This window comes from Melanotaenia boesemani, chromosome 4 (genome assembly GCF_017639745.1).
Source record: "Melanotaenia boesemani isolate fMelBoe1 chromosome 4, fMelBoe1.pri, whole genome shotgun sequence".
Lineage (NCBI taxonomy): Eukaryota > Metazoa > Chordata > Actinopteri > Atheriniformes > Melanotaeniidae > Melanotaenia > Melanotaenia boesemani.
In genome coordinates this window covers 28,977,090-29,049,178 of record NC_055685.1, presented here as the reverse complement: position 1 = coordinate 29,049,178, position 72,089 = coordinate 28,977,090, and the positions used below count along the sequence as shown (strand labels likewise).

General features: G+C 37.6%; 3 protein-coding genes across 4 annotated transcripts; all 3 read left to right on the top strand.

The window, feature by feature from the left end:
- Positions 1–26,964: 26,964 nt before the first annotated feature.
- On the top strand, positions 26,965–29,954 carry LOC121638637 (tubulin beta-4B chain-like). The gene is made up of 5 exons (XM_041983523.1): positions 26,965–27,206; positions 27,929–28,037; positions 28,124–28,234; positions 28,426–28,670; positions 28,753–29,954. Exons 1-5 carry the CDS (start codon positions 27,150–27,152, stop codon positions 29,563–29,565), a joined length of 1,335 nt encoding a protein of 444 aa, XP_041839457.1. The 5' UTR covers positions 26,965–27,149; the 3' UTR covers positions 29,566–29,954.
- A 2,778-nt stretch (positions 29,955–32,732) lies between these two features.
- Positions 32,733–43,898, top strand: dennd1c (DENN domain containing 1C). 2 transcript variants are annotated; one of them, XM_041982152.1, is made up of 23 exons: positions 32,733–32,915; positions 33,791–33,855; positions 34,458–34,501; positions 35,997–36,046; positions 36,133–36,252; positions 36,358–36,427; positions 36,503–36,583; positions 36,676–36,741; positions 38,404–38,457; positions 38,558–38,668; positions 39,179–39,279; positions 39,359–39,404; positions 39,508–39,609; positions 40,304–40,429; positions 40,519–40,620; positions 40,864–40,954; positions 41,033–41,073; positions 41,157–41,207; positions 41,307–41,354; positions 41,439–41,546; positions 42,180–42,253; positions 42,502–42,715; positions 42,796–43,898. In XM_041982152.1, exons 1-23 carry the CDS (start codon positions 32,899–32,901, stop codon positions 43,729–43,731), a joined length of 2,718 nt encoding a protein of 905 aa, XP_041838086.1. In that variant the 5' UTR covers positions 32,733–32,898; the 3' UTR covers positions 43,732–43,898. The 2 variants fall into 2 exon arrangements, with proteins under 2 accessions (XP_041838086.1, XP_041838087.1); XM_041982153.1 differs by lacking the exon at positions 36,676–36,741 and having other exon boundaries at positions 32,734–32,915.
- An 8,973-nt stretch (positions 43,899–52,871) lies between these two features.
- LOC121637833 (complement C3-like) lies at positions 52,872–71,449 on the top strand. The gene is made up of 43 exons (XM_041982138.1): positions 52,872–52,984; positions 54,007–54,202; positions 54,469–54,631; positions 55,278–55,372; positions 55,520–55,608; positions 56,907–56,989; positions 57,075–57,162; positions 57,267–57,369; positions 57,464–57,584; positions 57,823–57,938; positions 58,236–58,382; positions 58,885–58,984; positions 59,108–59,202; positions 59,319–59,510; positions 59,636–59,791; positions 60,015–60,144; positions 60,527–60,595; positions 60,799–60,996; positions 61,088–61,205; positions 61,301–61,389; positions 61,499–61,638; positions 61,920–62,132; positions 62,654–62,717; positions 62,811–62,900; positions 63,044–63,250; positions 63,329–63,404; positions 63,523–63,682; positions 63,842–63,937; positions 64,447–64,597; positions 65,210–65,295; positions 65,649–65,726; positions 66,502–66,657; positions 66,750–66,812; positions 67,857–67,938; positions 68,050–68,089; positions 68,219–68,309; positions 68,416–68,505; positions 68,588–68,690; positions 69,627–69,716; positions 70,006–70,098; positions 70,210–70,293; positions 70,934–71,078; positions 71,170–71,449. The coding sequence occupies exons 1-43, from the start codon at positions 52,908–52,910 to the stop codon at positions 71,309–71,311; spliced, it is 4,965 nt and encodes a 1,654-aa protein (XP_041838072.1). The 5' UTR covers positions 52,872–52,907; the 3' UTR covers positions 71,312–71,449.
- The last annotated feature ends 640 nt before the right edge of the window (positions 71,450–72,089 follow it).

Genomic DNA, 72,089 nt, shown 5'->3' with positions numbered 1-72,089 from the left:
TTGTTCTTGAGTTTCTCCTGAGTAGTTTTTACAGTTTGATAGAGAAATCTGTCGAGTTGGGGGAGGCTATAATCGGCCAAAATGAAATTGCCTCAGAGGTTGCTCTTTCTTTGCAATGATATTTTACTGGGTACTATGTGTGGGCAGGTCCTGGAATCCACATAAAATTTCACTTCTCAAGATTTCCAACAAAGCATTAAATTGTAATCAGATGATCCCTCTTAGACACCTCATCTAGTAGTGGTTTAGTGGTTGATCTGTGTGTGAGGTAAATCTAAAACACATAAAGCAACATTTATGGTGGAGGTAATCTGCAGTGTTGCAAACTCAGTGACCTCACAACTTTTAGATCATTCTTTCGAAAGCTGACACCACAAGTCTGTGACTGGCCAGCTGTGGATGTAAGAGGGCAGCCAGACTTATGACATCTCTTTAAGTTTACTTTTCTCATTTGTTTGCATCTGGAAAGGTTATTTCTAAGATAAACCAAATCTTTTATCAGTATGAAATATCACAGGTTTGTAATTAATCCCAGAAACATGGTAGAAACAATAACTGAATATAAATTTAATGGTGTATTTGAATATGTTATGGAAGCCGAGAGTGACCGGGCTTGCGTGTTTTTTTAACACCATTATCTCATGATAACGGGATAGTTTATCACGTTATTTTGAGGAAACAAACTTTGTTTTCTCGAGATAAATTGTCCAGTTTTTATGAGAAAATGGTCCTCATCTCATGATACCAAGAAAATTTGCTTATCTTTAAAACAAATAACAGCCAATGATGGCTGCTTTTGGCTTCCATTATATATATATATATATATATATTTAATAGATAGATAGATAGATAGATAGATAGATAGATAGATAGATAGATAGATAGATAGATAGATAGATAGATAGATAGATAGATAGATAGATAGATAGATAGATAGATAAATAGATAGATAGATAGATAGATAGATAGATAGATAGATAGATAGATGATGCTAGGGGTTAGAAAAATATTGGAAAATGAAAATTACATTCAATGGTAGCTTGTAAAGTGATATAAGTCCTTTCAAAGAAATGGCAAGCTGCTTTGTATTGTTTTTAAACATTAGTAAGTATGTAAAGTAAAACATATTTATATAGCACTTTTCACAAAAGGAATCACAAAGTGCTTCAGAGTAAGATATAAAAATATAAAGAAAATTAAAAAAAATACTAAGAGACAAACATCCACTTACAAATATAAAACATAAAACAGCTGTCATAAAAACCCACATCTGGCTTAAAGCCCGGTTGACCAAAAGGTGTCTCTACACAGCTTCCTGTCTAGTTAAGGAGGTTTACCTTAAATAGGCATTAGTTACTTTGATGACCACATCAACATGAAAAAGAGGGTCGTAACCAAGTATGATAGCTAATTACTCAGAAAACTCAGACTTCTCCTCTTTACCATTTCACCTGTGACAATGTACAGTAGAAAGGTAATCATCTATGTCCACTGCAGGCTTGCTGGTGATTGACAAGCCTGATGCAAAGCAGTTTTAAAAACAGAAGTTGCAGGGGGCTTGAGGCTCGCTGTCCTCTGGTGCGCCTGGGGTGTCCCCCACGGGTCATGGTGGGTGGGTTATGTTTGACGTGACTGTGTGATGGTGAGTGTTTGTGGGTACGGTACAAAGGAGGGTGTGAGTGTGAGGTTATATGGGGTGCAGATAGGAGTAAGTGGAGGGTGGGGGGCGGGGATCGATGGCGCCCTGGTTTCCTGGGGGGTGCGGCTGGAACATCGGGGTGTGTGCTGGCCTACGCCGGGTGGTTGTCTGGGGGGGCCTGGTCCTCCTCGGCATGGTGTGGGCCCTCTGCCTTTTGGGGGTGGTGTGGCCGCCTCTGGGCACCTGGGGCCCTGGGCCCTTTGCTTGGGCTGCCCTGGGTGGCCGGTCCCTGGCGGGGCCGGCGGCTGCCAATCTTGGCCACTGGGACCTGTGCCCCAAGACCGTGGGGGGCTCTTGCTGGTGCTCTCCTCTGCTGTGCTTCGGGTGGGGCTGGAGTCGTCTTCATGGTGGGTTAGCTTGGGTTAGTGCTCCAGGGCTGCTGCTGGGGGTCCGGGTCTCTGGGCTGCGCTGGTCTGACTCTGACTGCCGTAGAGGCGTGGCCGCATTTGCTTGATCTCACTCACCACTCTTCATCACTGATCACTCCTTATTCCTCATGCTCTGCGTGCTGACACAGTCACTGAGTTTTCCAGTGGGTTTTTATACTAAGAGATAATTCTTATTATTATATTTCCTGTGAGTTAGTATCTGGTTGCTGTTGTTCTACTTTCATGATATGTCTTTTTGATTTGGTCATTATTTAAACTCTTAATGACTAGCAGCTCTGTTTTTTTGTAAAAGTTGTAGGAAATTTTCAGATGTGTTCATGTACAGGTGTAACAGTTTGTTGTCTGGTGATGGTGTGGATTAAAGGGTCGTTTCCTTCTGTCTGTGATCTTTTTGTCTCCTTTCTTCTTTCCCTTTTGCATCTTTTTGCTATTTTCCATCTTTTTCTGTCCCCTCCGGTCAGGTTCAGCAAGATTACATAGATTCTGTGATTCAAAGTAAATAAATAAATAAATAAATCAGATTATCAAGAGGAGCCTTACCCATAGGCCTCCCCTTGGCAGAGCAAATTTGTTCAGCACGATACAGCAACCAGATTATCATTTTGCTTGCTATGATGCTGGACAGGACAGGTTAAAAGAAAAAAAGAAGTTGCAGGGGAAGATGTCTTACAAGTGGTGGGAAATGCACCATTTTTTTCTTTTATTTTACATTCTGATTTCAGATGTATCTTTGAATAAGAAATAAATTTCCATATCCAGTCTTCATGATGTCCCTTCTTTTGCAGTGTTCAGAAGACAGCTCAACTAGATCCTCTATTGTGCTCATATTCATTGTAGCATGAATAAAATGCTGATAGATGTTCTAGTGGCACTTAAAGGGGCAAAAAGCTAAATCATTTCACTGCAAGGTTGGCTGTTGTGCACTGCCTGTAGACTATTTAGCTTAAAAAATATGAGCTACCATTGCTCGCTTGCTGTGGTCTTTTGTAGGGAGGGAGGGCTGAGGGCTCTGAGAAGCGAGAGAAGATAGCGTTTCACATGAATGTACATGAACACACGGCCATATCGACCCTTAAACACAAGGAGATCAACACAGAGCAGTTGTGTGACGTCATGCTATGAAATTACACATCAAGTTCTTCACATAAAGATTTTTTAATTCCTTCAATTTAGGAATTGCCCCTCTAAGTAGCTGCAGGTGATAACTGTAGGATTATCACTGACACTTTGCATAATGCTGGTCTTGGTACAGTTCTTTAAGTGTATACTACTCTACAAATGCTCCTCACAAAAATCAGCCAAAGCTTCAGTTTGCTTTTTGCTGGTTTCTATATGTAAGTAAGTTTTATGGGCTGGTGACCTAATTAAAGTTCCTCAGGCTTATATTTAGTCTTAAGAGCTGGAGCTACACAGCTATCCCTGTGTGTTCAACAAGATGTTGACACAATGGTATTGTAAAAGAATATCATTTTGCTAATTTGATTATCAATTGACAAAACTCAGTGTCATACCCAGAGGATAAAATATTGCTGTTCTGTCAAAGTTTGTCCTCTGGCAGCAGTTTCTAACATTCTGTCCAATGCCATATTACATTATGACAGCAAAAGCTGCAACCGTCATCCTGGAGCATTTACTTATGAGCAACTGTCATCCACTCCACCTTCATGCAGCAGGTTAGGGGGGAGTGGATGACAGTTACTGAACCTGTAAAACATTAGACTCTGGTTTGAGATTTCCTTAAGCAAGCTACTTGACACTTCCTTGTTTTTATTCAGTTGCAATTTACCTTGGATTTTATTCACTTTTTCATTAGTAGATGCTAAATATTTTTGCTACATTTGGTAAAAGATCATGGTTGGAAAAATACAGCTTTATTAATATTAATCTGGTGCTTCAGATAGTGATGCAGAGATAGACATTTCTCTGTTTACCTGAAGCATTGATCTCTGATGCTAAAGTCAAATTTTGACAGTGAAAACTGATGCCATGGATCCTAGCTAAAAGACATGATGGGAGAAAATGCAAAAATATTACTTAGCTGAACTTCACTGATGAATCACCACAAGGGTGTGTGCTGAGCTTTTTTGTTTACATCGCTATGCTAGCTCAGACACCAACTGTCATTAAGTCTACTTTCTCCCTGCTTCTGACCTTATGACCAGAAAAGATGAGTCAGTCTACAGGACAGAGGTGGAGAACCTAACAACCTGTTTCATAACAGAATCTGTACCTCAAAGTAATCTTAGTGACTTCATTAAGACTGATCACTGACATCAGTGTCCAGTGCTCATTAGCAGCTCTAATGTGAAGAAGGGACCAAGTTCCTGAGGTCCATCTGACAAATAAGCTGACCTCCAGTGACAAAACCACAGCTGTCATTAAGAGGACTTAACGATGCCTTCATTGCCTCCACAGGTTTTACAGAAGCACCACAGAGAGCATCTTGAAGCTTTAGGCGCCAAAGTTGCAAAATTGCGACAAGCACACACCCAGAGAGCTAACACCTGTTACCACTTTCCACCACTAGATGGCAGACATGTGAATCACAGTCATAGCTCATAGCGACTCTTATGGAATCTAACAGGCCTACGGCTGCCAACCTAATTAGTTGAGTATTTTCATGTTCAACACTTTTTCTCATTTACAGTATGCCTTAAAAACTTTAAAATCTCTGCTGTCTAAAGGGTTAAATTAATCTCTTTCAGGTTTGGTAAACAGCAGAACAGAAACACAAATCAAAGAGGTTGCCGTGCATTCAGCATCATACAAGGACTTCACTCATTCTCAGATCAGGAAAAGACACAGAAGCAAAAGATGAAGCACTACTCAACCATTTCTGTAGCAGTTAGATTGTTTAGAGAAAGTGAACCGCAAATAAGCGGTTTGTGCTTTTATCTGTTATTTTATTTCTTTAGTGCTTATTATTGTCTTGCACACACCACACAGATAAGAACTGAAAACGTAATCAGCTGTGTTCTTTATTTATTTAATTTTTTTAAAAGCAGAAAACCTGTTATGACAACAAAAAAACAAGATTGTGCTGGGAAGTGGCTATTAGGCCTGCAAATCCAACTTATTACTTCTACATGCATGTTGTTCATTCTCATTTAATTGGTTTTATTCCAACATTTTGCTAATTTCAGAGATCCTGTTTTTTTGGCAGCTACAGTAAATGACTATGAAAGGTACAGTTTGTAAGAATTACTGACATCTAGTGGTAGAGATGGGTATAGACATGATTTTGAAATGCCAAGCACAGTTGTGAATAGATGGTGGTCGAAAGTGGCCAAAATTCTTCCCATCATGAACACGTTTTTATCTCCAGTGTCATCAGGTGAAGCCGCGAAATAGGTTACTACTTAAAAACTGTGTGCATGAATACTACTACTACATGTGCCTTTTCAGGAGTTACTTATCCCCTGCAGTGCTGAAGCACATATCAAACAAAGCTGGTATTTTGAAAGTTTAGAGGGTTCTCACTTCACACAGTTGTTTGTCCATTTAGTGGCAAAAATATGGCAGCTGCCATGTATGGACTCACAAAAAGCAGATAGAAATGGCTCATTTTAAGAGTAAAAATACAAGATATTTTAGTAAAGTCATTACCACTAGATACCAGTAGAAGCACAGATTTAATGATCCAATAAAATCTTCTGTTAATGACCTCACATATTTTCTTTTTCTTTTTGCTTTGACCTTTATAAACCTTTGCATCTTTAAAATCAGACTTGTATGGCTTACTTATCAGTCTCTTATAAATGTAAACATGTGTGAATGATTTCTATGTGGAATCTAATTCATGATTCTGGATGTCAGATTTTTTATACTATAAATGACTAAATCAAGAAATTGTGGAAGTATGCTATTACTTTATACTTAAGCAGCTTCTGCAAAAAGGGGGAAAAAAAGTTACTTATGTTTGGAAGAGCAATCAGAATGTAACAGTCTATCCATTCAGTAAAATAAAAATAGAGAGGAAAAATGAAACAGTCCATATATTACACAAACAGATCAAATGGTCCAGATTTCACCGACTCTACCAATGCATGAAACATTTATTTTGAGCACAGACATGTTTTCCAAACTTCTGGGACTGGCTTATGTCCTAAATGAGTGTTCATAATGTTGCAAATCTTTAGGGAGCATTTTGGAAAATATGTTTTACACAGAGGATCACTGAAAAGTTATGGTTAAAGTTTTCCATATATCCCCCCTTTAAACTTTCGCTCAGGGACAATCATGCTAAAACCATCTGTGTAGATGCAGCTAAGAAAACATCTATCAATAACTGTACCTGCTCAGTCCTGCAGAAAGGTGAGAGGTCGGAGAAGGAGTACACCCGGCAGGTCCTGTCCATCACAGAGCGAACATAAACAGAGACAAATCAGATAAAATGGGAATGGGTTCATGAAACAAAGAAAATTCATTCTATTCATCCTTGTTTATGGTAAATTGGTTGAGAATTCACACTCATAAATCTTCATTCTCATGGAAAATGTAAAAGCAGAGATGGAGCAAAGGCCGGTTTGATTATTGAATGAATTATTAAATATATCTAATACTGACAGAATAAATATTTTAAAGCTAAACTTCACCCTCAATAGTCTCTGGACCTTTAATGCCTTGAAATCAAAATATCACATGTGTGTGCGTGCTGTGCGTGTGTGTCATTTAAAGGCAGATTGATTTTTTTATGTAAATTTCAGATTCTTTCTCTCTGTGTTGTGCCCAGACTTCCTGTGACTTAAAACAGGATAATAAGTCTTATACACACACTACATGAAGTTTGACTACGCTATCTTGGGATCAGGACAAAAGCAGTTACATGGAGCAGAGATCAATCAGTTGTGACAGGTCTATTGTGGAAAACACTTAAGTCCTACAGCAGACAGAGGCTGGGTGAGGTTTACAGACCTGCAAACATGTAGGAAGAGGAAATAACACTGTTCTCATTTCCCTTGTGTTCAGTTGTTTAACAGGCACACAGACAGCACAAATCAGTCTTTGTGATGTAATCAGTTTCTTTTGATTTTAAGAAAATTATCTAGTACTTTTACTTTTTTTTTCCTCAAAGAAAATATAACCAAACACACACATTGTGTATATTTTTATAGCTGCCATAGGCCTTGGCTATAGCCTCCACAACAACTGATTGGTGCAGCACTCTCATTACTGCTGACACAGCACCAGTCCTGTCAATCTCTCTCCTAATTGCCATCAGTCATGGTCAAGACCCGGAAATACTTTCAGTAAATTCCTCCACTTGAAGCAAAGACTTTCCACAGACCCAGCAGGAGCGCTCCATCCTTTTTCAATGGAGAACCACAGCCTCTTACTTGAAGGAGTTTATATTCATCCCGACCACTTAACACTCAGCTGTAAATCGATCCAAAGCAAGATGAAGGTCATCCTTTAAAAGGCAGAGATGAAACCGGGTGTCCCTTGTGTATTCCAATACACATGTAGACCAGATTCCCTTTAAACCCCACAGTAACTCAGCAAGAGCAAAGATGTGGTTCACTGTTTGTTAAAAAACAGTTAAAAGGTTGTTTAAGAACATAAGAAAGGCCAAAGAAGGTAGTGCGGTATTATAAGACCAGATGGATTACTCTTTACTCGGGCTCTCCAAGTGGGTCTAAAACATATTTGCTATACATATTGCTGTATTAATATACAGATTTTCAGAAACGTATTTACAAGAGCCTTTTGTTTTTTTTGGGTTTTTTTTACATATAAATGGTGAAGACTAGGTTTACCTAATGTTTATTCACATAATTTCATTAGTGTAAAATGACTGGATAAATAACATCCATATACAGTTCTTTATTTATACCAATGAACAGATTTTGGTTGTGTGTTAAATAGAACCTTTCTGTGAGCATGAGGGGAAAAGAGATTGGGAAGCAATAAACAATTTATCCTTGTATATTTTTCTGAAGGTTTTATTCCTATTACAGAAAATATAAATAATGCTGAAGTTTGATATAAACAAATATTGTTCTCTTTTTTTTCCCTCTTATTGTTATTCTTGTTGTGCAAGCATTGAAAGGCGAGAGCACAGTCTTTTTTAAAACATGGATCTGAAATGACCTGAGCTGGCATTTATTTAAAAGAAAACTCAAAAGATTTTAGAGCCGGGCAACACCTCACTGACAACATCCCTAAACACTGATGTCTTAGATTAAAAAAAAAAAATCATTACCTGCATACAGTATAATAAAACAGGTCAGGGTTTGCTTTCTGTTGATAAAACATGCTATATGTGTACTTTAAGACACATATCAAACTTCCTCTGGTTTCTGTAAATTAATCAAATAAAACATAATCTAGCACAGTTTTTCTAACACCTAAATTAATGAGCTAAGTGAACTAATGATATTTAGCAGAAAAAGGGAATTGGTGTTTAGTGAAATATTTTTTCTTTGATAATACAAGTTGTTGTTGTATATGTTGTTATATTAAAAAAAGAGCAGTTTTCTCTGTTTTTGCAGAGTATGTACAGACCTAAACTCCATCCTCCAGAATGACACTCTCCCCTACAGACCCAGGATAATCACAGAGTACCCCCAGAATCTGGGAGCGGAGAGGATGTAGTGGCCTGTCTGAGTCCATGTCGCAGGCTGGCGGCCAGCATGAGGAGGAGGCAGTGCCCACACATTTGTTGGTGTTGTACATTGCACAAATGCATGATCCTTACAAGTGTATGTCATTGTAATGCTGACTAGCAAGGCTTTCAGGTAAGAAATAAATCAGCCAAACACAAAGCTCTGCTTTTATTAAACAATAATTATCAACTAACATATGATGAGTTACAAGTAAGAGCTGTTTGGCCCTGTATTTTTCTTTTTTTTTCAGTTTTACCTTGTTGTTCACATGCAAACACAATTCTTGGCATTTTAGAAAAAAAAATAAACCTTCCAGTTTAAAGATATACTGTAGACAAATGTGTGGACTAGGAAATCAGGGTTTTTGGCTAGTTGTTGGGCCCTTGTCCTCTAGGTTTAATGTCACAAATATTTTTGAATACCCCTTTGTTTACGTGGAGGCAGCAGACTTAGCAAAGGTAAAATTAGTGCTAACCTTACAAACAAGACATTTTCTATATTTGTCCATAAAATGCACAGTTACAAGCTGATTATAGAGAGGTGTCAGAAAGTATACACTAGAATAGCACTTCAATGACAGAACAGATAATGAGTTTTCATATGTCCAGGATATTGCTGGCATTTGACTCATTAAAGGGCACTTATTTTAAGTACTGAATAGATTTATTTGAAGGGATTTTTTTATTTATTTAGTAGTTGTTTTAGATTAAGTGTTTCTTTGTATTTGGTCAAAGACAGCAAAGTAAATTAACAGAAATTGTGTTCACATACAGGAATAAGGACTGACACACGGAGGATGTTTGGCATCTTATAACACTTTTATTTAAAATGTTAATATCTTTTCAACTAATAGTTTGGGGCTTTATATTATATCTGCATTTCAGGAGAAAACCTCATCCTTCATCACTCATATGAACGCTATGTGAAACAGTTGACTGTCAAGCTAAAAATGTTATATTTAATTTATAACATTTGTACAGTGGTTTGGTTCTTCTCTGTGAACTTTTCCCATCATCTCTGTTCTCTTCCTTCTTGAAGTCCCTGAAGAGCTATTAAACAGAAGTTTAGCATGCTTCAACAGCAGTAGTCTGACAAGCTGAGCAGCTGCTGAAGAATGCAGATGACTGATGGCTAATTAGGTCCAAATATATGTAACAGAAACAGAGGAGGACAGAGACAGATGCTGGTTTCTTTCACCATTGTCCCAGACTTTTTTATAACTGTGAATAATGTGTCAGTTCCTGCCAGAGAGGCACCTACGCTGTGCCCTTTACCAAGAAATGATGTCGAATCTATCCCAAACATCCTTGTCAAAGTACATGAGCTGCACTTTTCTCACAAATTTACTTGACTACAGGGTCTGAATTTGAATAACTTTGAAAAGAGGACAGGTTTAAAACCAGCACTGAGACCTGAGGCGTCTAACCATAGGAACAGAATAAATAATTACTCAAACAAATATGAGCAGAACAGAGAAGTGCATGCTTGAGAAAGCAAATTAATAAGAGAGAGAGAGAGAAAAAAAACATATCAAGCCTTGCATCAGTCGATATCTGGTTTATTTACACAGCTTTTCTCCAGATGCTTGTGCTTTTGTACTTAAAGGCACTGAATTGCTTTGCAAACCCCTCAAGTACACTGCCTAATGCTGGTATTTACTTTCCTGACATTTCAAAAGTTTTCTTAGATTCTGATTATAGAGATGTAAAAGAGAACAATAAACAAGATTACATTAAGTTGCTACAAATTATCAACATCGCTGATGTCATTGATAGCACGTTCAAGATGGTCAAACTTTTCATCATCTCTCATTCCCCAAGAACATGAAAAGGGGAATTTTTAGATGCACAAGGAGCACCCGTTTATTCAGCATAACACACAATCTTTGAGACCATTTTTCCATAAAGTTACAAGAATAGGGTGATTTGTGAGAGCAGCTAGGTGGAAATGATTATATATTATACCAGCATGAGTGCACTGCATGAACACCTGAAGTGAAATCACCTTGGTATAATTGACTGCAGTAATGGCAAGACACAGTTTTTGTTTAACCTGTGTGCCTTTCTGTACTTTCAGCATAACAGATCAGTTCTTCACTGCTGCTGATGTATTGACAAATCACTAAAACATGCATCGTCTTGCTCTGATTTTAATCCATTTCATGTCTTTCATGTTGACTTTAACAGCAGTGTACTGTAAGTGTTTGTATCTGTGTTTGTCCTACGATGGACTGGTGACTGGTCCAGAGTGGAACCCACCTCTTACTGATAACAGCTGGAATAATCTCCAGCCACCAACCCTGCATTGGAATTATTGGGTATAGAAATTGGATGGATGGATGGATGGATGGATGGATGGATGGATGGATGGATGGATGGATGGATGGATGGATGGATGGATGGATGGATGGATGGAAATTTTTTGCAAGTCTCATAAACCACACAACCACAATCTGGATCCTATCGCAGCAATTAGGCTGGAGGCAGCATACACACTGGACATATCGTCACTCCATCGCGGATCCAACACAGAGACAAACAGCCACTCATGTTCACGTTGGTGAATTGTTCACAGAAATTAGAGTGACCAATTTACCTAATATGCTAGCCTCTGGATGGTGGGAGGAAGCTGGAGTACCCAGAGAGAACCCAGCTGAAGTTCAAACCAGTGACCTTGCTGTGAGGCCATGGTGCTAACCAGCAAACTATCGTTTCAAACATTTATTTTGCTTGAAAGTTGGTTATCAGGTCATAGCAAATAATTTTTAGAAAATGTACATTAGTCATTATATTAACTAACTAATGAAAGAAAAAACTAAATTGGGTTCAAAGGAAGCCTACATTTTACCCTGAGCCAAGCAGTCTGAACATTTCAATCAGGCGCTACAAGGACACATTCTAAGAGTTGCATTTTTTAGTGAATATTTGGGTGTGGCTTCTAAAGTCAAATATTAAACAGCATTTTCATTTAAGCTAGGCCACAGGTCATGGAAGGATGTTATTGTCAAGACTGGTGGGTTTTAGATTTGTTTAGTTGTAGTTTTTGCTTAAGTTTTACTGTAAGTTCAAGCTGCCTTTGCTGTGTGCAGTTTATCCACTCATTCATTTAGTTCAGTTACTTCCTGCTTACCTGTTTTCTGTTTGCAAATGACCACACCTGCTCCTCATTTGTCATTTTTCTCTCAGTGTATCTTCTGCCTGGTTTCCTTTGTTCTTTGTCATATTAAGGCTGGCACACATTACATGATTCTTCAAACCTTCTCAACTTTAGAGACCACACGCTTGATGATGACAAAAGAGATTGCACAAGATTTCTCTCTTCTGATCTTACAGTGTGCACTACGCAGCACACCACACACAAACCGATTCTTCAGCAGATCATCAGGTTCTTCAAGCTCAATATCCAAATCTTAAGTAAAACGAGACTCCATAGTAAACAAACATGGAGGACGAACAGGAAGCAGCAATGATGGTTGTCTTTGAGCTCTTAGTTTCCCAAAAAACACATAAACTAATTAATAAAAATGACAATGGAAAAAGTTTCTGCGAACAACCATTGAGGCTAAATCAGGGCCAAAATGTTTGTTCATTTGCAAGAAATATTTGAAAGTAAAAATGAGAGCTGAAAATTAAAGTCATATTTTTACTGTGAACTTTGAAAAACAAAGAAATGAATTCAAAATAAAACAAAATGCTTCAAATGTTCATATCAATTTGAATTTTAAGGGGATTTTTTTGTTTTATTCTAAAAAAAAAAAAAAAATTCTCAGTATATTTTTTCCAAGTTTGAGATAGTTACCATTACTGCCAATAATTCAAGCTGTTTTTTCATCGGACCATCTACATCTCTAGCTGAGGGGAATGTTTTTTTTTTCTTTGTTTTTACTTCTTCTGTCAGTCGGCTGAGTCGGCTCGTGTCTTGCTTGGTTTTTGTTCCGGTACAGGTGATATTATACAATGCGGATGCTTGGCTCCTCTCAGAGCACCCCCCACACTACAGGATTTCTCATCTCAAATATTAAACATGTTCATTATTTATGATCTCTTCTTCCGAGGCCTTCTGAGCAGACTAGACAAATCACTTTTAACCCCACATCACAGGAAAATCTGACATGATGTTGTTTGCAAATATCCGGCAATCAGGTCTTTGCTGACTTCGATTGTAAGGGGAAGATTGGGACAAACATCAACCCAATTATCCTGTAGTGTGTGGATCCGCCTTTAATCATGTTTTGTCATGTTTCTTTACAGTTAATTAGTCTGTTTTCTTTTTTGTTAGCTTTTAGGTATTTGCAGCGCTTTTGCTGTATATTTAAGAATTACTGGTTCAGACATTTGCCTGCCTCCTGTCTCATGCCCCTACATTTGGGTTTTTTCTCCCTTGTCTCTTCACCATGGACTATTACATTTAGTTTCCATATAGGCTTCATTATTCAAGCAGAGAGGACTTGAACTGAGCTGCTTTAAAATTCTGATCTCGTGCAAATCCCACAGATTCATGAAAATACAAAACCACAAGCAAAATAAAAAATCCAGTTTTGTTGTCTTTTAGAAGTTCAGGGACCTTGTGGGTTGAACAAGGTCTGGACCTGGTAGTTTATATGTTGAATCAGAATCAGCAGGGAAAAGCTGAGAGCAGAAGACATTTTTTTCTTATTTAAATCTTTAATTTAAACAATATTTTGATAATCAGTGGCTCCCATGAAGACCTCCACTTCATAAAGATCACTTTGCATCTTCTCTCACATACTGTGATTTGTATTAATAGCAGTACATTTCAAAAACAAATAAATTCACAGAGACCTTGCAGTGTTTGCTCAAGTTTCATCAATGACAAATCATTTAATCAATTCACAAGTTACTCCATTAGACTGTTTACATTTTTCTAGCTATCTAGTTGCTGGATTAAACAGTGGAAAATGTTCACAAGTCCAGACTAACAGTCCTTGTGTCTGTATGAATGTTGTTTATGTTTGCTTCACTATCCAGGACTTATCTCTCAACATGTTCCTTCTTATGTGGATTGAGGAAATTCCATAATTTGGAATGCAAAAGTATATTTGATATGATTAAAATCTGAATTTCAAAATGTAGCAGATTAAGCTCAGATTTCTTGCATGTGCAAAAATCACAGTCCAGATAAGATTATCTGGGCTGTGAAAACCCATGTTTTATAATATGCAGTTATAATTAGAGCGACACTTATATGTACTCTGATTATATTAGATGGCTTTGGGACAACTGTGTTCCTAGTATTGCCTACAGAGATGAGAGCAGATATATGTCTCATTTCTAAACCAGGCTGTAATGTTATTCGTATGAGACTTCAAGGCAAACACTAATTCCGTATTCGATCTTAAAAATCTAAACCCTTAGGACACTAACTGTCAGGACTGGTAGAGCCATGATCATCATGGAAGTAAACTGCTCAAACTTTGCCACGGTGTAACTGACCGGCTTGTATTGTATTTAATCAGAAAACCCAGCAAATTAGCAGTGGTCATGCATCTGACACTGCCAGCGGTGAAGGTGGTGAGGTTCAGAAGCCTAATAAATCAATATCATCATTAATACTGCAGAATATTCTGCTCTTCATTGATATGCCTTAAAGCCAATGTGGTGGAAGACTAATTACAGATGTCACTTATATGCAAATACATTAGACATTTACAGGTAATTTTTTTTAAATGACAGCTTCAGCTGTTGATTTGATAAATGTATGCACTGTTCACATACAGTAATCTAAGATACATTAAAAACACTGATGTAAATCTGCTTTAAATCTACATCACAGAGGAACATTTCTATGAAGAAGAACAAAGATCAAAAAGTCATAATTCACAAAAAATACCAGTATATCAAAAGATTTAAAGTCTGTTATTAAGAAGGACTTTATGCTAACCTGCCATGTCTACCATGTTTCTCACCATTTGAAGAGTATTCAGAGTATTTAAAGATTACCATTTGTGTGTATGTAGGTCAAGCTAATAGGGCAAAATTTTAAAAAGAAATAAATATGGTTTAATTCTTCTCTTTAGTGAGAATGTTTAGATATATTTATACAAAGACTAAAGAAAGCTGAAAGTGCTGCTGAGTCACCCAACATGAACTAATTAAGAAGAAAAACAGCATAAATCTTTTATCCTAAAGACACAGGTTTTAATGCCAGTGGCTACTGCATCATAAACCTTTTCATCACCTCTCTGTTTTACTTGTTGAAGACTTTTGTCTGAAACTGTGTTATTCTTCTCCTCAGCTTTACAGCACACTAAACCAAAAGCCAGACAATATCCAAAAAGAAAAGATAAAAGAAGAAGAAAAGAAAAGAAAAAGGCTGTGGCACTTTCTGTTTGTACTTCGTCATCAAGAGAAAGCTTAAAGGTTGAGATGTAATTTTATTCATATTAGTACAACCTCTTCATCATCTTCTATTGTGCTCCATGTTTCTTCATCAAGCTTTTATTAGCATTTATTTTCTCTGTGTCTAAAATATCAAATCATATTTTTTCCTTTAATGTTTTTTTTTAATTCCTCTACTCACTCCACTGCTTCTTAATATCTTTCAAAGATGGTACTGTTTCTTTTTACAGATTTTTTTACAGATAAGAAAGAGGACTTAGCATTTCTTTTATCTTTGCCGCGGTATGCCCTTGCTTTTATGTGTGTGTGCCGTGTAGTCAAACTTACAACCCTTCATGCTGATTCTCAGATTCGCAGACACAACCTATGAACATGTACCCATAAATCTGCTCTGCTTCGGTGGAAACATCTTGCTGTGCAGGAGATAGACAATTTCATGAACAATGAGACTCCCCCTTGTATCGTTCTCTCTTGTTTTGCCAGCAAATAAGGTTTGGAAACATAAAAGTGTGATATCCCTCATGACAAGGCAACAGGTTTTTGGAATATTTCCATAATTTATGGTACCATCCTTCCACAGTTTGAGTGAGCTTGATTATTTACTAATAAAATTATTTTGACACACTTGTCTATATAGTATAAAAACAAAGCCATGAGATGGGAAAAATACTTAAGGGAAAGGATATACAAAAATGGCTTGATGTGGAAAATATTTGGAATCACCACATTCCTAGATCGGGTTGCTCAGCAAATCTGATTAACCAGAGATATTAAGCAATATTAAGCTTAGACGTGTCGTCAATAACATAATAGTCATTACAAATAGCATCCAAACTTCCATTGTATAGAAACCTTTGAAAAATCTGACAAAAGGAAAAACACTGAAGCAGCACTTTACCAATCAACCCTTTATGACAAAGCGACCAGAGAAAAGCTATTCTCCATTTAAATGCACATGATAGCCCTCTGGAGGTTTGATTAAGAAACCCTCAATGACTCTTGTACCATAAGATGCAAATTCCTCTATAAGAGCAAGAACAACTCTCTACCTTCAAGAGTCTCTTGAAGACTCATCTGTTCCTAGAACAGCTGTTCTCAATACCCCAAACAACTTAACATGAAACCTAAATTTGTACTTCTGAACCTGTTCCCCTTGTTCTATTTCATTAGCTCCCAATGTAAGGGTTTCTTACAGTATTGAAACTTGAACACTTCCTGCCATGTAAGTCACTTTACACGAAGCCATCTCATAAATTGGCGGCTATGACTCAGGAGGAAGTGCAGTTACCTACCAACAGGAAAGGTCAGTGGATTGATTCCAGGCTCTCTCTGACTACATGTTGAAGTCTCCTTGCAAGACACTTAACCCCATGTTGCCTCACGATGTGCATATTGGGGTATGAGCATGTGTGTGAATGTCACAGGTAGTGTAAAGTGCTTTGAGTGGTCAAACTGACTGGAAAAGCACTATACAAGTACAACTCCATTTACCATTTTATGAAATGTAATACAAATCAAATTAACTTAAAATGAAAACAGAAAAGTTCAGCCAAACATGGTGATGGCAGTATCATGCTATGGGATATTTTTCTACAACAGAAACTAGGAAACAAGCCAGGACAGAGTGAGAAATGAGTATAAAGAGAACTGCTGAGCAAAATCTGATATATTTCCTGACTGGGATTTCAGGCTTTTTTGCTGTCATTTCAGCAAGAAAAAAAAAAAAAAGAAACAGCATGAAGCAAAAAGCTAAAAAAATATAGAAAATGGCTGCAGGGGTTAAAAAAAGATATCCTGGAGTAACTCAGACAGAATCTGAATCTAAACACAGTGAAAACTGTCAAAGTTTGGTTGAAATGAGGGCCCAAATGTAGATTGGAGAGGCAGGAGGCAGAAGGAACGCAAGTAAAATGGTTTAATCAATGACAACTTACATGGACAAGGCATGACAGGGAAACACGACGGATGATGTGACGAAGCACAACAGAAACCAAGGAGTATAAATACACATAGGAACTAACGAGACAAGGTGAAGTGAATGAGCTAATCAGACCAGGCGAACTGATGAGTAGAAACCAAAAAACACAGAACAGACACTAAATACCAAAAACCAAGAACATCACAAAAACCAAACACATGAAACAAGAACATAAACCTCAAATTATGACAGAAAACCAGTATTTTTTACAGCCCAATGTGCTCCATTCAACCAGACTGTAGTCTATATGATTGTAGTAAAATAAAAAAATACGAGAAAAACTTCTAAAGGAAATGTCCACCAAATGGATTATTCTAAAAACAAAAGAAAAAAGCTGAAGGCTTCATTGTTACCAAGGTGTTTAGAAGTAGAGAAGTAAAGAACTGAATGCTTTAAAGCTTGTGCAGTGGCATTGTACCTAAAAGAGGGTTTGGTATTAGCATAGAGTGAACTCTTTAGCTTGGTCCATGTACCAGAAAAAACACATGTGCAGAAATATTGTGGAGAAAACAAGAAAGCATCAAACTAAAATATTAAGTAAAATGGATTTTTGAAATAAAGTGCTTCACATGGTTTTAAATACTTCTTTTGAATGCTCTGTGTAGGTTTGGTTTTTCTCTGAGAGTTTGATGCTGCTGAGTATTGATACCCCAATGAATAATTATAGTGCATGTGCATAAATAATAGACAAATGCTATTCTGAATTCTGAGCTTTGGAGATTTAAGTTATGTGTGTATGCATTTCTGATGGGCATGTATGTGTGTATGTGTGCATCGGTGGTAGTCTTATACATGCTGTCTTTATACTGTAGCTCTTCACAGAAACTGAGATCACACATTTCTATTAATAATACATTTAGAGATGTTTTAAAAATGTCTGAAAAAGGGAAATAAGTGTATTCTACTCAATCTGCTCCTTTAAGGCATATTTCATCATGCATTTAATTCCTTGCTTTTGGCTTAACATTTAAACATTTATTTTGTGCTTTCACCTTCCTAATGCTGTAATTATGATAAATGGGTTCATTTGTTTTTTTTTATTTTATTTTATTTATTTTTTGGCAGGATGTTGGATGACTAAGTGCTTGCCAGTGTGAGTATATGTATACCTGTGGGACATATACATCCTAGGGTGAATTTATCTCTCAATTGTCATTCTTTTCAGTTCTTCTCTAAGTAAACTTTTATAGCATCAAATATAAAAAGTACTGGTTATAAAAGTCCCTGTAGAGAAATGCTACAGAGGTCTGCACACATGACACTTTAACACCCATGGCAATGGGAAGAAGTGGAGTAATGTGGTTGAATGGTTTGCTTTTTTTTAATGCCGTATAAATGTGTTAACAAAAATGTTGCATTGGGTGTTATTCAAGGTGAAGGAGAAGGGTAATAAAAGATGGAACAAAAGAATAAAGATCTTTGAAAAGTTACTAAAATACACCACAAAACTACAGCACTTCATTAAATGTTACCTACTGTACTGAATTAATGAACGCAGGCTGTTTATAGCAGCTAGGATCAGTCAGGTCTTCTTCTCTTAGGGCAACACAGTATCATGACAAATTATAAAATACCTACTTTGGGCCATGAAAAAAAATTGTGAGTTGAGAGTTTAACAAAGAGTCAAAAATTGTCCAGGACCTACATTTTACTTCTTCAGATCTCTACTGATTAACTTTGTGGAGTGGACCATTAGGAATTTCCTGCATCTTAATGTGACCAATGCCAAAGAGAAATGGATGGACTTTCAAAAGAGGAGGACGCTTTCGCAGTCGCTCCGGATCCTGGAGGGGTGAGGTGGGGGTTGTTGAGAACTATAAATACTTGGGAATGACCTTCACTGACAGACTGCAGTGTTAAGTAACACAGGACTGAATGCAGATTAAACATTTTCATATTGTGATTGTGATTGGCCCATGGGATGGCCAAAATTAATACTTTTAAGTAAAAACGTTCAGGTCATAGTACCAGGAGAAGGCATGTGTTCAAATGATGAGTGAAAACAGAGTTCCTTCAGGATTACAGATTTATTAAAAATTAAATAAAAAAGAATTACCTGCAATCAAATTTAATGTTAAAATGAAGACTTGGTAAAACAAAAAAAAAAAAAAGAAACGTATTTGAGATAAGATAAAAACAGATGCCTGCGAGGAAGAGGAATGCAGCTAGAAGTGATGAAGTCTAACTTACCAGGATCAAGCCTCACCACAGCCATGACCTACCAGAGCACAACACAACAAAAGCAGGCAACTAAAAAATAAACATTGCAAACAAAAAATAGAATATTACAAATCAATACAGTACAAACCACCCTGCAGGGCCACAAACACAGGCGAGGCCTGAACCATGACGCTCCAAGGCACAAGCAGACACAACCTCCAAAGCAGTAGCATGAAAACAAAAGAAGAGGGGAACAAAACAACATATGGCTGACATCTAAAGAAAAAAACACATGTTACTGACAGCAATGTACAAATTACCTGTATATTGTATATTGTATAAAGTTAACCTTAGATTAAGTAACCGATTAACTGAAACTGTCCTTTCTTTGCATCAGGACCTTGGTGTGGGCGTGGCCTTTGCTAAGCTAATGTGACAGCATCGCCCCCCCGGTATGGCTCAGCAACTGCCTGTGTGATTGTTTTTAGACACAGCAACATGCAGTTTTATGTAGTCAATTAATTGCATCATTGACTGACATTATAGCAGGTAAACTGTATTTTTACGTCTAACATGTTGCCTGTACACTACACTCAAGGTGAATCCTGATGTGAGGTCAAAATAGTTGCCAATAAAGGTTTTCTTGCTTTTTTTTTGCTTCCCTTTCATAAGGAACTTTGGAGGTGAAGATCATCAAGTGTTATGTGATGCTTTTTTTTTTACATCATTCTTCCTGAATAACTCAGTTGTATCTATTTAAATGTAACAATGTGAAACATTAAGAAAAAAAGAAAACTAAACAAGAGATACTTTAAGACATTTTAGTTTAAATAATTGAATTTGTAGTTTATTACAAAGTCATTAGCTCACAAAAAACCAAATGAGCTTTTTTGTGTCATGTGAATTATTGATCAATTAAATAATAGTAAAAATTTACAAACAATGCATGATCTCTAAGTTGTCTTTAAATAAAAGTCAATAGCATTAAGCCCATTGTTATATTCTACATAATCATGCCCTACATGTAAAACTGTTGAATTAAAACAGGCCATGGTTTCATGGGCAGCTGTAGCTCAGGAGGAAGAGCACCCTTCCACCCGGGAGGTCAGTGAATCAACTCCTGGCTTTCCCTGACGACATGTCGAAGTGTTTTTGGGTAAGACATTTAACCCTAGGTTGCCTCACGATGTGCCTTTCAGGGTATGAGTGTGTGTGTGTGAATGGGTAAATGTGACACGTAATGTAAAGTGCTTTGAGTGGTCAAGCTGACTGGAAACATGATATATAAGTACAACTCCATTTACCATTTTCAGATGACATAATGAATACACAATATTGCAGGGATTTTTAACTTTTATATTTTCATTCCATTTTCTATTAATTTTACTTTTAAATTTCATGGGGCTTGAAATTAAGACAGCTTGTGAAATGGAAAAGAAAATAGTTTTTCTCTATTTAATGTTTTGTCCTGTTGTATGTTGAATGTGCAAAAAAGCAGAGATATACATTTTTAAGACATCCATGACAGCACCATTACAAACACATTGTTTTCTCATAAGTTCTTGTTTAGCCATCTGCTTCCTTCACTAAGCACTTATGATTGCCAAAAATCTTCTACTGATTGGGAAGAATGGCCAACAGCCAAACCTCTTACTGTGTTCTTATGTAATCCTTTTATAATGTAGATAAACAAGCTGAAACTCTATGTCTGCTGTATTTCATGTACCACTTAACCTTTATTCACCTTCAGTTGCACAAGATGAGATTTTCTGCTCAAAACAGACAAGAGATAATTAGCAATGAAACAAACCTTGTAAGAGTTTGTGTGATGAATAAACCTGGTACCTACATGGTGATTCATGTTGGTCTCCTACCTGCCATCTGTTTGCTTTAATTGTATGTTTCAATCAGATTTCTGCTTAGAAAATGTTTCCATATGCTTTCTCTTGCTTTGTTTGTGTGTGTGTGTGTGTGTGTCCTTCCAAAGGGCTGAGTGTCCTCCTGATCTAGCCAGATGGTTTTATGACTTTCTTTAATGAGTTGGAATATATTTGCCAGCTCTTGCATAAAAAGACAAACTGCTGGTCGAGAGTTCACCTTCATTTCACATGTTTAAATTTCTGTGAAATGTGTCAGTGTGTGTATGTGTGTGTGTGTTTTAAATGATATCATTTTAACCATTTACATGGAGACGAAGTAATCGGTAGGTTTGATGGTCACAGTGGTGATGTAGGAGGCAAGACTGAGGGAGGAAGGTTGTAGTAAAGGGAAATGTGAGTTTGGGCGTAGCAGGTTTGATTGATGGCTTTAAATGTGTGACATGAGGAAATGTTCCTAAAGACGGAAAATATGCTCTACACGTTTTATTTTTCTTTCACAGGAAAAAGGAAGCAATTGCAGAAGCAGGATTTTGCGTAGGTGTGTGTGGGTGTGTTAGTCATGTATTTATAACGAAAGAAAAGTATTAAAAGAAATAGGAAATAATGAAAGAACAGATAATAGTCAATGAACCAAAGGCTCCTGTTTTCATCAAATTGATCATCTGTAAATCAGCGAGAGAAATTTCCCCATATGGGACCATAGTTATTTCTTGGATTCAAATATCATGGCTAGTGTAAAGATATCTACCGCCCCCTTGTGGATGTAAGTTCTTACTACAATAATAATAATAATAATAATAATAATAATAATAATAATAATAATAATAATAATAATAATAACTCACACAGCAACTAATACAGTGCTATATTCCAGAAACCCAGTGGACTAATATGTGGTAGTTTGAATAAAATTATCAAATGTGTTATATGACCTGCAGAGAGCTCTTAAAAGTGAGGAAATAGGGCTGGTTTCAACCATATATTGGTGCTTCACTGGTCTAAAATCAGTGTGCTTATTAAGCTGTTTTCAGTTAAGCTGAAAACTTCATAAAAATGTCAACTGAAGGACCTTGATGCTTCTGTCTTGTCTAGTTGCTAGCCATTCTTCAAAGTTGTAGGCCTAAAGACAAAAATAGATCAAAGGTATCCATGAGAGGGAATTTACAGGATCAGACTCCCCTCATTAGCTGAATAGATTAGAATAGAATAGAATAGAATAGAATAGAATGCATTTATTGTCATTGCATAACACGATACAATAAAACTAGTAGTGCTCCTGTAACAGTGGTAGAAATTCAAGTTAAACACAAGTTAAAAGGCATCCGTACTGGTTAACAGACAGACATAAAAACTGTTGACAAATAAGATTCAGACAGAAAAAAGGGTTAAATTTTGTACATAAATAGAATACGTAAATAAACATTGTGTACAGTTTAAGGGGAATTATTTGTGTCAGCTGCTTTGGTTGATCAGTCTAATGACTTGGGGGTAAAAACTGTTTTTAAGTTTGTTTGTGTGACTTTAGGCTTCTGTATCTCCCACCAGAGGACAGCAGAGAGAACAGTTTGTGGCCAGGGTGTCAACAATTTTTTAGCATTCTTGCTCTGCTGAGACACTTTGAGCCAGAGATTCTCAACTCAACTCAACTTTATTTATAAAGCCCTTTAAAACAAACACTGTTGTTACAAAGTGCTGTACATAAACGGCCAAAGCAACACAGAAAATACAACAATTAACAGAGGAAATTAATAATATATTTAAAATAATTGTTCATTGTTTTTAAAATAGTTTAAAAGCAATGAACAATTTTAAAAGAATAAACAGATTAAAAACAAATAAAACCAATAAATAAAACAAACCACAGCACACTTAAACAGGAAGAGAGTCTCATACTGGGCTGAAAGCCAAATAATAAAAACGGGTTTTAAAAAGAGTTTTCAAAATGGACAATGAGGAAGCTTGTCTAATGTAGACAATGGCTGAACAATGTAGGTCTCTGTAGAACGAGATCAGCATCTGCTGGTTCAGACTGTTTCTCCGTAGCACTCTGAGGAAGTGTCTCTGCTGGGCAATTTTCACCACCGACAGTGTGTTTGAGGCCCAAAAGAGATCCTCTGAAACCTGCACCACCATTATTTGAAGGTGGAGACCCTCTCCACCTGAAGTGGCTCATCTGAACAAAACTGTAGTCATGTTCAGCCTTTGAGTCTGCAGGTTGTTAAAGTCATCATTACCTATTCTATAAATGCCACAAACATAAGTAGATTGTAAGCTCTTTATTATAAGAGCAACTTTCCACGGTGTAGAGTAGAAGAAGCCTTTTAGATGAGAGGTGAAAGCATCAAGTCCCATGAAAATGAATTCAGCTCAAACGCTTGGAATTCTTAAAAGAAACCAGAAGAAAATTCTGCCAAATTACACAAGAAATGGGTTGATTTTCATTGTATGAAGTGATGAATCCACTCAGGAGCCCAAGACCTCAACACTGCTGAAGCAGTGTGGGATCATCTTGACAGAAAATGGGACAAAAGGCAGCGACATTCAAAGAAGAACTCTTTTAAGAAACTTGGAGCACCACTCCTGGAGGCTACTGGATGAAACTGCAGAGAGAGTGCTTCTCTAAGAGGATTCAGGTTGTGTTGAAGATAAAAGATCAAAGGTGGTCATACAAACTATTGATTTTCAGTTTTCCCTTACATGTTGTATGAACCTTTCTTTTTACACATGTTTGAGCTATTTTTGTCTCTAAGATCATTTTCTGTATATTTATTATTGACAGAAAACCATCAAAAACATTTAATTTTCTTGTCAAAGCATTCCCTAGTTACAAAAATGAAAGCTGGTAAAGCTGGAAATTTGGACACTGAAGAGAAGTATGTGTGATTTCCTGTCCATAGTTTTTTGATTGTTACTGAGAAGAGATTTGTATATATTTAAATTCATTAGAACACGGCTACCCACAGGCTGATGTTATCAGTGTTTTGGCCATGTTTCAGTTGACCTTGGGTTGTGGCTGCTCTGAGCTTTTATTGACAAATGGGTGTCATGGATGTGGTTGAAGGCCATCTGAGGTAAAGCTGAGACAGGGCGGATCTAAAAGGGGCCACAATATTTATTTCCAGATTCATTACCCTAAATCCTCAAGAGTCTTTCAAACAGTTCCCAGTGAGATAATATGAGAGTTATGGTTAGATTTTTTTCCTTCTTAACCTGTGCTTAATGATGTCTTTCATAAACTGTCACCTCTGCATTAAATGTAGAGGAATGTATGCCATTTCCAGACTATCACTCTCAGCTTTAACCTTCATTTCCTTCCAGCCACTGTTCCCAAACTTCCTGTCTCTATGGGCCACAGCACAAACAAAATAAGAAACTGCTTCCTTATAATGGAAAAATGACAAATAGCAGCAGATCCAGGGCTAGAGTATTTTCACTGAGGACATTAAACTCATGTCCTTGATCATTTCTTTGTAAATTTGGACATTGTAGAGAAGTATTTTCATGGACATCTGTCCATAGTATTTTGAGTGTTTGTGTTAAAAACAAAAGCTAACCACCTAATATACTTGGTGCAGATGATACGGTAATTGCACTGACTGAGTTCAGCATTTTTGCTGAACCAATTTAGCAAATTTGGTAACAGACCAGACACAAATTATGGAAGTGAATTAATAAGGGTCCATTTCCATAAAACATCGCAGTAAGCCTTGGCAGAGAAGCAGCATACACAAAAACAGGAACCCCAACCTAATGCACTTGTATCCCATCTATAATAATGATCTGAAATGCATTTGAGACAAGGGACATTGTTTGCAGCAGATCTATCATGTCTGTCATGCAGCCAGCCAGTCATGTGGCATCATATCATGCAGATACCATTGAGGAGCTTTTTTTATCTTAATTAGGAAGGGTGATTTCCTTAAATTTAGATATCTTTAGACAACAACAACAACATTATAAAATAAAATAAAAAATTAGTGTGCATAAGTCTAGCATGTAGACCTCTTCTTGTTGACAGGAATGAGAACTGACAGAAAGGTCAATTCTTACCTCTGTGATGAACAGAAGAAAGTCTCAAAATGTGTATCAGACTGATCAAACCTGTAGACAGATGGGTAACACCAAGAGCAGAGATTCGCCAAAATGTGACGAATAATAATCTGGTCAGGATGATGCTGAGGTTTATCTTTTTAGGATTTATTTCAGTATGCATCACGACCTGAGCTTGATTATTTGATCATATCACAAGAGGATGACTATAAACTACAATAGATACATCTTAGAGACTTTTTTTTTCAAACCACACAATCTAAAAATCACAATCAATTAACTTAGTGAATGTTTACAGATGTCTGGGAATACAAAGCAAAAAAAATCCTTTTTCTATATTGGTCTGGAAAATCATGCGTAATATAATCAAAGACACACTCATGGAAAGACACTGTCACGGAGGATGATGAAAAGGGATACACAACTGTGGTGGGCATATTTATCATGTGGTGTGAGCAAAACTGCCTGCAGCTCACAGTGTGGCAAAAACAAAAGAACTGGTTGTGTACATGAGCAGGTCAAGACCACCAGTAGACCCCGTTTCCATCAGTGAAGTAAATGTGGACACTATGCAGGATTATGAAAAACACTAGAGTGTTTATTGAGGACCAAGCTCTGGTTTATGGGGACCAGAGCCCACTCTATTGTTGGAGGCAACCGAGGTCCTTCAGCATTTGCTGGACGATGCTCAGGGTATTTTATTAGTCTGTGGTGGGCAGTATCTTTCTTTATGCTGCTGTGTGATGGACCAGAAAACTCAAGGTGGCTGACACCAGCAGACTCAAACTTATTCATGAAGCTAGTCATGTTGTGGTTATAGAGATGGATTTTCTGATGGTGATGGTGTCAGAGAGCAGGATGCTTTTCACCTTCTGCACAACATGCAGGACAACCTCAGGAGTACATTCGACAAACGACTGTGAAATACAGTTTCATATCTTTCATATCTTGTTTGATAGTTTCATATCTACCAGTTTAAAGGGGCATTGTAATGCTGCAATTTCCCACTGGGGTTCTGATTCTGTGATTTTAATTTTTTTCTTGAAGTGAAGGAGGAGGCATGATGAGAGCATAGTAGGATTAAACTAACGACCATGATGATGGGTCACTTTAGCCTGTGACTGAGCCATCTTGATAAGTTTTTAATGGATTAAATTTATTTAAAACACTTTCAAGACATCCATATTAGATTCTGTTTTAACTCTTTTTATTGTGCCTTTTAAACTCAAATACCACACTGTGACACTGCAAAAAGCTGGTTTATGTTTTAAATCTAATATTGAAGAAAAGTTCTGATACTTGAAATGTGAGGTCTGACGTATCCTACTTGTATAGGCTATAATACAGGCTCTTTAAAATATGACCTCGACCCAAAAATGCCTTGTGTAATTCATTAGACATAATTCTAAACGTTGGAAATCACCAAGATCAACTTATTTTATTGCTTTTTATCCAGGAAATTGCAAACCTAATGAAAGCACCCACCCAGAGAATCCACATGTTGCAGGCTGTGCTTACTACAATATTTTACTCGTCAGTGAAGTTTGACCATCACGTTGTGGTTGTTGTATAACTGATTTCCTTTACACCGTGTTAGACATGATGTCAGGCAGTTAAGACACGATGTTTTTCCACTAAGTGCTGGTTTACAACCAGTACCAGCGCCAGCTTCTTTTCTTTTTGAAGAATGACAACTTCTCTGTTTTCATTTAGTCCTAACGTTCCCCTAACAGGCTACTTCTCGTCCTCTTCTCTCTCAGCCGGCTGCCAGTCCGATTGTTCCGGCTGTGCCCGGTTCTAGTTGCCATGGAGATGACGTCATGCTGCAGTACCGGCAGGAACGGCGCAGCCGCGAACTGAGGAAAGGGCGAGTCAGAGGGAGCTTACAACGCAGCCACAACTCCTCCGCCATTCAGCCAGACTGAGCCGGAAGGGCCAGAACCGAACAACCTATTAAAAAAAAAGGGCCCGTTTTCAGCTTCCTCCTTTTCTCCAGCAGCAGCAGACTCCGTTACACAGCAGCGGCAACATGCGTGAGATTGTGCACCTGCAGGCCGGGCAGTGCGGGAACCAGATTGGAGCAAAGGTATGAAAATCTTCAGACAAGCTCGTGGGCGTTTTGTCTACCTGTTAGCAGCAGTCGCTTTTATGTAACTAAACGCAAGTTCGTTCTTGCTGCTGCCGACGCGTCGGCTAATAGATCATGCGGTTCACAGGAAATCCAAATTAGGTCCACTTAGTGTAATGGAAATTGTTGTATAAGGCAGTGGTAATGGCAGTGTAGAAAAGCATCCTTCAGGATGGGCGGTGGCAAGTCGAGACATCCCCGGTTGACACTTGATGTCCTTTAAATACGCGACTCCACCAAACGGAGCCGCGCGCTGCGGACCAGAACGTGGATGACAAAGCTCGTGCAGGTTCAGAATTAGATTGAGGTAAATTGTCAAATTATGAAACAGATATTTGGTAGAAAAATAATGAATGAAGAGGCGACACGCCTGTTTGTGCACGCGTGCCTGCACGCGCGTGTGGGCCACCGAGAGAGGGGTGTGGCTCACGACACCGAATGCACTGGAACGCGCAGCTTTACATGCATTTAGTCATGTTTTAGCTGTAACAATAAATACTTTGATGAATCTCCATCAAACAGTAGGCTTTATGTTGACTCTGGAACCAGTAAATGATGGATGTAAATGTAAACAGGTCACTTTAGTTGCTAGGTATGTCAGCAGGTATATTTATGTCATGGAGGATTTAGCTGGTATTCGTTTCATCGTGTCTAATCTTTCTCATCAACCTGTTTTGTAGTTCTGGGAGGTGATCAGTGATGAGCATGGCATCGACCCAACAGGAACCTACCATGGTGACAGTGATCTGCAGCTGGACAGAATTAATGTCTACTACAATGAGGCTTCAGGTCAGGACTTTTTAACTGGAGCATTCTTGTTATCTGTTTCATTTTCTGTTAAAAAAAAAATGTTGATGCACACGTTTGTGTTATAGGTGGAAAGTATGTGCCGAGGGCCATCTTAGTGGATCTGGAGCCAGGCACTATGGACTCTGTTCGCTCTGGCCCCTTCGGACAGATCTTCAGACCTGACAACTTTGTCTTTGGTATTGGATCAGATACACTTGGGCACATTATTTATTACATAGGAAAATGGAAGATTGTGTTATTTAAAATGTTATATTCCCTGATAGAGAAGCTTAATTGACGGTACTTTTAGCAGGTGATAATTGACAAAATATTTAAAAACAAAACCCTGCTGTGTGCACAACTCATCATAATTAACTCCTCCTTACAGGCCAGAGTGGAGCAGGTAATAATTGGGCAAAGGGTCACTACACAGAGGGAGCTGAGCTGGTGGACTCAGTTCTGGATGTGGTGAGGAAAGAGGCTGAGAGCTGTGACTGCCTTCAGGGTTTCCAGCTCACACACTCCCTGGGTGGTGGTACCGGCTCTGGTATGGGAACTCTGCTCATCAGCAAGATCCGAGAGGAGTACCCCGACCGTATCATGAACACCTTCAGTGTGGTGCCCTCTCCTAAGGTGCAGTGATCACGCCACATTTCTTCTTGATATGTTTATATGGATGTTAGGTTTCTTTTAAATGTCCACGCTCTGTCTCCAGGTGTCGGACACAGTGGTGGAGCCCTACAACGCCACTCTGTCGGTCCACCAGCTGGTTGAGAACACAGACGAGACTTACTGCATCGACAACGAGGCTTTATATGACATCTGCTTCCGCACCCTCAAACTCACCACACCCACGTACGGCGACCTCAACCATCTGGTGTCTGCCACCATGAGCGGGGTGACGACTTGCCTGCGCTTCCCCGGCCAGCTCAACGCTGACCTCCGCAAACTGGCTGTAAACATGGTCCCCTTCCCTCGTCTACACTTCTTCATGCCTGGCTTTGCGCCGCTCACCAGCCGGGGCAGCCAGCAGTACAGAGCTCTCTCCGTCCCCGAACTCACTCAGCAGATGTTCGATGCTAAGAACATGATGGCGGCCTGCGACCCACGTCACGGCCGCTACCTGACGGTGGCTGCCGTGTTCCGCGGCCGTATGTCCATGAAGGAGGTGGATGAGCAGATGCTGAACGTGCAGAACAAAAACAGCAGCTACTTCGTGGAGTGGATCCCAAACAACGTGAAGACGGCCGTGTGCGACATCCCGCCTCGTGGGCTCAAGATGGCCGCCACCTTCATCGGCAACAGCACGGCTATACAGGAGCTGTTCAAGCGCATCTCTGAGCAGTTCACCGCCATGTTCCGCCGCAAGGCCTTCCTCCACTGGTACACCGGCGAGGGTATGGATGAGATGGAGTTCACTGAGGCGGAGAGCAACATGAACGACTTGGTGTCCGAGTACCAGCAGTACCAGGACGCCACAGCCGAGGAGGGAGAGTTTGAGGAGGAGGGCGAGGAGGAGGTGGCCTGAGGCTAAAATCACTCCCCATTTGTCATCTGCAACCATCCATAACTCCATCCAACCACTTATTCCAGCCCTACTCTGCACTTTCTCTTTGATATTTTTAACCTATTTTTGTTTCGATCCTTTCCCAGTTCTCTTAATCCTGTCTTCAGTTTCTCTCTTCTCTCTGCCTCTTCTTCTCTTCGTAGGCCAGAGTAGGGCCCACACACTAAACTGCTCCTCCCATCTTAGAGCTCATGTAGAGGTAGCCAACACAAGTGTGCTCGTGGTCTTTTATCAGTATGTTTCTGTTTGTTTTCATAAATAATCTTCATCAGATAAAAAGTTCCACACCTGGGCCAATTTTGTCTTTTGTCTAATTTGAATTTGATTGAAATAAATTAGTTGGAGAAAAATCTGTGTGGTGTTTTTCTGTTTATTAGTTCAATATTAAAAATGAACCCAGGAAGCATAACTTTGTTGATATGATCAATAGATTTTGTTTTACTTTTTTTATTGATAATGTTAATCAAAACTGAGACATACACAGACTGTAATGACATTGATATAAAAACTGTGAAGAAGGCGATAAGAGGGATCTCAGGACCACCACTGCACATTAGTAACATCATTTCAAATCAGTAAATTTCCAACCCAAAAAGAAAAGCTAAAGCTGTGCTGTTGTTTAATGCTGGTGTTAGACAACGCTTCATAAATTACAGGCCTGATTTTCTACTCCAACAACTCCAGAATCCTAGAAAAAAGTCTTTGATAAACATAAAATACTTCCTGAAAGTCAGTATGGATGCAGTTCAACACGACCAGCTTTAATCAGTTCAGCTGACGATAATACAAACAGTATAGATCAGTAACGATGTGGAGCTTATCTTCCAAAACATGGTGCAGTAAAAAATTTAGCCACACAATTTACAAGCATGCACAAAATGTATTTTTACCACATCTGAGGGTATCTGGCTAAGGTTGGGTACATCAAGTGGGGTTTTAGGTGTGTTCGTGTCCACATTCAGAATTACAACCTCCTCCAACCACGACTCCTCACCCGCTAGCAAGCAAACACAAAGTTTGATCAGTGGTCATTTTTCAAGGACAAACCAGTTATGTTCCTTTAACTGGTGAATCCATTGTCTGCACATTATCTATCCCCCATGGGGGAAATTCGAATTATCCAACAGCTTACAATAAACAGATAAGTGATTAAAATGAATCAAAGTAAAAGTAAAATGTAAGAATGATATTGCTCGCTGTCCACAGGAGTGTGAGGGACATGTCAGCTGTTAAAGAGTCTAATAAGGGTGGGGGCGAAGGATCCGAACCTTTCAGTTCATCCAGCTGCTTCTCTGTCTTTTCAGGATGTTGTGGAGACGGTGTTCATTGTTGTCCAGTAGTGCATGCAGCTTCCTCCTCATCTGCTGCCCCACCACAGTTGCAAGAGGAGCCGGCTCACTGTCCAGCTCAGAACTGACCTTTGTTAAAGCATTTGGTCCAGATGCCTACAATCTACGTCCATAGTGCCACAGCAGAGGACAGGAAAAAAAGGAAACTTGGAAGTATTATAAAATACACTGCACTGCAGACATGGATGGACCTGAGCCATCTGAAGAAGAAAAGGCAGTTCTTCCTCTCCTGTATACTGTGTTTCTATTGAGAATTGAGAACTTCTATTGAGAAGTGCCACAACAGTCACATCTGAAAACTTCTGAAAGTCATAGGACTCTAAAGTCTGATGTGTAGAGTGTGAAACAAAAAGCGACTTAAAACAGTCCCCTTGTGGAGCCCCAGTGCTTCATTTCAGTGTCCCAGAAACACATCTTCCCAGCCTGTTATACTGTGGTCTGGATGTCATGTAGTCCACAATCCAGGACGTCAGGAAGGCCACCTCAAACATAGAAGCATGTCTCTTAGTATGGGAATGCTTAAATGTGCTGTAGATGTGAACCAGGCACATCCAGGTCGGCATATACAGCATGTACAGACCCACGTTTTCTACTCCTGCGTGTTCCTAAGAGTCATTCAACTCCACCAGTAACCCCATTTTAGTCACTGGTATGTGACAGCATGTTTTCCATTCTGCGACTTTTTCAATCCAAAGGCTTATATAAAAGAGCCTCTGAAGAGGGACTTCTAATTGTCTTGCAGAGTTTTTTAGAAGCCTTAGATACACTCCATCTGGAACTACAACCTTCCATGGCCAAAGTCTCCTGAGATCCTGCCTCTGCAGCTTTTGGAGGGAGAGGCTCAGGTTGAAGCGGATGGGTGGCAGAGGGAATGATGATGGTGCAACTGAGCGGGGGAAGGAGAGGCTGCAGCCATTTAGATGGAGGTGCAGCTGGGTGGAGGAGGCAGTGTAGAGGAAGCAGTGTATATTATTAATAGTGGACAAGAGGTAGCATTAAACAAGCTTGTGTTTCTTCCTACTCCTTTTTGAGCATGTTAGTCTATTTTGACTACTGTTTCCATCCCTTTTTCTCTTTTTGTTTGCCATTCATTTTTCCCCTCCTGCGTGATCAGTTTGAATTTTCATCTTAAGAATGAGGTGATTGTATTTTATATAAACCTGTAAAGCTCAGCTGAAATCTTCCTGATAGATTTTTTTAAATAAAATCTACAACCTTTGTGTGAAGTAGATAAAAGTTTGCACAGCAAAGCAAAATGGAGACTTGCAACATGCATTTTGGCTTCACCACCACAAAGAGGCAGTATGAGAACTTTTGTTAGTGTATGTCTCTGAACAGGATGTGGATACGCTGTTGATATATAGCCTACTTAAACACTAGCACACTTCAATGCATAAATCAAGTCATACTAGGTTCTCAGTGGCAGACCCACTAATATTTGTGCCTTATACAGGAACTAATAGTGTGAAGGCTGCACTATTCTGTCAGGCTACTTTGCAGAACTAGTTCAAAGGATGCAAAAAAAGATTTGATAAAAAGCTAATCTTTCTTTCTTCAATAGAAAGTGCTGCTTTTTTTTCAACTGCTTCCTGCATGATGCATAAAGTTGGACTTTTCTTTATGAACTAAATTTAAACCTGATGCCTGCATGTTTAAAAATAATGAAGCGAGAAAAAAAAAAAAAAAAAAGGAAAAAACATTTTAGAGAAGTACAAGTCTTCACCAAGAAGTTGTCTCATAACAGACGTCATTTACACATTGACACATATTGACATAGATCAGGAAGTGTTCTGCCATTCCAGCGCTGACTGTGCAGACTGCTGCTGCTGCTGTTGTTGTCTGCCTTCATCTATAACACTGCTTCCTCTGAGGCATGGCTGTCACCAGGAGAACCTGCTGAAGACCCCTCTCCTCCTGGACAGACACATGGAAACATTCAGACAAGATGGGCTCCAGACTGAAGTAAGTCAGTTGTGTCACTGTAGTTAGTCGACCTCCATCATCATCACTCTGCCTGTCAATTCTTGTGGTTTTTATTACTTCCTCTCACAACTGCACAGGAAGTTTCCTGCAGCAACTCTGCTGTCATACCATTTATAGTGGACCTGTTCTTGTTTAAAGTAAATCAAGAAAGAAAAAAATGTACAGCTTTAATGTTGCGTACGTCCGTTTTTACATTCAGCTTCTTGTCTTTGGTAGATCACAACAAATATTTACTTTTAGAATAGACTGTCAGTTCAAATCTACCACATTTGAGTACATCAAACTTCATCAGGAGGTGAAAATATACTCATTGGGGTGTTACAAAGCATCTTTTAAAGACTGAAAAGTAACACGGAAAGGATATAATTTTCAGACCTGAAATGTCACAGCTCTTGTGGTTAGCTTTTTAATACCACACACCAAAGCTAATGGTGACATCAGTATAACTATACGAAATCCAGCCAAAATTTTAAATCTCAGTCATTTTACATTAAACAATCCCACAAACTCCTATAGTTAAGCCCATACAAGTTATTTTATGTGAAAATTACCTTACTAAATATCAGTTTGTTGACCACATATGACTTGCTCTTATTTACCAAATCATCATAAATTTAACATTCTAGACCAGTTAGGTGCATGCTGGGAAGTTAAGTATCCATCAACTCCAGAAATAGAGTTAAAACATCTTACCCTCAAACAATTCATTCAGCCAGGGGGAATTCCTGAACACAAGTTTTATTTAACGCTAAGGATAAATATTTGTTTCAGGAAATTCAGATTTTTTTTAACACCAGAATCACTTTGTAGTGACAAAAGGTTAATCCTTTTTTTTATCCTTCGTATCTCATCAGACAAAACCCTGAGCGAACCTTCAACTGGTTCTTTGAAGCAACATGTCCCGTGGCCATAGACAAAGGTGAGGCACATCTCCTTCCCAGCAGAACACTGAAATCTGCATTTTTTTCTGTTTGGTAAAGTGTTTCCTGAGTGTATCTTAGAGAAATAAAAGATTATCACCTCCTATAGAATAAATTTGACCTATAAAGAGTTTTGTCAGCCACAGAGAGGTCTTTTCCTCTTGTGTTTTTTCTTTCCATCTTTTTCTTTTCATATTTCTCATGAAACCATAGACTATTTATAACATAATATTATTGTCTAAGCAAGATGCATAGGACTGATCAGACCTGAATTTTAAACTGTTTATTAGTTTGGTAAAAATAAAATACCATAGTTACTGTGTGTAAAGGTGTTTTTGCTGTGCTGCTTCCTGTCATGTGATCAGAAAAACCACATTGCTGCTCTAGTAGTTGATGAACGCTATGGGAGTGTGTTATTGTTAAATAAATAAGACATGACAATCTTATCATCTGAAATAATTGACAGCTACTTAGATTTAGTTAGGTTATCTTTTTTTACATTATTTTTACTCATTGTAACTTCAAAACACTTTTATTTTTGCTGCAAAGTAATAGCACTTCAGCAATGGTGTTGAGTTGTTCTTTCATGTTGATGTTACAGATCCTGGGGTGCTGTTTCAGTTTCCAGAAGACTTTAATGATGAGGTAGACACACAGTATAATGTTTGAAAGTGTAATAAAATGATTAGGTTCAGTCACTTTACTGTACAAATGGTGCCATCAAAAGGTCAAACTTTTTTTGTCTTTTTACTGAAATAGTCTTTTTTGGGTTTTATACTAAAAGAAAAGATTAGCAGGTTAGCAAGCTAATCTTTTCATAGTGAACATCTAAAACATGTAATACCTGCTAAATAGTAATATTATCACATTTAAGAAACTTCACATACAATACATACAAAATTCCATGCCAGAAAAGCTGCTGTGTTCCATCAGCTTCCTCTCAAATGCACCTTTTGAATTATAAGATTGTTGAAGTTTTAAACATAAAATCTGCCAAAACAAATATGGTCTGGTGAAAAGGTCTGTCATTGTCCTCTCAGACAACTCCCAGGAAAACAATATACCTTGATGGTATCATTTATCTTTCCAAAATTCGAATTTAATGTTCTGAATTGAAGTTGCCTTCATAAATGGCATGGTGACTGATACAACCCTCATATCTATTCAAATGTTGGTTTTTGTATTTTTCACCAAAGCCTGAAAAGGCTCTCCCATCTTTGGCATGATGTCTGTTTTTTCTCCAAATGCAGCCAACATGTGGACTCACTTTACGTCAGAACACATGTCCACCACCTTTCTGTCTTTCTAATAGTTTATTTTAAGAGAACTTGGTGGGGTTTCTGTGCAGTTCATACAATTTTTTTCCATTTGTAAAATAGCTTCAGGTTACATTTGTGGATGCAGACGTGAATAGTGACAGATGAGGCCTTGAAGGTCACATATAACCGTTTTTCTTTCAAGTAGACAAATATTTTCACACACTTGCTGAATCTGTTCACAATATTATACTCTGTAGTTATTAAAGACCAATGATTTTTGTAATACTGCAATGAAGTTACATTTTTGGACCCTTCTAATGACTTTTTAATAGAATTTGGCATAAATTGACGACTTACAGCCGATGCTAGTGTGGAAAAATTAACCCTTTTTTTTTTGGATGCTCCTTTTATACCCAAACATGACACCCTTAACTATGACCATTTAATTTTCTTATTGTGGAGTCTTACATTTCTGCTATTTATGTATCCTATAAGCTTTTCTCTCTTTCTTTAACCCTCCCATAATTTTTGTAAATGTGGCATTGCTGTAAAATGGGCCATTTCTTTATATATATATATATATATATATATATATATATATATATATATACATATATATATATATATATATATATAGCTGACCAGTGAAAACAATAAAAAATCAGTTGAGTTGAGACAGGGGTTCAGACAAATGAAATTAAATAAATAAATAAATAAATAAAAGTTTATTTAAGTTTTTGTGGCTTTTTAAGAAAATTTTCCAACTTTTCTGAAAATTAGATTTGCATGTTTGAGCTTGGACCTGGTTGGCCCAAGCTTGGCTATTAGCAAGGCGCTGTCTTTTTAATGTTTTCACAAACACACTTCCACCCCTTTTCCAGGAGTCCTGTCAGACATTACCCAGGTTCTGTTTCCCATATGACATACAAAGGTAAGAGGGAACTACTAACCAGAAATTAGGTATTCCAGAAAGTTTGTTTTTCACGTGTCCACTTTTAACTGCATTAATCTGCTCAGAGTGAGGGACGGGGTTGCTGTGCAGCACTTTACTTTTGTTCTGACTGACCTTGAGGGATGCCAGCGCTTTGGCTTCTGTCGTCTCAACAACAGCACACATAACTGTCTTTGCATTCTCAGGTATAGTTGTGTGTGTGTGCGTGTGTGTGTGTGTGTGAGTATTTTGGTTTCATTGTATTTATAATACATTTCATTATGAGTCCATCTTTCAACATTTTGTTACAGTTATCTCCCCTGGTTCGAAGTGTTTTACAAACTTCTCAACAACTTGGCTGATTACCTTACCAAAGGACAGGTGAGATCCTTAGCTCTGTTTAATTTATACATGCTTGCACGAAAACTATTAATAAACACAAAATGTCTTTAACAGACCACTGAGATGAAAGGGCTCCTATCTGAACTCTACAAACAGCCCATTCCACTGGCCGATGGATCGGTCACTCTGCAAATGGTAAATCTCTAATTAGCCAATGAGAACCACATGGCACACTTCATTTTACACTTTTTCTGTCAGAGGTTTGCGTGTTGTGTTTTTTTTCTGAGGGAGAGCAGGTGTTGGTCAGCACAAAGGTGTCCTGTCCTGTTGGACAGCCAGAGGGGCAAAAGGGGGTGAGTTCCACAGGAGCTCATGTGGTCTGGAACCACAGCTGAGCAGATACAGACTAACTCCTGCTCCTGCTGGAAAACCTTGACTGTCTCTGCTTGGTGGCTGAAGCTGATGTGTGTGGACTAAAACTTTGTTTATGCCAGATGTGATGCATTTTGTACTGACTAGCTGTCATTGTGGCAAAGACAATGGCCTTTATGTCTCCCCTGAATAACACTTAACATTCCTGATAAAACAGACAGTGTTTGTCCTGTGGAAAATGGCTCAATGTGACTCAAAGCTACAGCTGGTTGTTTTAGTAAATTTTTGTACAAGAGGAGTTTCGTTCCAAAATAAGAAATTGGCACAGCAGGGTATAAATGTATTTAAATCTAATTCATATGATTTAAGTACTGACTGCCACTGTAAAATCTAACGAGTTGGCTTTACAACATTAAATTAAAAAAGAGAAAAAATACAAACTTGTTGCTTCATATTATTAATTTTTTTAAAAAAATCTTAGCACAATTACTGGGCACAATTACCTCGAACAATCTGCATCTGTAGAACATAATTAACTAAATAAGTCTGAGGATGTTGTAAGTACCTGATGTTCTATATAAATTAGAGTTGGTGCTATGGTGATTTTAGTAATTTGTGAACTGAAACTGTTCTTTTAACTGCTTTGTATCTTGGTGTGGGTGTGATCTTTGCTAAACCGCTGTCGGACCACCGACCTCTCATCTAAGGTGCAGCAGCTGTCTGTATGTTTTTGAACATGGAGCGACAAAAATAACCATGAATACTCAGCTGTTGATATGACTCATGAATTACGTTGATAAGACGTATGAAATTTAGCTAGAAATAACTTGAAAGCTGTCACATGACACTTCCAAAATTAATAAAAAGAATCACTACTTTTAATCATCAGTCAACACAATAACGGCTAAACTGTATTTTCTTTGCTGGTCTGACCAAAAAAAGGTGACATGAGATGAATATTATACATTGTATTCTTACTAATATTCTTACAGTGAGGAACAACAAGCACAAAGAAAACTAAACTAGAAATCTTGAGACATTTTAGTTTGCCCGATTGGAAATGGGCATGACATCATAGGTGTAAATTTAACATTTTTTTTTATTGCTTTTCATTAAATCCTTGTCAAGTTTTTTTTGTGTCATGTGAATCATTGATCAAAAAAGTAGAATACTGGGTGTACCAAACAAAAAGTACAGTTTCATACACTAAACTGCCTTTTACTTTTTCTCTTTATTTAGAGAATGACAACACTGTTCTTCTGACTTATTTAAGACAAGTGTTAATAACACCTCAGTTCAGTTTAACTCACACCATTCTGTCAAAGCCAATGTTATATTTTACAGTGTGATGTGGTGAGACCCATTTTTACAAAATAAACAAAAGGATATGTAGAGCATTTTAATGTGTTTTTGCTGATAATAAACAGAGCGTAGACTCTAATGAGCTCACGCGATAGTTTGTGTGTAGTAGCAGATTTGTTTAAAGGACAGATCATTTTGGAATGAAATCCTTCATTTTCACTGTGTAACCTATAAAGCACTCGTGTAAAGAAACTAATACATCCATTCGACTGAAAGCAAAAATTCTTCCTGTAAATTCCTGTCACATTATGAATAATATTTCATTTGATTTACGTGGGCAGGTTCCATATTTCATTGCTCCAGACCCTAGAAGTCTCCCTTCCATCCCTGAAAATGTACGTATGTTAAGTTACGCTAATCTCTTAAAGTGTGAAAAATTGAACAAAACTATTTGTCCAGCCAAACTTAATTTTCTTGTGTCTGTGGGTTTATCAGAGGAACTTGACAGAGCTGATTGTAGCAGTGGATGTTGGAAACCTTCTTCAGCTGTATGCCAGCATGCTGTTTGAGAGACGCATCCTCATCTTTGCAAGCAAACTGAGCACAGTGAGTTTTAATTTTGCTCTTGTTTTCTATAACATTTATGTCTGGGTGCAGAAGCATGCTTGTTGCTTGAAACGTTACTTTATCTAGCAGCTGTATTTATCATAATTAAGTTGGGGAGTGGTTGCAGAAGTGAGCTTGAATCTAGGGTCCCCTGTGTGCTAACAGAGGTGAACCAGCTGCCCTTGAGCAAGGCCCTTAACCCCTCTCAGCTGCTACCCAGTTGCTAAAACATGGCAGCCCACTGCTCTGTGGTACATCTAGAGATGGGTCAAATGTAGCACTGAATTACCCAGTCTGTATAATAAAGTAAAAATGATCCATTTTTATAAGCTGAACAGAAAGAACAGAATAGAATAGAATAGAATAGAATAGCAGTGAAGTGAAGACTACAACCACTTCCTCTTCTGCTGAAGGCTACTAAGGTACTTTCCGTTGTGATAATTACACTTGACCACATAAACTTAATCATGTGCATTTTGTGTTGAAGCCTTTTTTTATTTGTGTGTGTAGCTGACATCTTGTGTGCATGCACTTAGTGCTGCATTATATCCAATGTACTGGCAACATATCTTCATTCCTGTCCTGCCCCCACATCTACTGGATTACTGCTGGTGAGAAGTCTGTCTATCTACAGTATTCAACTCTGTGTGCAGACAATGAATTTATATATTTTTTTTCTCATGGTTCCAGTGCACCTATGCCTTATCTAATAGGGGTCCACACCAGCCTATCTGAGGTAAACAACTTATTGAAAAAACCCAAGTATCAGCACCAGAATGAATCTATCAGGTTTGTTCTTGTACACTGACCAGTCATCTGTCTCTGTGTTTGCCTGCTAGAGGGTGAGGAGTCGCGGGTTGGAGGAGGTTGTAATTCTAAATGTGGATACAAACACACTTGAAACCCCATTTGACGACCTTAAGCGGATTCCTTCAGATGTGGTAAATATACACTTTGTGCTTGCATAGGTGCACAATAATAAATAGATTGGTTACCTTTAGTTTTGAGGAAAACATGACCATAGCCTTTATGTTTTTTCTGGTGATCTGTGTCTGAGTTTAAAGTGTCAGGTATTGGCTACCAATGAGGCCAAAAGAACATCACCTAGGAGCACATTTTCCAAGATCAAGGTCTGCTTGGCACATTCTTGTGTTAAAATAGTGAGAAATAAGGACATTAGACATAAAAAAAAAACTATGTTGCAGTGTGAATGCATTACATTTACCTTTACCGGTAGCAGTACAGATGTGGTACCATATATGCAAACAGAAACACAAACAGTAAGTTGGAAAACTCTTGGGCTCAAAGCTGTGTCAGAAAAATAAATAAATAAATAAATAAATAAATAAATAAAAATTTAGTCCCCACAAGAAACTCCCTGAAAATATTTCTGGAAGTCAGTGTCATTTAACAAAGTCAGTCAATTTGATCCATCTTAATTTTCTCACATGACCTGACAAACTAAACATCAACAAAGCAGATTAAATGATAAAAAAATATGTACTTCCTAATGCTGTTTTCACTTCTACCTTGTTATTTCTCATTTGCATGATGTCATCTTGCTGATTTTTACCAAGTAGCAGCAGCAATTCCTCTAGATTTATGTAAGTGATGAAAATGTAAACATGTGTCCAGATGTCCGGGCTGAAGGTGTGTTTAAAGCGTCAGGCGGTGTCACCAGGCTCTGGTGTCTCCCGGGCCTTCTTGAAAGCTCAAGCTCTGTTGTTTGGAGGCTACAGGGATGCACTACAGGGCCAAAAGGTTTGTCACTCATTGAAAGACCTGTTGCACATGAGAAATGTTTACTTTAAATATACATGTTACTAATTTATTTTCAATTTTCTTGGCAGGAAGGTGAAATACATTTCAGTAAAGAGCTGTTTCTAGATCACAAATCTTCCAGTATGAGGCAGTTCCTGCAGAGCGCCATTCATTTACAGTTTTTCAAACAGGTATATACTGACCTCTGCTGGACAAATACTGCAGCTGTATTAAAAAAGCGAAAGATGGAGTGAAACGTAGATGCTGCTGATTCATACTTAAGCTGAACAAAAGTTCCTCTAAATGTTGGTTATTTCTGACCTGGTATTTACAGTTTTTATGTGAAAACACAGAGTTGTTTGTTATTTAATAAAAAAATTCAGCAAAAATACATAGTGAAAATGACCTTTTCTCCTCATAATTGCCTGTTTTAGTTCATCGACGATCGCTTGGATATTGTAAACAAAGGGAAGGAACCAGATGACCTTTTTGAGGAGGAAATAATAATGTGTGAAACAACAGCAGGTTTGTATCGTATATATGTTCATTTCTTATCACTGACTGAGTGTGTCCTCATTCTTTTGATTTTTCTTTTCTTTTTAGGAAAAAGCAAATCCTACCATCAATTAGTCGGTAATTTAAAGGTAAGGTGTTTTTTAGAAAGGAAATTTGATTAGTTCCTATTATGCTGAAGAGACCAACTCAAAGGCATTTACCTGTTTGACAGAAAGGGGGCGGAGCTTTAATCCATAACATGAAGACCAAAGCAAACATGAGGGTGAGTACAAACTACAGACTGGCACTTTTGGGATGCAGGGAGCTCTATGTTACAAAATGGTTTATGTAACTGACATGTTCTTCATGTTGTCTCCAAAAGGCCAAAGGTCTGACCAAGTCAGGTTTGAAGAACCTGCTGATTAACAAGGTGGGCTTCTATTTATGAGGGTCTGAGCTTTGAAAGCTGCACATTCTGCAGTGGTTTTAATACTTGGTTTTGTGTGAAATGCAGGCGCAAAATGAGGAACGCTCCCTCCAGAGAGGCGGGTCGGTATCATACCGACGAGCCCAGTCTGACAGCTTGCAGAACCGCCTGCCAATCACACAACACTTTGGGATGGTAAGGTCCTTCAGTCTTTTAAAGCACAAAATGTCAATTTGATTCACATTAAATGTCTTACAAAAGAATCCAAGCTAATTTTCCTTCTGTTAATAAAAGGTTCACATTTTGTACCAATTATTGCTCAAATTTCCTTGCTTAAACTTCTAAAACCTGAGACACCAACAATTGAGGGATGTTGAGAACAGATGGTCAAGCTGTGTCAAAATGGCCATTTTGGAGACCTAACTGTCTCAGAGTCAGTTTGCCTTTGAACAGATCATGTTGACATATTCTATTATGCCCTGATAGAGGTTAAGAGATACACCTGCATCATTCCAAAGACGCATTAATATTCAACCTTAATGAATATTTTTTATTTTTAGGCAAGCCTGGAGCATTTGTGCTTATATCTTCGTTTATTCTTCAGAAACGCAGACTGTTAATTTCACATCTTAAGAATTTTTCTTTTACTATGACTCCAAAAGTAATCAAACATACATTGCGGCTGCAGTGATATAATCATTCAGTCATTTAAGTTAATTATTGTTAAACAAATACGCACATGGCTCAAAGGTTTTAAAACACTGGTAACATTTTTTATAATTTTATGCTGCTTTTTCTGCCCTTTTTTCACCATTTTTTTCATGCCAGTCACGACCCTGCCGGCCTGTGAAGAAACTCAGAGACAAGGATAACACAAAGGACTCTGAAGATCCATGGAATAGGTAAACTCAGATTAAAGCTGATATACTTACAATCTAGTTTTCATGAGTCTATTATTTTTTGTTTTGTACTTTTTTTTATATGGAAATGTAAAATCGGGTAAATGTAGCTTGTTTGATAGGATGGCGACTTAAATTCAACCTGGAAACCTGTTATACCAACATACGTTTGCTTGAATCAAGTTAGGAATAAAGGTATTATCAGCATCTTTTGTCTTGCTTATAGTGTTGTGTTACTCGTTTGTTAACAGCGCAGTGTTTGAGTCTGTGTCCAAAACTGATTCTGAGCTCCAGCGGGATGAAGAGGAGGGAGATGATTCGCCACTGTGTGACCCAGAGGAGATGGATCTCCTTGGGGAGATCTTCGACACTCTCAGCTCACGTAGCTCCCACGAACGAGGCGTGCTGTACGGCACTCGCAGTCTGGATCTGTTTGGACCAGACAGTCATGACTATATCACAAAAGTAAGACACTCATGAGCTGACACACTCACAGATGCAAATATGAATTCAAGAGTAAATTGTGAATATATTCTGCTTTGCAGCGTGGTCCAGGCCACCCGAGCCAGGAGAGCCTGTCTCTGTCCATCAGCGGCAGTGGCAGCCTCCATAGCTGGAATCTGGAGACCACCGAGGAGCTGTCAGACCTGACGGAGGACTCTGACTGGCTGTGTCTGGACACCAGCCTGGCAGAGGAAGAGGGGGCAGATGATCTGCATGTGGCATGTGAATTAAGACAGCAGGACAGGGGACAGAAAGAGGACAGAGAAAAAGAGCAAGAGACAAATGTAGCAATAAATGGAAAACAGGAAGGAGAAGAAATGTTTGACAGAAATACATTAAAGGAAGTGAAACTAGAAGAGGACAGAATGACAGAAGATCAGAAAATTCACACGCATTTAGTGGAGGACCCTGTCAACGACATGACCGAAGGGAGAGAGGACGAAGAGGTGAAGGACAAAAAGGAAGACAAACAAAGTGAGGGTGAGGAAGCGGCTGCAGGACAGGAGACACAAACAGGAACCAATGAAATGGAAGAAAATGTGACAGAAGAAATAAAAGAGATCCAAGAGATTAAAGATTCATTCAGCAGGTGTACTAAATTGAATCCCAGTCATCCAAACGCAGTGCAGGAGCAGCAAGATGAAGAGAAAATTCCAGCCGTTCTGCAGCAGCCCGAGAGTCTTGCTGCTGACCTTAAACCTCCAGCAGGTCAGGAGAAACAGTGTGAAATAAAAGCAAAGAAAGAAGAGAAAGAGGTACGACTAATTTCCTCTTCTCCTAAAATACAATCTGCCGTTGTACGATTCCAGTCTGAAGCACCCAGCAAAGGCTTCCCGGTGAGGCCCATGACCAAGATCTTGGCTGCACAAACTCACCAACCACATGACTCAGAGAGAAAGAAATGCTCAGAGACGCCTCAGGAGGAAGACTGCCCTCCAATCAAAGTGTCTGAACTGAAGAAGAGATTTGAAGCTTAAAGGACATTGCAGCTTTTCTTACTGTGGAAAAAAACAAGTGTATTCCGATTTCCTGTGTCTATCTACGACTCCAAATTCCAAGGATATTTGTCACAGTGATAGAGATGATAATGTTAGAATCTGCTTGAAAAATGGTTCATTAAAAAAAGCTCAGCATTTTTTTTTAATTCAACTGACCAGTGCAGATTTAGACAAATACAGCACAGCCTGAGGTAAACCCGTTGCACCGTAGTTTTACTCTCCGGTTTGGCGTTGTTTCATGGCAGAAGCAAGTTTATGCTAATAAGAAAAAAAGGTCACAGAGCTTCAATATTATTCCTTTTTTAAATGAGATCACATGATAGTAAGACAAAGTCAGTATCACCAGACCATTTCAGAGACATCACAAACTGGTTATTTAGAAACAATTTAGACAGTTTTCTGAATTTTGTATACAAGATGAAGATGAAATGGTCAATTGCACTTGACAGTAGGCTACTGTAGGTAGGTTTAAAAAGCTTTAGGACCTTATTTTTATTTTTTTTATTTTTTAGGCTCTACAGCTTATTTGTCATTGATGAAAATATCTTGTCAAGTGTAAATATGTTTGTGATATACTGCCAACCAGTTTCTTCCCCTCTAAAAACTGACATATTCTGAAGTAAAAATGATTAGACTTTTTGCAAACTGAATTTGAATAAACAATATGATATAAACTCTTCCCTCACACAACCTCCCATCTCCCTGGGTAGGCCTGGTGGCTGGTCAAGCTCAGGCATGAAGTGGTTCTTTAAATATGCTTCTTTCATAATTAAAGAGAAACACATTTCATATTGATAATTTATTGTTTATTTGGTAGGGACAATGCACAATCACATGACTGCACCAGAATTAGGAACACAGTTCAGGAATACAGTTGTATATGGAAAACACTTCATATGATGTTCCTTGTGACAGAATGAGTATCATTTTCACTGGCTATCCAAAGACAGCCTCATTTATAGCACTTCAACATTTCTAGTTTAAAAAACAAAACAAAAAACAAACACCACCCTACCCCCACAAACATGTCTTGTTTACAACTGGTATAAAATATCAATCGATTGATCTGAAGGACTAATGACAAATGAGGACCAGGTGTGACAGGGAAGCAGGAAGTAAATACAGAATACATTTCAAGAAAAAAGTTCAACACAAAGGACTTTTGTAAAGTCATGGATAACCTAGGCTGAAACTGATTAAGAGACTGAGGAAATACTTTAACCTAACAGAAATATGACAAAAACCAAGCAGAAATAATTACATATATATATATATATCTATATATATAGATATATATATATCTATATATATAGAGAGAGAGAGAGAGAGATTTTTTTTTCTTTGAGGGCAAAACTTAAAATAAAGTTCCAGATCATAAAGGTTGGCTCTGTGGGGACTGATCTGGAGCTGCTGGAGGTGACTGAACAGAGAATGCTGGACTATAATAGACACTTCATCACACCCTCTACCCAACATGGTGAGGAAACAGTTCACTGAGAGGCTTCTTAAAGTAGCTGCAAGACAAAGATACAGAGAGTCATTCCTACCAGCAGCTATCACCCTCCCTCCAGAGCAATAGACAGCTGTTCCTTAAAAAAAGTACAACATTGTAATTTTTCCTCACTTAGATGAAAAGAGGTAAACAAGATTTAATCAGATGAGGAAGCCAACAGCCATGTTACCTGAAGCTTCATGTTTGACCTTTACCATTTTCTCTTTTTTGTATATAATTTGGTCAACTTCCTCAGACCTAAGACATACCTGTGATCCCATGTCATGAATATGAAGGCAAAAAGTTGCTTTTGTAAAGTCAGGATTGTGTATGGTGGTACAGGGCTTGATAAAGAGGGCAGCTGCAAGAAATACACATCCTACCCCAAAACAGGCTGTTGTCACTAAAGATTTTCTCAAAGCTTACATACGACTCTTTAAATAAATGCATTTTGACGACGTTCCTTGTCAGTTTATTATCCTTTTTTTCCCCAAAACTATTCAACTTTCACATCAGTTTTACTAAACTATGAAGGAATGAATCCTGATCCTCCTCACTGAGAGATGACCTCACTGCAGCATCTGTCCATTCAGCACAAGTGGTGACATCTTGACGATGCACATCTCATGTTTCACCCAACTCATTTAAAAATTCTTAAAATGAAAAATTAATGTGAAGGCAAAAATCCCCAAAACTTTTCATGAAATTTAAAATATTTTTCACATTGAGACCTTTTCCTGCTCAAGCTTCGACACAGATCAGGGAAAGACAGACAAGCAGTGCTTTGTGTGCATGTTGTTTTAATCATAGGACACCTTGTGTACCATATATACATACCTGATGTTCTACGAAACTGAGAGCCTCACAATTTCATAAAAAGTGCATTTTCTGTTTTTAAATTCAGTTTCCTTCATGACTAGAGAAAGTGTAAAATACATTTCAGATATAAATATAACAGTACAGCAAAAATATATACCAATTTGTATACAAATACAAAATATACTTCAGCTCATGTTCCTCATGACAGAATGGAGTGTCTTGTTCAGGGAGGATAACAGTGAGCAAACCATCTACTGTCAAAATAACGTTTCCAATTGTCAGATCGGTCTGTTGTCACTGGGTCCACACAAAGTAACGGCACAGTGTTCACTGGATTTCAAAATTTCTGGTGCAGCAAAAAAAAACAAACAAAAAAAAAACTAAATGATCCCAGTGAACAGCAGCAGGGAAACCGGAGACGACGAGCTAGCAATCCACCGCTTCTCTTATATGAGGCGTTCTTCTTTCGGTAGCGGGAGGCGCAAGCCGGGTTTTTCAGGTCCTGCTGTTCTCGACTGCTTCTTCTCTTCTGCACTGGGTCTGTACATTCCCTCCATCCTTCTCTTCTTTCGGATGACACATAGCAGCAGCAGCAGCACCAAGGTAAGCAGGGACAGCAAGGTGGGAAAAACCGGCGACACCATGAGGGGATTCAACAGTTGCATCGCCATAGTGACAAAAGGCTGAAGAGGGAAAAATCAAACACAGGTTTCAGGTCACAAAGGCACAGTGAATGTGTAACTGCTGATCAAACAACAAAAAAAGTTTAAAGAGTGAAATAGTTTCATCCTAAACAGGTTTCAGGTAACTTCCACTGTTGTGGACTTAAATCACATCAACTAGACTTGAGAAAGAATCAAACAAAGTTGGTAACTAAAGCTGATTTTTATTTGAATTAGAGCCTTTTAACTCATACGTATGTTATTGAAACTGTGCCACAAATGATTTCATTTCCTAAAAATATTTTATTGCCAGCAAGTTGAGACTTTTGTCGCCACTTTCACAGAATCTGATCATGTTGCAGGAAATAAATGCAAAATTGAAAAGAAATAAAAAAAAGAGAAATACTTAAAAAAAAAAAATTGTGTCATAAAATTACTCCTAACAATCACTTATGGTGAAGAGTACATTTCAACTTGCTGGGATTTAAAAACTCAGGACTTGTTTGTCCGGTTCTGAGACTTCAGAGTGAAGACTCAAGACTTGCTGGTGAAGTGTAAGAAAATGACTCGGCACATCCTCTGATGGTGCACATGCAACTTCCTGAACAGAGCTGCCATGAGTTTATAATGTATAATGGTACGATACACACCCCCCTCACAACACACACAATTTGTTTTTTCTATACTTGCAGACTGCTAAACCTGGATTAAATCATACGAGTGTTTAGACTGCACTCACCTCAGTGCAGAACAGAAAGTATTGATCACACTTGTGTTCTTACGTCTGGAGCAATACTGCATCACTAAGGCACATAACTGTTCACCATCTGGGAAAGGGGAATAACAAGATAAATAATGGTACCATTACAGTTTGTGGGGGCGAAAAAAGCTTATTGTGCTCAATTAAAAGTAACTCGTCTGGTCTGTAAAATATCAGTAAAGAATGTCCTGACACCCTGAAACACAAAGATCAAATCCACTTTGTGTCTAACCCCCTTGTTGGTCCAGCTTCCAGCCACAGTGTAATGATTAGCATGGTAGAAATTCTAAACTGGCAGTGAGTGTGTGCATAGTCAACTACCTCCTGCCCCCGCCCCCACACACACACCAAATGATGGACTGGTTCAGCCTGTAAATAAATGGAATTGTTAAAGTTGTGCAAAATTTATTTTGAATTTTAATTCTACCATAACTCTATTTTTCAAGTAAAAAAGTTCATGCAGACACAAAAAAGAAAATAACTGCAAAAATGTGAAAATGTATCCAAAAGCAAGCTTTCAGATGAGATTCAAACCCCAAGACCAACATAACAATCAAGGCAGTGTGCTTATTTCAGGCCAGTGTGAGCAGGAGAACGATACTATCTGCTGAAATGCTGAGCCATTATGTCTTGGCCTTGACTTAGCAACAACAACAACAACAACAGGGACACTTGAGAAAACCTAGCGGTACTTAAGCATTTTGTTGTTACACAAAACATCCTTTAATATAATGCAGCTTGACACAGAAATACTTGAAAGGCAAAACTTAAATCTCGAAGCAAAACTGAATTTTTACTTCTTTGACAAAAAACATTGAAATGTTAATGGTGTTTTTCAAAAGAAGGCATTTACCATTGTGTTTGTATTAGTTTGCATTAACGGTTATTAATAATAAAACCAACGATCAACCTCAGATACTGACAATCGGTAGAATAATGAGCAAAAGGAAGGAACTTAGATTTTCCAAGATAAAATTGATGGATTGAAAGCTGACATTATCAGTGGAAAGCATCTTGATATTTTTACCAACTTTTTTGAAAACAGATTTATTTGAAACACTTTTCCTGCAAAGATGACAATGATGAATTTCAGCAATGATATTCATTTCTAATAGATATAAAAAGGGGATATAGTATTATGATAATCAGTACAAAATAAGTTTTTGGAAATCAATGTTTTTTCATGGAATAACAACCTTTTTTCTGCCAATATAAACACAAAAACAGTCAGGGGGTTTTTGGTCTTAAAATGATTTAAACTTAAATTTTAGAAATATTAGAGTGAAGCCATATTCCACAGCGCTTAACAAGGACAAGAACTTTTAGACTCTTATCTAAGTCACAGAATAAATAAAGTGTATCCTGGAGAGAAAGCAAACAAGTAAAATAGAGATAGCAGATGAGAAACTGTTAAACTCACCACAAATGTGCTCACATGATGAAGATAAGTTCCTTTACTTAAAGAATTTGTTTACGTCGTCAGACTAAAAAGAGAAGATTTTGTCCCAAATTCAACAAAAACCATTTACACCCAAGCGCACCGACACCCCCAACACAGTTTTATATTGCCACGGGCAGCTGCGTGTCTCCACACACGGTGGAATGCTGCGGATCCTGCTACGCCTGTTTGCCTGCTGCGTCGTCAGTTCAGGTGAGTAAACTGCTGCTGCTGCGGACTGACAGGTGAAACCGCTCACAGGTAAAAAAAAAAAAGTATGACGAAGGCTCCCTCTGTCTCTGTCTCGCGGACACGTTCAGAGACGGTTCAGGTTGCAGGTCGATGGAGGCCAGGTGTTTGGTAGGTCGGAGGCGGTTACCTGCCGGTGACTGAGCATTCGGGTGGGACGGCTGGCGTGGCGGGGAGTCCCGGTTCAAAGTGAAACACTTCCGAAAAACCCCCCGAGTGGTTAATCCGTTAACCAGGTGGCGTCTTGTTTGGAGCACATTTTCTCTCGCGCTTACCTGAGTGCCATTTGGAAGTCATCAGGATCACGTGTCCGCTCTGCAACCAATCAAAACACACTCACACACACACACACACACACACACACACACACACACACACACACACACACACACACACACACTTTCTCTCTCTCTCTCTCTCTCTCTCTCTCTCTCTCTCTCTCTCTCTCTCTCTTTCTCTCTCATTTTTATCCTATTTTTCTGCCGCCAAATCAGCTCTAGTAATGTCTGAAAAAATGAATTTAATTGCATTCCAATTCCAAACAGTAGAAAAATAAATAGAAAATATATCTGGCAAAAAATAGGCCTCAAGTTAAAGCTTCATTTTAAGTACTTTAACTAACAGTTCCAACTATTCTCTGATTAAGAAAACACAACATATTACAGTACTTTTAACTTTTTAAACTGTGATTAAATGCGTTATTTTTTTGGAGTCAATTCATCGTAACTAACACGTTAAAGTCCCACCCCTAATAAATATGTTTAATTACTTAGAAACCACAATGAAAATATTTAAAAACTTAACAGGAGGACCTTCAAAATTCAGCAGGATGAGCAGTTAATGCTTGTTTATTTATTTGTTTATTTATTTTGCAGGAACTACATCAGGCAACTTTTTTGCACAAGAGCTGTTACAACTAAATGATAGAGTAAGGTCTGTTACGTACTGCGTGAGAAGCGAGAACTTTGTTCTTGTTCTCAAGGATGTGAAAACAAAATTATGTCATTTCCGTTTGGGAGTTCTTGTGGTTTATTCTTAACGTATCAGCCGAGCAGAACTTTCTTGGGGCTTTGAGAAGTATTGTGTTATTGGTTGGACATTTGAGGTGAGTGAGGATATGATGAACACCTACTCAAGGTGGTGAGAAAGTACAAAGATGTATACGACACGTGGCAGCTCAAGACACTGGAACAGAGGAAGCAAGGGTGCTCAAAAAGGCCATTAGTTGCGTGTGCAAGGTGGGGTACACATATGATGATGCCACAGTTGCTGCCTAAAGGGGAAACAGAGGTTGTAAGTTACATAAAATACAAACACACCACCCTGTCTCATATGCTGAGCAACTTCTGATGTTGATGGTTGTGATGATGATGAGGAGGAGGAGGAAGAGCATATTCGTTTGTTAACTTCTTCACTGCCTCTGCTGCTTTGCAAGGGTTGCCTCAGCATGTTGTTGTTATAGCCAAGCTCTTTCAAACACAAGAGACACTTCACATAAAAACCAAACAAATAAAAAAAACACAAGTAATGAGTAAACACAAGTGAAATAAGCAAGACAACAAGATAAAGTAAACTATGTTATCATCAATATTTTAAAAAATACATTAAAGGGGTAGTGCACCCAAAAATGTGTTTTTTGAGTTGTAAACAACACTGTATTACTTAATTGTGATGAAAACCACCTATACTGTGGATACAATTAGTATTTTTTCAAATATCTTTTTTAAAAAAAAAAAAACAGGATTTTGTGGTTAAAATGCTCATAACTCCCTCTAGAGGGTAAAACCAGGTTATGTTTTTTGTGACACAGATCCCACAGCCCCCTCCCTCCAGATGCAGATAGACAGGTCCTTGCCTAGCAGACATAGACAACCATGCCCACCAACGCATATGAAGGGATGCAAACTTATACAGTGTAGATTTGCTAGTTTCAGACTTCTATTCTTTCACAGAGTTTCTGATTAAATGTTCTTGCAATGACACAGATTTCCTCTTCTGGCAACAGACAGCAGCTCATGAGATGGGATGGGATGAGAATCCACCACCAGCTGTTTGGTTTTACCTGCATTAATCTGAAGGCAGTTCCACTGGCACCAGTCCACAATGTCTGAGTCACAGTCCCACAGCCTCACAAACTGTGAACAGCTAGAGAGGTACCCATGTGTAACACATCTCTGACAGCTTTGCAGAATTCTGAAGAAAAGAAAGTCCAGAGTGACAACAATAAAAGATAATACCATTTGTTTAGCTTTCTTTTTACCAGTGTTTAAGTTAGAGTCTGATGTGGGAATTAACCATTATTCACAGTCTCTGGTGAAATCAATGCATGTATAGAGCCAAAAGGCAGAGAGGGGGAAAGAAAATGTTGTGCTGACAGAAAGGCACCGCAAAAAATGTTTTGGAATTTATTGTCTTGGATTAACGGCCCCTGTCCTTTGTGGAAAACATTCACTCTAAGTCCAATTTCAAGTTAGTTATTTGATCTGAGTTTATTTGCTCAATATAGAAAAAAAAAAAAATTCTGTGGCAATCATGGTTTTCATGTGTTAATAAAACATGAATTATTTAAATAAATATTAAGGCTGTCAAAAATAACACTTTAATGGCAGTAAGTAAGTCTAATTTGACCTCTAAATGTTTTAATGTAGATGTAAAACTGTTCAGTGTTTAAGTACTTATTGCATGACATGCTGTTCTCTAACAAGGTGATTAAATGCAAAGTGTCTGAATCTTGAATCAACTGTTTAATGTTCTGGGTTGCATTTAAACAGTCCTCTTACATACTGCTCAGATTTAGTCATCATGACACCAAGCCAACGCCAAGCATGAAAAATTATTGAGACATTCACATTTTATGTTGCGGTCTGTCCACCATTGTTTTTAGCTTTTGTTTCAATAAATAGTTATAGATAAAGTAATTACTGTTGCCTGATTGTTCTTAAAAGTTGCATTCATTATGTAATAGTGTAGCATGTACATTTTCCATAAATTTGACCCTAAAGTTTAATATAACTTACTTTCTGACTAATGTTTATATGTCTTTTCAAAAAACGTGTCAGTGGAGTAATACACAGAGACCAGAGAAAGACCATGTTGCTGTTATAGATTATTTGCTGCAACTCTTTATCACTGCAAATGTTTGGAGTGAAAGAAAAATATAATTTTACATTCTTCATAATCAGATTGCTGATTCCATCTGGAAATTCCCAGTTTCTCTAACCCTAAAAGACCCTGCAAAGATTACCTGGAAATGACTCAATACAGCTTTCGCCACACTGTCTCTTTGCTCATGTCCAAAAGTCAGATCATGCATTTATTTATTGATTCACAGAAGATAAAATAGTTTTCCAACCAAGACAAAAACTAAAAATATATACATAAAAAAAAAAATCTAACTGCAATAAAACTGTTTTGCTGTGATCCTGGAATAAGCTAATTATTTGACCTTGTTTGGAGATTTTAATGAGACACACAAAATGCTTTTGTGTCTCATTCGTGATATTGATTTGGACCGTTTTGTATTTACTTTAGGGAAGAGCTAAACTAGATTTGGGCTGAATTTCTCAATTGCTGCCAGGAAAGTGTGTTTGTGTGAACACTGATGTTCTGACCCATTTTTTGGAGGAGGAGGGATGAGATGGTAATGAGGTATGAGGGAGGGTATAGCAGTGGATAAAAGTAGAGCGTTGCAGAGCCTCAGCTTACACTGACGGCAGATCAGGATCAGATCCGAGGATGAGGAAGGCTGTTCTGCTGCTGCTGGCCTCTCTGGCTTTTGTCTCACTGACTTCTCCTGCTGATGGAGCTCCATTGTGAGTAGCTGAACACTAAATTTGTACACAATTCCAATTATTTGTTAAGAGCAAATCTCAAAGATGTGTGTCGGTCAGTGTTATTTTACTTGGATATTTTAAACTTAGTGAACAGAATTTGTACATCTTTGTTTTATCTTGTTGGTACATCTTTGAACAATTTTATTCAAAACTCTTTTAGAGGAGCCACGGTACTTTTTAAAATTTGGGATCACTGAAGATGTGTTTTTATATAATGACGTCACATTTTTTAACATTTAGATCCTCATTAGTTACAACCTTTAAAATGATTCTGAGGGGGATTTTCTGTAATAAATGTACACAAAATTGTTTAAAACTGATGAAAGGCAATAAAATAATTTGTGCCAGATTGCAATATGTGTCACATGATATTAGTGTATATACACCTGTTCTTAATATGACTCCAGGGTCTGTGACACCATGAAGTCCAAGGACCTTTGGCTGGTCTCTTGCAACATTTTTGCAAGCCACTATTGGTCAGTCTTTGTGCTCTGTGTTTGCATAGTGGTGTATTACACCAGAAACAGCAAACAGAATCCAGAGTCATGATGAAGAGAACATCAAACCGCTGTAATCAAGATAATTAATGAATCACTCATTGGGTGTAGAGTCCACACAACTACGCACAACCCTAAAGAAACTCCTACAATTTTAGAAAAAAAGTGTGCTAAAGGAACTCAAATATTTGTTATCTGCCTGAAGGTCAGGGCCATTATAAGTTTACATAAGATAAATTTAAGACAACTGAAGGATGAAAAAAAGAGGTGGATTTCAGCATTTTTCCCTCAATACAGTAAAAGCACTGTTTCTACCAAAACTGTTTGATTAAAAAAACAACAGAAAAACTTTTAAACATCCTTTCTTCCACTTTTAACACATAAGTGAGTAAAGTTCATGTAAACAACGGATAATTTGTTAGTCATATCTGAGTGGCGCATGTTATACTGCCTCTTTAATTGTTTTTGCAAAGTAACCAAAGTAACTTGACCATCTTCTTGTAGACAAGTGATGTCTGCTCCCAACTTACTGCGAGTGGGAACAGCAGAAAACATCTTTGTTGAGTGTCAAGACTGCACCGGAGCGGACATTAGAGTCGACATCAGAGTGATGAACCACCCAACAAAAGCTAAGAAGCTGGCAGAAACAGCTGTGACCCTGACTAATGCAGCAAACTTCCAGGCCCTTGGCCAAATACTGGTATATAAAATATTCATTGATATGTATATTTATTTATTTACATATTTAACCAGGGACAAATTTATAAACAACTGTTTCATAAAACTGTGTAAAGTAGATGTCATGCACACAAGTTTCTAGTCAAGGCTAATTTGCAACATGCCACTGGTTAAATTTCAATGCTATTGCTACAGGGCTCTTAATTTCTCAAACAAACACATCCAGAAAAAATTACATTTCTGTGCTTCTCCAAAAACAAATCTTTTGTCTTTTTATTCTGATTTCAGATTCCAGCCGGAGACTTCAGCAAGGATCCCACAGTGAAGCAATACGTTTACCTGCAAGCTCACTTCCCTGGCCGAGTACTGGAGAAAGTTGTTTTGGTGTCCTTCCAGGCTGGATACATCTTCATACAGACTGACAAGACCCTCTACACCCCCAACAGCAAAAGTAAGCTCAGTGTTTCCTCACTGCTGCGAGACAAGACACCTACTCTTGTGAAATGCCTACAGAAAAGTTATAACATTTTATTAAATGTATAAAAAAATATATTAGATGGTTGTTTCCAGTAACATAGATCAATATTTATTTAATGTTTGACCAAACATAAACTTCTCAGCAATTCAGTATTAGAATTAAAAACGTCTGGAATCCTGCAAGAGAAAAAGAGTCACCATAATTTGAGCAGAGGTTGGAATATTCTTATCTTTCTGCCCCGTATGGGCCATTATCTCAAAATGCTGGATCCAACATTTTGCATGATTCAACCTATCAAATCTTCTGGTAGACTTTCCCTCACCTGATAAAACAGACTATCTTTTAAATGTCCCAATTATCCCTGCCTTGGAAGAGTTTTTTTTTTTTTTTTTTTAATTAGTACCTCCATAATAAAAACTGAGACTTCATATTTCTTTGGGTTACATTAGGGTTACTTTCTCTAAGTTTATAGAACAGTTTTCCATCTGTGCAGCACTCTGTTACTATGCAGTTTTATGGTGTATGATACACACCTATATGACTCAAAATGACTCAAAATGCTACTACTTATACACCTAGATTTAACTTTGTAAACTAACTGAACCCTTTCTCCTGTCAGTTTATTACAGGATGTTTGGGCTGACGCCTCAGATGAAGCCTGTGGAAAGAGATGCTGTAGCCCAAATAGATGCTTCCATTACCATTGAGATTGTGGTATTGTGTTTTATTCTTGAAGTGCAGACGCAAAGTAAATTCATTTAATCTGCTGTAACTGGGAAGAGAAATAAAAACAAGAAAAATGCATTCATTGAGCTCCTTTAGCAAGACAAGAGTTAACACTTTCTTTAAAATTGTTTTCAGACTCCTGAGGGCATCATCTTACCACTTGATTCAGTTTCTCTAAAATCGGGTATTTACTCTGGAGATTATCAGCTTGGTGAAATTGTTAGGTAAGTCATTGTTATTGTTTTGATATTAGTTGTAATTGTCTACTATCTATAGTACTTTAGTCATGAATGTACCTTTGACCATGGGTAACAAGTGAAAATAAATATTTTATTAAAATTAAATTGAGCAGCAGCACAGACACTGAGACAGCCCAGATGGACAGAACCTCAAGTCTGACTCATGCATAGAAAAGAGAAGAAATAATGTCTGTACCATGTCAAGCTGAAATAGAACTCATTCTGGTCATGTGTGAATTTTAATTTGTTAAAAATGGGCATATATTGGACCATTATGTTGATTTACACATATGGTTTCAATATGTTTAACTATGTAATTAATTTCATATGATTACAATTTTTGGGATTAATATTATTCGTTTGGCTTTTGGACAATGACTGACACCTATCTATTTTATAATTTAGTAATCCTAGCTTTAGCTTAAGTTTGAAAAGTGGCAGCAACATACACAACCTTCTCAGTTGCACACCATTCTATGTTTGATTTGACAACAATAATGCAATTATTTGTTTTCACGTTTTAAGAGTATAATGATTTTTTTTTTCTTTGTCTAGATTCTTGAATCTTACCTTTATGCATTTCTTTGTGTGTGTGTGTGTGCGTGTTTGTGTGTGTGTGGGGGGGTGGGCTCTATCTCAATTTTTTCTTGTATCTTTATAAATCTACAATTTGTTGGCAGAAGGAAGACCAAAATAATACCATCAAGACATCATGAAATCCTGATGGGTACAGTCAGCCAGATGCATTCTGATTCTTTTCTACTGAAAAGATCCTGCACATGCTGCCAAAAGAGCTTGACATATAAATATATGCAAATGCCGTGTCTGGCACCAGCACATTAACAAGAGATCTTTTTATTTATTTATATGTTCCTTTATCTTTCCAGTTTAAATGTTTGAGAACCATGACATGGTTAAAAGGTGCATAAACACATACATGTGACGATATAAACATACCAAACACAGTAAGAGCACAGATCATCTTATAACCAAGCGTGTAAAATCATCTAACATAAAATGGCAACATTAAGAAGAAAATGTAATAAGGTAGCATTAACAGAAAAGATGAGGAAAGAAATATCGGTATATATGTGTGTGTATACAGGCATGTGTGAGTGTATAAAAGGAAAAAAAAAGAAAGAAAAGTTGTGTATAGACTCTGAATGTTGGGAGTGCTCTCTGTCGGAATGAAATCTTTTGTGTGCAATCTCTGTTATGAACATTGAAAATAATTTCCTGATTAATTATTGGGTGTTTATCATGTGTTTTTTTGTGATGTGCAGCCCTGGACTGTGGAAAGTGGTGGCAAAGTTCACGAGCAACCCACAGCAGAGCTATTCTGCAGACTTCGAAGTCAAAGAATATGGTAATTCTCTAACTAACAGGACTGCAACCTGTACAGCACTGAATTATCTTTCGCTTGATGAAACATGAAACACTTTTCTTTTCAGTGCTTCCCAGTTTTGAGGTTAAACTGTCACCTGTGACCCCCTTCTTCTATGTGGACAGCAATAAACTTGTCATCAAAATTAAAGCAACGTATGTAAAAGCTTATTTGTTGATTCAGAGACCAATTTCACCATCCCATTTTACTTTGTTTCACGTCCGTGTGGAACTTTATCGTGTCTTTCTTTTGGCTTTAGGTATCTGTTTGGAGAAGAAGTGCATGGGACTGCCTATGCTGTATTTGGGATTATGGAGAAAGGTCAAAAGAGGAGCCTTCCAAACTCTCTTTCAAGAGTGCCAGTAAGCACATACACTATTCATATTGTTTAAAGGTAGTCTATATTATGGATGTACATATGAAGTCAGTCTTACTTTTTTTATCCCTTCACATCAGATCCAGAATGGAGAAGGACAGGTTGAACTAAAGAGGGAGCAGATCATAGAAATTTTCAAAAACATCCTCGATCTTGTTGGATCCTCGATCTTTGTGTCTGTCAGTGTGCTGACAGATAGCGGTAAGAAAGACACTGTGCTGTATTCCTAAATCTTGTGTAAGTCATGTTATTGAATGAAAGACTTCAAAATTGAAATCAGAATTTTGGGAGTCTAAAATGGCTAAAACAAAAGATAGAAATAACATCATATCAGCATGCTTGTTAGAAAAAAGGCAGCAACTCTTTTCTCTGCTTCTAAGACCACAAATGGGAGGAAGATATATAGTGTTCAGTTAGTGTGTTTGTGTTTGTGTTGCAGGTAGTGAAATGGTGGAGGCAGAGTTGAGAGGTATCCAGATTGTCACGTCACCCTACACCATCACTTTTAAAAGAACTCCCAAATTTTTCAAACCAGGAATGTCCTTTGATATTGCGGTAAAGAACTAACTTACATACTTTGAGAGTGAAATACTGCTATATTTTAAATGTGATTTAAAACAAATCCTTTGTAGATTGCATTCCTATTCTGCAAGGTATTCTTTTTTTTATACACAGATTATTTTGAGGATGTTTTTATGTTTATTGTATTTTAAACTGTAATGTCCACTGCAGGCATACTGCTGGTTGAGGAAGAACAAACCTGATTCCATTAGACTGTGTTTAAAATCTATTTCATTAAAATGTTTAATTAAAAAAGGTTTGTTTCTTTTTTTATTCTATACCTAATGGCAGGTGGAAGTTTTGAATCCTGATGATAGTCCAGCAAGCCGTATTCCAGTGGTGGTCACTCCTGGTAATGTGAACGGCGTCACTGCAGCCAATGGCATGGCAAGGCTTACCATCAACACAGAAGGAACACTACAAAGGCTGAAAATCACAGTAAGCATGAATAGAGGATAGAATCTAAAACAATCTATAGATCTTTAAAAACTCCAAAACACCAGGGGAAAATATTTAAAAGAACATCATATGGTCCTCTTCCCCAAAATGTGCTCATGTGCCATATGGATTAAAATGAAGTTAGAAGAATAGTGGTCATGACAGCAACTGCATGTAAAGAGTACAGATGACAGCCGTAACAGTGACATTTGTCATGTGGTTAATTATGCTTTCAATTTTTGTTGTTTTAAGACAAATCTCAGCAAATAAACTCTTCTTGTTGTTAGCAAATAATTGTGCTTATCGCAGGCCCATTATATAACTGTTTTCTTGTTTCTGAGAGCAGAGTGGCTGCAGAATGAAAATTTAAACAATAAACAATAAAGTTTTTTCAATAACAACTTTAAGAGAGAAAAGCATAAATTGATGTAAATTGCCAAGAGAAAGTGAAATCTTTTATTTTCTTTAGTCCTCACTTTGTTTATATTTGTGTGCTCTACAGGCAAAATCAAATGATCCTAATATCAGAGCTGATAGACAAGCATCAGCGGAAATGGAAGCTTTACCGTACAATACCAACTCCAAGAGTTACCTTCACATAAGTATGTAATATCCCTAAATAACATCTTGCAAACAAATAATGTAATTGCAGCAACACCAGCAAAGAATATACCATGCACAAGCTCTTTCAAGTCCTGAAAATTTTGCAACTCATCTTTTTTAAGGTGTGGATACAGCCGAGCTTGAATTAGGAGACAACCTAAAGATCAACCTCAACCTCAATAAGCAGCCAAATCAAGAGAAAGACATCTCATATCTGGTGAGAGATGTTTCGTACTTGTGCCAGGTTGCACATATTGTTTATGTTGTCTCCCAGGACCTGTGCTAGTACAAGTATTCATGTTTACATACTGATTTGTAAACCTGTGTCCCCAGATCTCAAGCAGAGGTCAGCTGGTGAAATTTGGGCGCTACAAAACAAGAGGCCAAGTACTGATTTCCCTGATAGTTCCCATTACCAAAGAGATGCTGCCATCATTCCGTATCACAGCCTACTACCATCCAACAGACAATGAAGTAGTGTCAGACTCTGTTTGGGTCGACGTGAAAGACTCCTGCATGGGAAAGGTGAGACACACAATACTGATGTAGCAGAGGGCATCTTGGATGAATAAAGAGACAAAGATTTTAATCATATCTAGTGGATATTTAATGTAAATACAAGTCTTTATTCTTGTTTTCTTCACATGTAGCTGATCCTGGAACCATCAAGACCGGCTGCTTCCTATGAGCCTCGCAGGACGTTTGATCTGAAAGTCACTGGCGATCCAGAGGCCACAGTGGGACTGGTGGCAGTTGACAAAGGAGTTTACGTCCTAAACAACAATCACCGCCTCACCCAGAAAAAAGTGATTTCCCTAACCTTAAAGATGATTCTGAATATTTCCAAATGTTACAGTGAATCAAATGCTTATCTCCTTGTTTTTTTCTCTAAGAGTAAAATTTGTTAATGTGTATTATTTGTTTGTGATACTTCATATATGTAAATCTTCCTTGTCATATGTCAGAATAGTGTATTTGACTTTGGTGCTGTAACCCTAAGCCTGGTCTGTTTGCTTTTCTACCCTGCAGATCTGGGATATAGTAGAGGAGTATGACACAGGCTGCACATCAGGTGGAGGCAAGGACAATATGCATGTGTTTGTTGATGCTGGACTTTTGTTTGAGTCCAGCACTGCTTCAGGAACTCCCTACAGACAAGGTAATCACTTTTCCTTCTACTGTGGAGGCTGGTGTTTCAGTTTAACTAACATGGGTACAAACAAAGTGGTTTTGGACTGTGTAAGGAAACAATGAAAGGGAAAACACATGAACTCTACACACAGATTGGAAACACCAGAGATCTGAACCTAAAAAACCTTTTTTGCCGTTAGACTACCGTAAAGATGAAATGATTTTAGAGTCATTTTCATTTTGATATCAGAGGCCAAACATAGTGATCACTGTATGATCTGATTATAGGTGTTAGACATTTCCATTAACGCCTTTTTAAAATGTCTGTTATCGTATGAAATAAAAGATGAGAAACAAACTTTCTATTGAAGTTCGCTATGTTAAAAGTCTACTTTGTTTTTCATTTTCAGAGTTGAAATGTAAAGAACCCTCACGGCGAAAACGAGCCTCAACCATACTGGAAGTCAGAACCACCTTAAGTAAGAAGCAGAGCTCTAAATTATGCATTTACCAAATGTTGTCATTTCTTATAATTTTAATAACTCCAAATCCATTCATAGGTGGAAAGGCAGAAAACTTTTCTACTTTATTCTGGATTTCTAACTGGAGGAAAAATTCTCTGTAAAAGTCTTCTTTTAAAACTTAATTTCATTCTTTCATGCACAACCTTCTTCCTTTGTAGTGAGTCAGTATGACAATGAACTGGAGCGTGAATGTTGTTTGGATGGCATGAAAGCTACCCCACTTTCATACACCTGTGAGCAGCGCAGCGAGTACATTGTGGATGGTGAGGCCTGTGCTCTGGCCTTCAAGAAATGCTGCCAGGAGATGGAAACTCAGCTAGCTGAGAAGAAAGAAGAAATGCTCCAACTGGCTCGCAGTAAGAAACCAGAAAAGGGGATGAGAAGTGGCTGCTTAAAGTCATATTGTTTTTGACAAGCTGAAGTTATTATATCTTGCTTACACTTTAGGTGAGTCTGATGACAGTTACATGGACAGCAATGAGATTGTTACACGCACCAATTTCCCTGAAAGCTGGCTTTGGACAGCTATCAACCTTCCTGCTTGTCCTGCTGAAACACCCAAATGGTGAATAATCTGTGAAAATAATTGATTTGTTTGAAAGCTAAACCTCTGGATCTACAGTTGTTTCTCATAGTGCTGGTGTTGTCTCTGTGTTACAGTGAGTCCACAACATTGGAGCACAAAACTCCTTTGCAAGATTCAATCACAACCTGGCAGTTTACTGGCATCAGCCTCTCAAGAACCCATGGTGGGGAGTCAGTAACTAAAATTTGTGGTGGTTCTATCACTTCTTAAAAGCTGGTTTTCTTCCTTTCATCACTTTTGAAAATATTTTCTTGCTGTATCTCATCTTTAAGGAATCTGTGTTGGTAAGTCCTTAGAGGTCATTGTCCGAAAGGAATTCTTCATTGACCTCAGGCTGCCTTATTCGGCTGTCCGTGGAGAGCAACTGGAAATTAAAGCAATTCTTCACAACTACAGCCCTGATCTTATTGATGTAAGTCAAAAACAAGAGTAAACATTTACCTACAGTCACAGTGAGGTAAAATGTCATTGTTTAATGGCTTTGTTACATTTTTTTGTCCGAAAACAGCATATTTACTTTACATTTGTTCAAACAGACCATCTGGGATCATGACATGTCCTAAAATTATGAATACATCTTACATTTAGATATTTTGTTTTTCAGGATAATTTGGTCTTTATTGGATCATTATGTTGCTAAAATTTGAAAACTACATGGAATCAGTGTTTTTGCATCTTTGTCTTGTTTTCAAGGTTCGTATTGAGCTGTTGGAGGAGGAAAATGTGTGCAGCGCAGCTTCCAAACGTGGGAAGTATATAGAGAAAGTCAAAGTTGGGCCCCAAACAACTCGATCTGTACCATTCGTGATTATTCCCATGAAGGAAGGAGAACGTAGCATTGAGGTCAAAGCATCTGTAAAGGACTCATCTCTCAATGATGGAATCAGGAAGATGCTGCGGGTGGTAGTAAGTGAGACAGAGAATTTCTATGGTTTTGACCGTTAGGAAAGCACACAGACAGGATTTTCTGATCTGAAGCCACTATTAGTCTCATGGTAAAAGTAATTAAGCTGATAGAAATTATCAAGGAAGCAGCAGCAAAACCTTTTATTTTTATTTTTCTTTTTAGAAGTTATTCCTTGATACTTGGTAGCAACATTCAGGTAGCGGGGGAGGTTATGAAGTATTTTCAGATATTCAGAAATGCTCCACAGGGTTCAGGTCCATCCAGTGTCTGGAACTTTACTGAAACCACTTCTGTGTTTTCCTGGTGAATGTCTTTTTTTTTCCTTCTTTTATGTGTTTTTATGTCTCTTTGAAATGTAAACCTTCTGCACAGCCTTAGACCCTAAACGCTCTGAAAGTCATCAGTCCCATGTCTTTACACCTCACTTAGTTTTTATCTTGTCAAGACTAGATATCTGAAAACTTTCCGAATGCTTCTACTTTTTCAAAATCCATATTTGAATCATCTTTTGTTTTTCCAGCCTGAAGGTGTTCTTGTTAAAACTGCTACGACTGTAACTTTAGATCCGGTTAAGAAAGGCCAAAGTGAGTTTACCCACAATCAATTCATTACAGACATTTAGTATTAGGATTTTTCATCTCTCCCTAACTGACTCCTCTTTTTTCTTTTTTCTTTAGATGGTGTACAAGAAGAAACTTTGAATGGTAATATTCCAAAGACCAACTTGGTTCCAACTGCACCTACTTCCACACAGGTGTCTGTAACAGGTCAGCAGTACAGTCAAATTTAGGCCACTTGATGTATGTAATAAAAAGCCTGAATAATGAGCTTCCTGTTGATAAGGGGCTTTGTTAAGTTTTCTCCCTGTTACCTCTGAGATTTTATTATGTATGCTTATGTATTCATGTAGGTAGAGAACAAGTATCTGGACTGGTGGAGAATGCTATCAGTGGGAAATCAATGGGCACTCTGATCAGACAGCCCGGTGGCTGTGGAGAGCAGAACATGATCCACATGACCCTGCCTGTCATTGCCGCCACATATTTGGACAAAACTAATCAATGGGAAGTTATTGGCTTTCAAAAACGAGATGAAGCCATTGGACATATAAAAGCTGGTAGGCAAACATAAACAAAACCAGAGTATTACAACGTGAAACTCAGGTAAAGTGGGTTTTTTATGTTTGTTTTTTTAGGCTACCAGCACCAGCTGACTTACCGCAAAAATGATGGATCTTTTGCTGTTTGGGCTAGTCATAAAAGTAGCACCTGGTAAGGCACTTAAACATTCTTCAATTCATATTACATCTTCTTAGACAATCTCTTTTCACAAGTGTATTTTATTAACATACAAATAAAAATATTCCACTCTCATTTCTTTCTTTTAAAGGTTGACAGCCTATGTTCTCAAAGTGTTTTCCTTAGCCAACGGCCTGATAGCAGTGAGAAATGAACATATCTGTGAGGGTATTAAGTTTCTGATCCTCAATACTCAGCAGCCTGATGGCTTGTTTAAAGAAATAGGAAATGTAATCCATGGAGAGATGATTGTGAGTGCACCTATTTTCTTTACATCAGTTCTTTCTCTGTAAAAAATGATCATATACCACATACTATTGTAAAATGTTTATTTAATTGCGTTTTTAAACATTTTGATGGCAATGGTGATGGCTCTGACAGTTGGTGGGTATGTATGTGTGAATATTTAGGGTGATGTGAGGGGCAAAGATTCGGATGCCTCCATGACAGCCTTCTGTCTAATTACCATGCAAGAGACACGTACACTGTGTTCTCCAACTATTGGCGTGAGTACCTCGCCTGCATAGAACACTTTCACCTTTCCCACATGCTTCCCTATATTTCCTCATCAACCTGATTTGCAGTTGTATTTCAGTGTAGGCCCATTTTGTTTGTTCGTCTGATTTTGTTCAAACATGTTCTACTTTAACGTACGTTAGAACCAAACTGTAGCTAAAATAACAGGGAATGTAATAATTATATTAGTTAGAATCATTACTGTCTAAAAGTTCTCAGAAACAATGGTACAGATCTGCTAAAATACTTTGTGAATATCACATCATCCTTCTCTTGGATTTCATTGTTCCTAGGTGTCTGTTTTCAATCTCTACTCAACTCCCCAATTTTAATTGTAATAAAATTAGGTTTAGCTCATAAAGACAAGAAGAATAATTCACAAAGCATTCCCAAACATGAGTGGCTATTACAACTTTGAATGTTTACACTGATATATTTTAGTAGCTTCTCATTAACTGTTCATGCTTAACATCTTCTTTATTTCCTTTTATTGGTCTAGAGTCTTCCAGGCAGTATAACCAAAGCAGTTGCCTACCTGGAGAGGCGCCTTCCCAGTCTCACCAATCCTTATGCTATTGCTATGGTATCATATGCCCTGGCTAATGAAAATAAACTAAACCGGGACATCCTCTACAAGGCTGTATCTCCAGGTGCCATTACATACAATTTTTATTACTACATATATCTTAGCTGTTGTTGCTTAGCCGTTTTAACAAGTTATTTGTATTTTAGTTTACCAAAGATACTTTAGATATCACAAAAATCCTGAAACTTAATTAAAAATGTTAACTTCATAAAATTTTATTTTGACTGAATATAGCTTGTTAACCACTCACGAAATTCGGACCTTTCAACCCTAATTCCAGCAAAGCCTCTAATTGACTTTGTTTGATGATAAGTTGCAATCAGAAATGACACAATGTCGGAGATTTAACAGGGACTTTGAATGTAGCTATGATGGAATATTTCATTGAGAAAACAAGGACCTGATGAGTCTCCAGTTGCTATGGTGATTCCAAATGCTCCCTCTCTGACAGTCCAACAAAATGAAGCTGTTTGTTTCCCAGCACTGTTGATGGTTCAAATGTTTTTTACTACAGCTACAATATCTTTTAAGTTAGACACTTCAGTATAAAATGTATTACTTTTACAGTCTTTTATTGTGGAGGAAATATAGTTTTTTGGGGGGAATAACAACAATACAAAGCTTGCTGGACATGACTGATAGTATAACATATTTAACAAGTATTTCTGGCTTCCAGCGTTATCTCACTGGCCGGTGCCTGGGAAACATATGTTCACACTAGAGGCCACAGCTTATGCTCTTTTGGCTCTGGTCAGGGCTAAGGTAAGACTGTCCAACTTAGAGTGTGTTTTACAAGATACACATCAGCCACGTTATTTTATTAAAGAAAAAATGTCTTAAAAACTACTTGACAACTTCTGAGCTCTTTTATGTCCATTAATTTTATAATGGAGTAAAACTAAACCAACAGTAGACCTTGATTTTTAATTATTTTTTTAAACGTTAGCTACTCTTGTACTCATTAGCTAAATAAAGACTGATCCAGAAATCCAATTTTTTTCAGAAAGCTTTGTAAGCATTTTAACTATAACAAAGTCAGCACATTTCTTTAAATACCAGGCATAAAAAGCCAGAATTTTTTTTCTTCTTTTTCTTGTCTTCTCTCTCAAAAAAAGGCCTTTGAAGATGCAAGACCTGTTGTTAGATGGTTCAACCAGCAGCAGTTTGTGGGTGGAGGCTATGGATCGACTCAGGTACACGAAAACCGCTACACGTTTTGCCTTTTGTTCATCTCAAATGACCAACAATGTGAATATTTTTACGTGTTTTTACTTTGGAACTTTTTACCCATCTATTAGTTGTTAATGTCTTTGCATCAAACAGAAATAGAGTTTTACTGTTTTTAGTTTTATGCTGACATGTACTGCTTACTTCTTGGCCAGGCCAGTCTCGTGAAAGAGATAATTATCTCAATGTTTTTATTTGTTTTAATAATAAAAGTAGTTGTTGTAGTAGTAGTAATAGTAGTAGTAGTAGCTGTAGTAATTGTTGTAGTAGTTGTAGTATTAGTACTAGTAGTAGTAGTAGAAGTAGTAGCAGTTGCAGTAGTTGTATTAGTGGTAGTAGTGGTTGTAGTAGTAGTAGTAATAATATTATTATTACTAGTATTGGTAGTGGTAGTAACAGTGTTAGCATTAGTAGTAGTAGTAGAAGAATTAGTAGTAGTAGTAGTAGTAATATTATTATTACTAGTATTAGTAGTAGTAGTAACAGTGTTAGCATTAGTATTAGTAGTAGAAGAATTATTATCATTATTAATATTATTTTATTATTATTATTAATAGTAGTAGTACTAGTAGTAGTAATATTATTATTACTAGTACTAGTTGTAGTAGTAGTAGTAGTAATATTATTACTAGTATTATTTGTAGTAATAGTAGTAGTTATTTATTTTTTTTTTTTTTAAAGATTATTTGTTTTGTTGCACTAGGATTTTAACCATTGTTTACCTCCTGTCTTTCTGTGTAGGCTACTATAATGGTGTACCAGGCTGTGGCTGAGTACTGGACCAACGCTCAAGAACCAGAATATAATCTGAATGTGGACATTTTGTTACCAGGCAGAGCAAAGCCTGAAAAATACAATTTCAACAGAGAAAACCACTTTACCACAAGAACATCTAAAGTGAGAACATAACCTCTCATTAATACCCTACGTATGTCCGTGTCATCATTTTATCCTTGTGTGTGGACATTTATGCATATACATTCCAACAGATGAATGACATTAACCAGGATGTGAAAGTGAAAGCCACCGGCACAGGAGAAGCAACAGTGAAAGTAGGAAATTTCTTTTGTATACATTTGTATTGTTTGTTTCTTACCCCTAGATGAATCTACATGCATTTTATCAGTATCTAAATAATGGGCATCAGTTATCAATATTTCAAAGCTACATTTCTTTTCCAACTAATTAAGACTAAAAATTGCAAGTATGATTGGTTAAGATAGTCAATGACTAACAAGAAATCCCTCAAAACTTTTTTCCACAACTTTTCAAAGACAACAGGCAACAAAATTAAACGTTAAGCCACTAGTGATAACTCAGATTTTCAGAAAACTGATGTTTCAGGAAACTGTTTTCACACAGTGATTTAGTGATTTAAAATCTAATTGCTTACAGGGCAGAACCATTATGATGCCTCATCAAAAAAACAGATTATGTCACGTATTACAGAAAATAAAGAAAGCTAACTTTTAGAATCATTTAAATGTTTTAAAAAAACACAGAAGGCCACATTTATCCAGCAAATCTAAAATGATGAAAGAAAAGCCAGAGAGTTAGATGAGGTTGTAGGCTTTTTGTTTATGTCAAGTCATATTCATGATTGATTTGATTATGAAAGAGAGAGGAACAGAAGCCCACTGTCACTGGAATCATAAGAGCTACACTCCTTTCTTCATCCCAGAAAAACCTTCTGGAAAATTAAATCTGTCCTATGAACATCCTGGGTAATGGGAAACCACATTTACATGGTGGCTTTACTAGATTAACTGTGAGTTTGTGGTGCTGCATGGTTTACAGTTTACATAGGGAAACAGATCTGAGGCACCACTTCATATTAATGTGTGTATTGAGTCAAATGAGGTTGACACATCCATCCATTCAACCTGTTCTGTGAGAGTGGCAGACCTAAACTAATAGTTTTTAAACCACTGAAAAGAAATATTTAAAATAGCAGTATGATTGCATATTAATACAAAAAACCCTAGTGAATAAACTTTTCTTTCAAATATTTGCTGAATGAGGTTCAGTAAAAGAACAGGTGCTAATTTTTTTTGCAATGCAAATAAATGGATAAAAGTATCTTATCTATTTGACAGATGGTGTCACTGTATTATGCTCAGCCTAAAGAAAAAGAAAGTGACTGCCAGAAGTTTGATGTATCAGTGAAATTTTCCCCAGGTAATTTACTCTATTTATCTCTTCATTTTCAGTTCATCATTTTTGTCTGCTTTCATTTTTTAGGTATTTCCTTAGATATTCTAATGCACATCTAATGCTTTGTTTCTCCAGATAAAAAGATAGATGAATACAAGCTTCAAATAAAGGTTTTGTAAGTAGAATACACTATGTTCTTGCTTATGTTTAAAAAGAATTTAGAACCATTTTAAATCTAAAGAGATATTAGCTTTCTTACACTCCAGTTACATTATGTTAATTTATATATCCAATCTCTGTACAGGTATAAGGACAAGGAACAAGATGCAACCATGTCAATCTTGGATATCGGCTTGCTGACTGGCTTCACGGTTGACAAAAACGACTTGGACATAGTGCGATTTCTCTTTCTTTCTTTACTGTTACGATTAAGAAAAAGCAGTTAAGAAAACCAAGATGTATTTTATGGGAATGATGACACATATTTGTGTGTCTGTGCAGTTGTCTAAAGGCCGTGCTAAAACCATCGCTAAATATGAGATGAACACAGTTCTGTCTGAGAGAGGCTCACTCATTATCTACCTGGACAAGGTAAATATGTCTGCTTGCAACCTTCCTTTCCACCCTGGAGTTTGATTTATCATGTCTGTTACTTTTGCTACGCCTTCAACAGGTTTCTCACACACGACCAGAGGAGATCTCTTTTAAGATGCAACAGACGATGAAAGTGGGCGTCTTACAGCCAGCTACTGTGTCTGTTTATGAATACTATGATCGTAAGTCTTAAAATCAGTATGCTGCCTTTATTGACTTTAAAATTTATTCACTTGACATAAGCATGGATAAGATGTAATTTCAAATTCATACTCACCCTTTGTCTAGCTGCAGCATTGACCATTAGCTTAAACTGACAAATGTTCTGTTCCTCTCTATTGGCCAATTTCTTTGCTTTTCTGAATTAGGAAAATCTGTGGATGAACATGGAAATTTATTCAGATTATTTATATTTATTCAGATTATTTATATGCTGTTAGCATATACTAATCTAGCATATGCTATGGCATATCACTGAAAACATTTCAAAACTAATATTGCAGTTTGGAAAGCCATTTAACTTCAATTAGATGTGTTGCAACAGGGAAACATCTACAACCTGTAGGACAGTGGCTGAAGAAGTCCAGAGTTGGTGATCCCTGCACTATTAAATCAGTTTAACAATGTCCAGGGCAGCTCATAACAAAGCCAACAGTTTAAGTGAACAGCTTACTGCCTTCAGTAAATGTTTCACTTTTCTTTTAAACACATTTAGTGGATGCCAGTTTAATGAAGTTAATATTATTTTTGCACAAAGAAAGTAACAAGCTATGTTTTCACCACTGCAGTGCTAAGCTTGTTGCTAACATAGATGCTAACATTAAACTTTCATATAACAGTGACTAATCTCTTCAGGACTGTATTAAGGTATTGGATGACGTTGGATGTGGTGGATCCAGCTTCCTGTATTTTTATACCACAAATCTTATGGTTGCTGCTCTTCTATTAGTCCTGTACCAAGTGTTCATACCCAAAAGTTATAATGAAAGGTGTGACTTAAGTTTAACTTGAGTCCCAGATTTGAGTCCCCACTTCTGTTTCGTATATTAAATGTATAAATTTTATGTGTACTTGAATAAGCAAAAATTGTTTAAGATTTCTTTTCTTTACAACTTCAGAAACCCCCTGTGTGAAATTCTACCATCCTCAAAGAGAAGCTGGAAAATTACTGCAACTCTGTAGAGGTGATGAATGCACATGTGCAGAAGGTAAAGAAACTATTCTGTGACTTAATCTGAATGGTTAATCACTAAATAATTTTCTTCCTACATTTTTCTGCAAGCACAAAGCCGGCATTAAAATGAACATACATTTTGAGCATTTTTCTGGATAGAGTGTATTTACTAGAGTTTGCACAGAGAAAGAGCACATGGGAGAGATTTGTAATACTAATTAGGTGCCACCAGGCAAGTTCAGTGCTTTAGTTGGCAGTGGGAAGCACTGAGTGAGTAAGTGTGTCCAAACCTTTGACTTTGTATCATTTTTTTGCATTTTCAGAGAACTGCAGTATGCAAAAGAAGGGCAAAATCAGCAATGATGATCGCACAGCTAAGATTTGTGAAAGCACAGAGATCAGCAAAATTGATTATGGTATGAAACAAAAGTGTGCTGCGTTTACATTTCTGCACCTTTAAATGTGCTTTCAGCTTGAGAAATTTGAGTGAGGAAGGAAGCTAATATGCATGCATTGTCTGCCCACAGCATACAAGGTTTTGGTGGAAAACGTTGTATTCGAGGGTTCTACAGACACTTATTCAGTGAGGGTGGTAGATGTTGTTAAAGAAGGTGGGTATTCATTTTATTCAAACTTTTTGTAGCACTTATTCATAGTTTTTGAGCACTATTTATGTCTTTACTGGTCCCTTTGTAAAATGACTGTTATGTTATGACTTTGGCAACTTAAATTGCACTGCCAGGAAACTTACATGAATTTCATGCACCTCTTAGTTCCCACCAAGAGGTGGTCATAGTAAGGGTCTAACAAAGCACAGACACATCAGTCTACACTGACAAATTTCAGTGATTCAATGATCGGTGAGTCAGTAGCATTGATTCAAATTGAAAATATTAATCAATCATCATTAAAGTAATTATTTGTGAGTCAGAGTGTACCACCCTGGTTGTTTTAGCTTTTCTGACATATTGTTTGAGAATCTAAAAGGAAGTAACCTTTATATTATATTTTTCCTACTAATAAAAGTTCTTTTAACATTTTTTTAAAACTAGGAGAAAAAGTTTTAAGCTCAGTTCACAGACTGTGGGAGAGTTGATTTTTGTTTAAGAATATACACTATTTCAGTTATGTTCGTGTATGTATTGGATGGTTAAATATGTACCATGGTTGCATATTTTATCCTTTAGTTTATACATTAAGTTCTCAAGTTCCAGCTTTGTTTATCTCTCTTTTCCTGTATTTTAATTACAGGAAATGCTGATGTTGGACCTTTGAATAAACTGCGTGAATTTCTAAGTTATAAGCACTGCAGAGAATCTTTAGCTCTGGGAAAGGATAAAAACTACCTTGTCATGGGCTCATCCAAAGATATTAATGTAGATGAGCAAAAGCAAACGTAAGTGTTTTTTTGTCTTATTATCTTTCAGTATTTTACAGAGAACTGGTCACATCACCACACAGTTTATTTCTCTCTTTGCTCTCGTCAGGTATCAATACGTGCTTGGTGAGAGAACCTGGATTGAGTACTGGCCTACACCAACAGAGTGCCAGACTGACAAGTTCCGAACTATTTGCTTGGGCTTGGAGGAGATGGTGAATCAGTACACGATCTTTGCATGTCAGCAATAGTAAAACTGAAGGAAGTGTCTTGCAGTTTTTCAAATAGCTGTCATTTATGTTACATTTATAAATAAAACATTGCCTGCTATAACACAAGTATGCAAAACTGACAAAGTTACACTTCTGAATAAAATTGCATGGTCATTATTGTTTGAGTCTTATATTTTGTTGATTTTTACGAACCAACTTCTCGTCTGCATTTTTTAGATTCAGAGCACAGGCACATACAGGGGCAATAAGTTACAGCTTACACCTTCCAGGCACCTCATTGTCCTTATTGTGTCTTTTAAATGTGAATAATTTTATATCACAAACCATCACACTCATTAATGAATTCTCATTAATCTCAGATTACTTTATCAATTGGTCCAAGTCCACACCCACTACCACATTACAGCAAGGCAATATAAGATACTTAAGTATAAGCATTTCCCCCAGTCTTTCAGAGCTAACAAAACTAAACTACGTTCAGCTTTTAAAAACTATCAAGGACAATCTCACACGGTGGAATTCCCTACCCATTATCACTCATGGGGAGAGTTGCCACCATCAAAATCACCTACCTATTGTCCTTACTTTTCTTATCAAAACAAGTCACTAGACCGGGGTTATTCAATTAATTCAGAATTGTGTCCAGTTCATTAATCTGAGACAAAATAAAGGGCCAGAGAATATGAGTAATCACGGAAATTACAATAACATTTAAGGAGCCACTATATTCTATTTTGTAAATGCACAACAACATATGCACATAAATCCACACATGGACTACTACTGTAATAAAGTT

Bases quoted from the DNA above. Each gene is read 5' to 3' on its own strand.
- LOC121638637 (XM_041983523.1), top strand. From the start codon at position 27,150: ATGCGTGAGATTGTGCACCTGCAGGCCGGGCAGTGCGGGAACCAGATT. The intron at 27,207-27,928 runs GTATGAAAATCT...CCTGTTTTGTAG, and splicing joins GGAACCAGATTGGAGCAAAG to TTCTGGGAGGTGATCAGTGA. The intron at 28,235-28,425 runs GTATTGGATCAG...TCCTCCTTACAG, and splicing joins ACCTGACAACTTTGTCTTTG to GCCAGAGTGGAGCAGGTAAT.
- dennd1c (XM_041982152.1), top strand. The intron at 36,047-36,132 runs GTAAGAGGGAAC...TAATCTGCTCAG, and splicing joins TTCCCATATGACATACAAAG to AGTGAGGGACGGGGTTGCTG. The intron at 39,405-39,507 runs GTAAACAACTTA...TTTGCCTGCTAG, and splicing joins TCCACACCAGCCTATCTGAG to AGGGTGAGGAGTCGCGGGTT.
- LOC121637833 (XM_041982138.1), top strand. From the start codon at position 52,908: ATGAGGAAGGCTGTTCTGCTGCTGCTGGCCTCTCTGGCTTTTGTCTCA. The intron at 63,251-63,328 runs GTAGGCAAACAT...TTGTTTTTTTAG, and splicing joins CATTGGACATATAAAAGCTG to GCTACCAGCACCAGCTGACT. The intron at 63,405-63,522 runs GTAAGGCACTTA...TTTCTTTTAAAG, and splicing joins AGTCATAAAAGTAGCACCTG to GTTGACAGCCTATGTTCTCA.